The following is a 71,464-nucleotide window of genomic DNA, read 5'->3' on the forward strand; positions in this document are numbered from 1 at the left end:
CACCTGAGCAGCAGGGGCATCTTGTTCAGCTTAAGTTAATCTGCTTCACAAAACAACCACAAGCACTTACGTATTGTGACACCACTGGCAAAATCAGGAAGCATCTGGGCACATCTAGACCGCAATTTAGCACACAAAACATTGTTTATTGCTCAGCACTGGGAGCTTATGTCCACTGGCTGGGCCCATGATCCAAGCCACTTCCTGCAGCCAGGGAGAAGAGGGTCTTGCAGAGCTGCCCGCCTCGCGCTCTCCTGGTGATGGGCACTGCAGCCCCAGCATTCCCATCGCCACACAGAGGGAAGGAGATATATGTCAACCAGCTCCAAGCCCTCACTGGACACCACAAACCTTCTAATGTTCACAGATACTCATCTTTCCATGTCACCCCTTCTTACCTCTGTCCCATTTACACCATTTTGCTTCAAATTTGTTCTCCTTTTACATTACAGGCAATTACATTGTTATTCTTGGTGGTAAAGCCTTATTTCATCCACTCCTTGTTATAATTCACAAGATTTGAATGTTTGTACAGATAGATCAACCTCCAACAGACAAGTTCAAATAAAATCTAAACATCTACAATGGAGACCACTCCTGAGATAATGATAGTTGTGATCTTATACCATCATTTCAGAGATACTGTAATTTGCTAGACAAAAAACAATCAATGGGCTTGTGAATTAGTGGGTGCTCATGGAAATTAAGGTAATTACTTATTTCTACCTAGACAAAGAAATTGAGCACTCCTAGCCATTTTTTGTGAATCAACCAAACATAGGTGTTCAAGGGAGGCAGATCATTTTAAGTGAAGGCTATAGCATAAGAGATCAAACACCTGTAAAATAACAGGAAACAAGAACAGCTGGAAAGTGTCTGTTAAAGAAGATGCACAAGGGTGATGAATGTTGATTGGACCATTATAAGGAGATTATGCAAAATACAGCACATGTGCAGGACCATTGGGGTGAGCTCAAAACTGCAGAAAGGAGTCCAAGTGCAGCACATCTCCCAGGTAGTACTGGGAAAATGAGCGAAAAGGAAACAAGAGAGGAAAGCTACTCCAGGAGCCTCAGCTCCACCTCCTCTGAAAACATTTTGCCACAATGACACCACTCACTGCCTCAGAATGGCTGATCAGCTTCTGCCCCAGCAAAGCCTTCGCCCACCCTGCTTGAGCCCTGCCCAAGATCCATCTCAGAGCCACACTTCTCTACTGTGCTGCTGGTCTCATCCCAGCACCTTCTCCACCAGGCCAGCCTCAGCTCTTTGGCTCCCTGAACTATTCTTGCCGTAATTTTATACCTGAACTCTTAACACTGTAAGCTATCAGGGTTAAGCAACTCATTAGTGCTTGGTTTTCTATTGTCTGCTAGGTAGTACTCAATGATGTTGGCCTAAATCCTTCCTCATAAGCCTGCTTTAAGTAAACTTGCAAAGCAAGCATAGACTGTGCCCTTAGTCTAAGGGAAGCTTACAGCCACACATTGCTTAAAATTCACAATACTAAACAACCAGAACTTTCAAACTGCAGGCTTCTACACAAGGTTTAAAAACCTGCAGAAACTTGAGTCCCAGTGGCTTCATACTGGGATTGCAAAACAAATGTTTTTTACTCAATCTGACTGCAAATTCTTGCCAACATATTGAGTGAGTCTCTTAAGTGAAATCATCTAGCCAGCCCTATGCAGCAGCTTGTCAAACCTCAAGCCCTTACCTTGAAACCTTAGACCTCTGGTAAAGCATCTCAGATACTTGCCAGTTAGCAAACTGCTCATACTCACCCTTCCTGATCCTGAGCTTGTGCCTCCAGGTATCCAAAGCTGCCTCCAACCTAGATCTTGCCAGTCTTGTGCAGAACCACTATTTTAGCTAACACATCTTGCTTCACTGCCTCTCATCTTCCAGGAGCCTTCTGCCATTTATCAACACCTGTCAACCTCTTAAAGGCTTATTCCATTTACAATTTGCAGCTGAGCATTTTTTTTGTGATGCAGATAGTCGATAACTGTGCTACTAGAGAATAGACAGACTCCTCAGTAACACAGTGACTAGTCATTCAAACCAGCTTCTGCACTAATCAAAGAGAAATACACAACACAGCCTGCCTTCAACACTTACCTTCCACCTCAAATTCCGTATCATCACACTTTCTCCACATTTCCTCCCTGTATGAACTAATGAGGTTCTCATATGCTCACTGACATATTTCTGCCTGCTTTATCTCTTTAAGTAAGACCATTTCTGAAATTGCTGGAGAGAAAGAACAGGAAACATTGTTTTTACTTCACCCACTGTAGAACTCGCTGTACCCCAGCATTGCTTGTGGTCTCCTACACAAATACCACCTCAGCTCCAGCTCTGAAAGGGGGGCTGTACAGACTATCTTCCCCTTACCTACCCATTTTCTGTGACTTGGGCCCACTCAAATCAGGAGATTAGTGTATTCATGTATTCATACCTTACACTCATCCTTTGAAGGGACGAAAGCAGGACACCAGGTCTGCTTTCTTACTGACATGCATCAAGTCCAGTTTCAAGTGCAACAGGGTCCACTGATCAGACACAAACTACACTGGCTAACAACATGAGATACTGTGTCCTAAGAGAAATACTACGCTTGTTAGCATGGAAAGAGGATCTTATAATTCATACAGGCTAATGAACCAGAAAGCAGGAACAGTTAGTGACTGTTGGGCAAAGAAACCTTCTGGCATCAGAGATAAGGCACATGCCATACCCTTTAACTACCAGTGACTGGGAATCAGTGCAAGTCAGTCTAACAGAGCTCACCCAGCAGTAGACGTTCAAGAATTAATTACTTGATTAATTATGGTACACACTGCTGCTTTATTCTTAACTTATGGAAATGTCTAGGAACAGAGATGATTTATCAAATACATTATCTAACTGTTGTAAGCTATTAATACAGGAAATAAATGTAACTAAACTCACTGTGAGACATTATAAAAGGGGAAGGTGCTTTTCCTTTAAAAGTTATTTCACTTCTACTCATTCTCTCATACTTCAAGCACCAAAGATGCATGTATCACAGTGGACTCACCAGGATCACCTGCACGTCACCTGGAGGACACAAAACAGCTACTGAGTCTTCTCTGCATCTCTTAGGCTCCTCTTGATTGACTATGACAGGAGTCTTAGTTGCTTTTTGGACAGATCCTGCAGGAGTCAGCAGTAATTCTAGCAAGAGCAATTAATTGCCTTGGAACCTTGCTCCCTTCAGCATCCTTAGGCCTTCAGTAAAGTTGCTGCCAATCATCTTTGTTTTCGTCAGGCCTCTTCTGACAAAAATAGGAATATCATCAGGGCTATAGTTTGTCTTCATGTTGGTCTAAAAGGAAGAGAAAGATTGTACAATGCAGCAGGCTGTAAACTTACTGCTATCCTCCTGCTGCCAGACTGCGTACCAGGAAGCAGCAAGAGCAAGGTCGCTGCCCAGGGGATGGTGCCCAGGAGCCAAGGGGGCATCCTACAGCCAGCAGGTCATAGCCCTCACCAGCCAGGGCCCGGGCCCAGGCCCACAGGACCTGAGCGAGGGAAGTAAGCCAGACCTAGAGATGGCAGCCAAGTCCAACCAAGAGTCCAGAGCATGAGACAACATCATGGCAATGATACAGGTTCAGGGTTAAACCAGTCTGTAGGTTGAAGGCCAGATCAAGGAGCTCCACAGCTAGGCATAGGCATAGGCATAGGCGAGCTGAAGATAAGCACTCCTCCAGTACAGCTCAGGCAAGGAGTAAAGGCCCTGGGCTCAGTTCAAATAGAGTTCCTGAACCGATGATGTGGGGATGAGGTCTCAGCTGAGGCTGGCCAGGTCTATTAAGGCTTATTAGTGTCCTCAGGGCCCTGACGCTGCAGGTCTTCTGCTGATAAGTCATATGTGTCGTGGCCATGTTGGAGTGCAGCTCTTCAGGTGTGATACAAACAGCATGCTCCTTGGTGCTTGCCAGTTTTATTGCTGTTAGGGATCAAGACAAGGCCCATTTAACCCTTCTTCTATTGTTTTTTCTGCTGCTTTCACATGCATATGTTTCCATTCATAATCCGTCTTAATAAGTTTACTACAAATCTCTATGTTAGGAAGTCAAAGCTATAAACCCATACGTGGGTTTAGCTTCTCTAAGTAAATGTAAAATGGAGTCTCTTCTAAAATCCATATGAACTGTCATTGTCTCAGTGGTAAATATCTATTATTGTAGCAGACTAATGCTATGTCTGTATCATTGTATATTGCAAGAATAAAGAATCAGGTACTTTTGGAAAGGACTTGACATTTTTAGATTGCCTTCTTTCACTCTTCATACCACGTGACCTTTCCTGGACATTACAGGGAACTGTAATCAACATTTTTCTTTCTCTAAAGGGAAAAGGCCTTATTATAGTTCTTGCTTTTTGAAATCACTTGCTAGCTGAGTGACACCTTTCTCAAAGCCCGAGTCATTAGTGTGGATTCAGTGGATGTAGTGTAATCAGGACCAATGCAGTTTTGCCTGGACCAGAGAGAATGCGGCGCTAAGAAGATATTAGAAGTGATAATTAGGACACTGATACTAAGAGACCAATTGTTAGCTTACAGGAAGTAATTAGGGATCAGGTGACCTGTTTGTATTTTATATTGCAAAAATAAAACTAAGCTGCCTACTCCAACTAGGTCTTCACGCACTGTCTTACAATGATGTTTCTAAGGATGGTGAGGACTGCCTTATTGATTCATCAGGTCAACATAGCCGCAGACATGTGATTTGCATTAACAAGAACTGTGAGGAACTATCCATGGAAGCATCATAAATGTTATTTTCAAAATGAAGTTACACAGTGAGACCACTCTGCTTGACCTCAAAGCACATAATTGAATATGTTAAACTGGTTGCATCACTCTGAAGAACTGAGGGTGGTATTATATGGGATAGTCCAAGAAAAATCTGAACTTCCATGGGAAATTACAAATTCCTTAATACATCCTATGGGCTAAAAGGCACTACGTAAGAAAAATACTGTAATATGTATATAGTGAACACTCACAGGATCTGTAGTATAAAAGAAATGGGAGCCACTCTGAAGGTTTCAAGCTGAGTATGATAGATGAATAAGATGTAATCTGCAATGTAATAAAGTCTGCCAGTTGTAAATAAATAATCAATTGAAAATTACTTTGGGATATCTAAATGCATCTTCTTTGCTACAAGGCTATTTAGTCAGATGCGCTTATCTGTGTATCTTATTCCGAGACAGGAAAAGATGTCATCTTTTACAATGAGGTATTCAAGGCACCCTGTATACGTGATGCATTAACTATGTCTGAAAACTGCAGTTTCCCACGCAGAGATGTCTGTATGAGTCCATCATTATGTCTGTCATTCTGAAGCTCTGCAGCTGCTTTGTGGTGGCTACAGCTCGCCTCTCAAGACCCCTCACTTGCTTATCAGACGCAGAAGAGAGAACTAAGACTGTAACTGTTTTTAAGAATCCAGGTTATCAGTGCAATCTTGCTATCTTTCCCACCTTTACAGTCCCTCTCAACTAGTTGGATCCTCTGGCTAAAGATCTGCAGCGTAACATAGAATATCTGCCCTAGAAACCATAGCTGTTTCCTTCCTGCTCCTCCTCTCCATGGAAGGATTGACAGAAAATGGCACTTGAAGGTGGGATGAGAAAACTAAGAGAAATGTTGTGTGTTCTTAATAATTATTGGGAAACAGAGACTCAGCTGGTGCTTCCATAATGTTAAAGCGGTGTCGCCTCTTAAAAAGATGGTCATAAGACAGAAAGAAAGGAGTCATGGGATGATTAGTAAGGGACTGCTATATATAGAATGGGAAGGCTCCCAGGCAACTCACAGGCAGCACGTTCGGTTCTTGCTACAGTAAGCACCCCTCAGCGCCTAATGAACTGCAGCACCAGTGTTCATGGATACATGCACAACACCATAAGCATTGTGGTAAATCCTTTCCTCATGTGAAACAATGAATTGTGGATGAGGATAGATACGGTCAGTTGCGGGAGGCTGTCACAATTTTATCAAGTCAAAATTGCAACTCTGAAAGATGCCACTCATCTGCCACTACTCCTAAACATTTCTAAACTCAAACAGGCATTTTTTATGATTAAGGCAGTCTCCTTTCCCTTTCTGCTTCTTCTTAGGTCTTAGACAAGAGAGATGAAGTATAGCTTTGTACATGGCGCCATTTGTTTTGAGAAAGAAAAAACAAAGGGAATTTTCAACTGTTTACTAAGGTACACATGACTCTGCTAGAGTTGTTCATGTAGAGGACATATTTTTGGAAACATACTCTGGTATCTTCTTTAACACAGCATATACGTTCAAAATCATGGAAAATAAAGTCCTCACTGAGAGAATCCCATCATCTCTTGTGCCTGGAGAACCAAGCCATAATGCTGTGTCACTAAGTGAAAAAAAAAACAACCTGCTGTCAAACAAGACACAGTAGAAACTATAAAATTGTTTTACTGGTATTTAAACTCACCTATCAACCTCCTTTTTTACAGTTCAGTGACCTCCTGCCTCCTTAAGTACTAAACAGAGCTCTGAAGTGCAAGTGAAGTAAGATTTATGATTACTCACTTCGACATAGGTCCATCTGATGTCATAACCTGAAGGGAATCGAATACATTTAAATAAACCTGATAGATCAATGTGACAGTAACACTGCCATAATTAGACAAATAGTAATAACAAGTATAATGCAAAAGCATTGTGTGTGTATATATATTCTCTTAATGAACCATTGTTTTGTAGAAAAAAATTTTAATGAACCTTGGACAAGAATGTGTGCACAACCTATTCACTTACCCTAGAACAAGAATGTAAGCTATGCTAAGTAGCATGTGCAAAGGTTGTCAAGATGCCACATCTGGAAAACACTGTTCATGTTATCAGAAAAGCATATCCTGAAGGATGTCTAAGAAAAAAAGGAACTGTCTGTTGGTAAATCAGCCAACCATTGTACCAAGAGTCACATAACTTCTGAACAAGAATAATTGTATAACAGCCGATGGAAACAGCATGACCTTTAGATTGTGTTCAAAGCTGCAACAAAATGAACTAGTTATGTGGGTGTCATTATTTCAGAACCAGGTATGCAGAATCAATTACTGTGACATTCTTCAATGCTTCGTTTGCAAGTATTATCTTGCTATCATTAAAGAAAACAAACCACAAACGCTTGTGTAGGATCTAGTATCCAGCTCCTGAGGACTTGTTGCAATGTGGGTGCAACACTGGATTACGAGACATTGGGACTATGGTATAGCTTCACAATGGATGGAAATGTTATCTTACAGCTACAGTTCTGATCTCTTCAGTTTTACCTAAGAAAATCTTCCAGAATCATGACCTTTGTTTTAAAAAATTAAATGTAGCAATGATTTTGGGAACCAGGTTTTAATCAAATAAAGTTGGTCTTACAAAAGCTAGACACAAATCTCTGTGAGTAGTGGAGCAGGGAAGGCTGGTAATTGTTGGTAACTCTGTCAAACAAAATGCTGAGTTCCTAGTTCTCAGGAGGCAGAAACGAACACCAAACAACATGACTGACAAATTCAATTAATTCAACAGACCAAGCAATGGATAGGCTGTGCTAAGGAAAGCTTCTCACTCTTACACACACAAACACACATCCCATCACCTGAGACCAGCCCCACCTACCACTCTGACCAGATGGTGCAGTTGAGCCTGGGGAAACCTGGCACTCTGACCCGGCTCGGTGTCAGGCTCTTGGGCAGCTCTTGGCTCCAGCACGTAACAGTTCCACCTCACATCCTCTGCCTGCACTCCCTGTCAGACATCCCCCTCAGGATCTCTACTGCTAAGCGGGTTTTGCACCCAGATGTCAGCACAGGCTGCCAGTCGGATCAGTTCATGACGATATTGCAATATACCTTTCCAGCAGCTTCAAGTACGTGACGGTGTGCTCCCCCTGTCCCCGACCTGACCTTTTCCCGTCATCCTGCTCAAGCGATAACCACCTGTGGCGACCGTGATGGATGCGTCTGGTCGTAATGGATGTATCCAGATCAAAGTGGATTCGGGGGAGACAGATAACAACACAATAGGCAATGCGTTCACTGAACCACAGTGCTAGTCAATGTCTGACTCAAGCCAAATTTGGAAGAAACTAACGTCTGCAGTCAGTAGGTAAATATGACTATGAGTCAATCATCTTACCCCCATAAATAGCGGGCAGGCCAAGAGCCCTTTGAGCTCTCCTGCACATCAGCAGGCTGCACACCAGGATCTCCCCTTGAGTAGGGACGCCTCTCAAGGTTACTCCTCGAGGTCGAGAGATTCCTTGCTGCAACAGATTCTCGGTAAGTGACTAATAGCATGGTTTGCTAAGTCCTTGAAATCTTAGCTAAGCGATATAAAGGATTGATTGCACATATATAATCCTTTAGACATAAAACATTGACCAAGTCTGGGACTAAGCTTGCATCCAGCTGCACCTAGACTCTTCTAAGAGAAGGAGTTTAGAAAGCAAGGGGGTCCTTTCTGAACCTCATGACTCAATGGGAGGGTCTCCCTGACAGTTTTGTCTGACCCTGTCCTTTATGCAGTAAATAATCAAGTGTACCTTGCCATCGAATCTTGTTAAAACACTGTCACATTTACCATTGAACTTTGTTAACTCACTGTCTTACATCAATGAACATATTGCTGCTTCTCTCTTACGAGTGAAGTACATCTCTCTCTCATTCTCTCTGTGACAGAGTATTGTTCTGTAGGAGGAAATTTAAAGGCAGCAGGAGGTCACAGGCTCATGGTTATGGGAACCTTTGCACTGAAATGGTACAGTAACCAAATTATCAACCCAGCACAAATTGTGTTGAGACAATAACTGAGTCCCTGATTTAGCATAAATGAATTGCTGATTTAGCAAAAATGTATTCAGCATTTGGCAAGTTATATGGTAAATAATGTAACAGTTAAGTCAGCTGCATAAGGAAGACAGTATTGGATACAAAGGGACTGGCCATCTTCGGATCAGTCTCACAGACTGCGATTCACCAGAGAACATCAGTCTGTGTAAAATAAGAAAGTAAAAAGATCAGAGGTCACAGAAACTAAAGGGGATAAAAAAACAATTTACAAACTATGGAGTCAGAGCAGCAGCAGCAGATCAGAGATCAGCATTGAAGACCCCAGTATCTTGGGGGTCTCACTTGCAACCTATGGAAGCAAATATTGTCCTCTAGAGCACTTCAGTGTGCCAGACAGGACTCCCTGGGAACCACTGTGCCAGAAACATGAACCCTAGGTGCAACACTGGGGGTCCTGCGTACCTTAACAGGTTAGGGGAACTCGAGATCTTATTTATCATAATTATATGTTGCTACACTTTAAATATTTATAGTAATTATGTGATCGAATGTTTAGGCTATTAAAGGATCACACCATATATGTTTGCATATTCACAATCTCTATCGTCCACTGGACAATGCTATGTTTTACACCACAGCAGGCGTAAGTTCTTTCCAGATCTCAATAAAAAAGGCAGCTCACAACTATACGTGGTTAAATGCTATTTATTGAATGATTAGAAACTAAGAGTAATGGGTCAATCTTATATCCTTTCTCATGCTGGGAAGCCAAAGGCGTGTCAGCATTTGAGACCTCTTCAAGGTGGCCATGGCACGCTGTGCAGAATTCCCAACCATGGTGAGGTTCAGAATACCTCAGCATCTGCACTGCTTTTAAAGTCTTTGGCACTCTTTCTCCTGACACCCTGCCCCTCGACTGACATCGTTGGCATAGACAGACTGCCGACACCCTGCCGCCTGACACCCTGCCCCTTGACCAACATTGGCAGCGTAGGCAGGATGCCGCCCGCATTACCCGCGTGAGGTACGATTCTCTCCAATCACACCGCCGTTGGTGGAGCCACGGGGCGGTGCAACTCTTACCCGCATTCAAAAGGCATTCGTACGATTGGATGTGGCTGCCAGATGAGCAGGATGCCAAGTGTCCCTGGCAGTCTGCTGGAGCCACGGCATCACTCATGATCCCGTGTTTGCTATTGGTGGTTGGGTGAGTCGCTCTATGGGTGCCTTGTTGCTCATCTTTCTCACGGCCTCAGTAAAGATTTGGTTTATAACGTGTTGTCAGACTCCATTACTGTTCAGACCAGTCTTTTTCCTCACAATACAACTATTAATCTGTTGTCCAAAGAATGAGATATGTCCATGAAGGAAAAGTCATATGTGTCAAAACATCAAAGAGGACCACCTGTACATCCTCTTGTAACGTCTGTAAGCTACCATAACAGGACATGGATTGGGGCCGCTGCCCAAAGCAGATTCAGCGTTCTCTTAAGCGGAGGAGGACATTCAGTGCTATATCAGGCACCAGCTGGGAAGGCCTAGTCATAGTTGCATATACCTCAGGATCACTAACTCCTCGTTACAATGTCTTCTGATATGGTTCCCACTATACACTATTACATGTTTTGTTCCTGCTAACATGTTCTCCTGTCAGTTGTCAGCCCAGCTCCTGCTTGGTTCTTGCTCCATGGTCCTGTTCATCACAACTTATCGCTCTCAGCCTCTCTTTGCATTGTACTCAACTCTTGGCCAAGATTAAGCTATAGTACTCCTCTCACTAGCATAAAAACTGCAGGCGTTCCCACTATCAGTATCAGCTGGCGTGATGGGCTAGGTGGATCCTTACACAGAGTTCAAGATAAAAATTGTGTCTGCTGGAATGGATCACTAGACATTCAAGACACTGGCTTTTTTTTTTAATTACTATTCCAACATGCATTCTGGTACCCTGTTCCTTGCTAACTTAATTCTCAGTCACGTTAATACTGAGCAATAGCAAGATTTAACACCATCGCTAATAAAATTTAATAGTCACAAAAATCTTCCTTGGAAAGCACAGCTAAAAGAGGCAGGGAATCATTGGCACAGCAGTTTCTGGGCTCTTGCTTCTAGACTTTCTGGGACCTTCTTCTGGGATTATTGTCAAAGGACCTCTAGGAACCCTTTTGGGAAGCCTTTGAGGAGCTTGAGGGTTGGGAATAGATAGCTACAGATCTTGACTTCTAGCAACATCTAGCAGGCAACAGTCAGCTGTCCTTGATCAAAGGGCTCTTGGAGTTTTTGTTCCAGCTGACACTGATTAGGGAAGGTCTGGCACCCTTTCAGCCTGTGCTCAGGAGAGGCCTATATAAGAGCTGGGTCTAAAGCATAGATCTTTGAGTGCAGTTAGTGCAGGAAGGGCTGGTGCCTTATCTCATAACAGCATATGCTTCCTCAGCGGTGGTGGGGGTGTACTACAAGGCACTGTCCTCAGCAGCTGTTGGAAAAAATTCCCCTGTAATGTTGGAGGTTTCAACCCAGAGAGAACTTCAGGAGGGTGCTGGTCTGGAGCAGGGGAAGATCCTCCTTTAGCCTGAAGGGAGATACACAGTTTTTGAGGCATTTTATTAAGCGAAGGAGCTGCAGGAGGAAGTCAGCACACTATGCATTATCAGAGAATGTGAAAGAGACTGACGGGATCTTGTCTGAGGCCCTACAGCTTCAAGAAACCATGGAGGTATGTACTGAAGGAGGGGCGGGCTGAGTCTATCAGGGTGGGAAGTAGAAACTCCCAGGATAGTGAAAGCTGGTGACTCCTGGTACTAGGAGGAAGGCTCATGCTGTGCCTGAAGATTTGTAACTACAAAATATGTTCAGTTTCATGGTTGGAGAAAAGAGCTCTGTCAGGTGAAACATCTGAGCTGGCTGAGCCTGAGCCGTACAGGAGCACCAGAAGGAAGCACTGAGGGTTAGTAAGATGGTGACTCCTCTGCTGCAGGGAACAGGCCTGTCTGCTGACCTGTTGTTTGGGGGGCTTTGCTGCTTGCCATTATGATATCATGGAGAGCCTGCAGAGGTTTCTCTGGCTCTCTGATCATTGTTCCCTACTGCTTTTTCACATGGGCATCGATGATATTGCCAGGGGAGACCTGGAAAGTATCAAATATGAAACATATAGCTCTGGGGTGATGGTCAAGGGTATAAGGGTCCATCTGGTGTCTCCTCAGCCCTACTGGTCAACAACAATGGGGTTTTGGTTTCTATGAACATGGATGCTCTTTGAGGATTGAATACTGCTTGGAAGAGGTGGGATCCACTGGACTAAGGCCAGGGGGGAGGTGGAGGGGGAGCATCTTTGCCAACAGGATGGTCAACCTGGTAAGAAGAGCTTTAAACTAGGAATGGTAGGGGAAAGAGAGGATGACAATCAAGTGAGGAAGTGATGGATCAGGTTATCAAGCAAAGGGTGTGGGCTCATGTGAACAGAGGGGACTTTACCATCAACTAAACAGGGCTGAAGTGGGGTCACCCAAGTCTGTGCATACAAACAAGTGCGTACAGGAGAGCATTGTAGGGAATGCTTCCATAACATTTCTAGGAAGTCGGTGTGATTGGGTGCCTCCCTGAAGCGTCTGCATACTAATGCATGCACCATGGGGAACAGGAGCAATGAGAGAACTGTGCAGCTGTAGGACTACAATGTAATTGGGAACATGGAGACATGGTGGGACAGCTCATATGACTGGAGTACTATGACAGATGGATACAGGCATTTTAGGAAGGACAGGTTAGGAAGGTGAGGAGGGGAAGTTGCTTTTTATGTGAGAGGGCAGTGGGATTGCATGGAGCCCTGCCTAGGGCCAGACAATAAACCAGATGAGGGTTTATGGCTCAGGATTAATGGGTAGACCAACATGGGCAATGTGGTGGTGCATGTCTGCTAAAGACAACCTCTTCAGGATGGAGTTTTAGATGAGGCCTTCCTTGGGCAACTAGAGGCCTGATATTTGTGAACCCTGGTCTTAACAGGGGATTTCTGCCACCCCAGTGTCTGTTGCAGGGCACAAGCAATCCAGCTGATTTCTGAGTGTTTTGACAACTTCTTAACACAGGAGACTGAGGAGCTGATGAGGGGAGATGCTCTGCTGGCAGTGATCCCTACAAGCAAGTTGGAGTCCCAATCAGGGATGTGAAGGTTGGGGCAGCCTTGAAATGGAGTTCAGGATCATGAAAGGAGGGAAGAAGGCAAAAACCAGGACCATGGTCCTGGACTTCAAGAGGCTGGATTTTAGCCTGTTCAGGCTTTTACTTGGATGAATCCTTTTGATACAATCCTGAAGAGAAGGGAGGTCCAGGAGAGCTGGTTGGTTTGTTTTTTGGTTCCTTTTTTTTTTTTTTCCTAAGGAATCACTTCCTACAAGTTCAGGAATGGTCCACCCCCGTGTGCAGGAAAACCTGCAAAGGTGGCAGGAGGGTCTCCATCGATGAACAAGGAGATTCTGCCTGAACTCAAGCATGAAAAGGAAGCATACAAGAAGTGGAAGCAAGGGCAGGTGATCCAGAAGGAATAGAGCCGCTGTCCAAGCATGCAAGGATGGAGGTTAGGAAAGCCAAATCCATCTGGAATTGTGTGTGAGCCAGCCCAGGCAGGATGCAGGAACAACCACAAAACCATGGATGAAATGCAAAGAGTATATTTATTTTTGTTACCTCACCAACTAGAGGGTCCCTGAAGCAGCACCCAGGCAGAGGCACACAAGCAGGGGTGCAGGCACTGCTGAGCTTGGTCCATGCTGGAGGACTGCAGACCCTGCTGGTTTTGCCTGTTTATCAAGGATTCGTGCAGGTATGGTTTACCACTGTGCTTTAGGCTTTTCTGTAGCAGGGCAAGAATTTCAAGCATGTCCGATAGGGTGCCTCTAAGTCTATCATAGGCCTATGTTATCTAAACAGAAATGTTCTACTTGTCAAGCACACAAGGATAAACAACAATTAGTATGATATATGTATTTTTCTACACTGCAGCTGTAGGTCACTTGAGTGTATTTATAATCTTCCTCACCAATCTTCCATTATTAACACACATTCCACCCCTTTGCTCAAGGGACCACTTCTGCTGGGGCTGGCAAAGCTGGAGGTGTCCATTTGGGCTTGCAGGGTGTAGAGGAGGGTAATTTAGAGGCACATAATAAAGACATAGAAAAAGGAATAAACATATCCATACAATAATGCTTTGAATCAGGTGTCCCATCCGTTCTGTCAGGAAATTGAACCACTCTGCTAGACAGGCATCACCAGTAGATTGTTTTATTTAATGCATTAGGTCCTGGAGATGTTGAATTTTGTCCTCTATGCTAGCTGATTCATTAGTTATGTTGAAGTAACACATGCTTTCAAAATCGGAGCAGCATTTATGGTGTCGAAGAAGGAGATAGTCCACCACCAATCAGTTTTGTAATGTTCTTTGGTGTGCAGTGGTTACCTCCAAATTCAAGGCAGCAATTGCCTTTGAAGTCCAATTTAAACCTTGTGTTAGAGCACACACCAAGTGCTCTGTATTTGCTACTGAATACATTACGAAGGCATGTGCTTGTAGTGCAAGACCACAAAGCGTGATGAGCCAACCTGTGATAAGGGAAGAAAACAGGATTGTCATCTCCTTCCCGTAATACATATGCTGTTGCTCCAGCTCCTTCAGCTAATATTACTCCAAGTTTGATAACCTGATGTGGGGTAATTGCCCACACAGGTTGAAGAGTTATGGCTTGCGCTCTTTCAATTGAATTTCAATTTGATGTTGGGTTTGCGAAACCAGTAACACCATTTCAGTGCTATTTTCTCTAGATAAGGCACAGGTATTTGTCAAAGATACCCAAAATACAAGATCTTGAGAATCTGATATCAATGGAGGATGTAAAATAAGAGGAGAAGTTGGGGTACAGAACCATACGGCATTCTCAGGGGTGGTTATATGAATCTTCATGTCTAGACTAATAGGTCACAGTTCCACCACACAATCCATTGGTGTAAACAATCCCATTTCCCCTGTAGTTAATATTTTGGGAGAGATACCATCTGGAAGAATTTCAATTCTCACCATGTTTTTTACTGGAGGTGTTAAATACGATTATAGGGTGTTTGATTATGAATATTCCAGCAGTCTAACAAAAAAACTGCTTTAGTAAGATGTGAACTCCAATGTTGTAAAGTTTTAGTACTGGTTAGCTTTTTTAATTGTTCTTTCAATCAAGCCATTAGCTTGGGAATGGTAGGCAATGTGGAATAGCCAATCTATCCCTAGCCCTTAAGCTCCATCTTGGACATTATGTCCACTAAAGTGTGTTCCTTGGTCACTTTGTATTTGGTGAGAAGGTTCATATTGATGAATGAGTTGTTTTAATGCTTCAGTTGTGCTATGTTGATTAGCATATTTGGTGGGTTTAGCAAAAAACCAGTTCCGACACTGTATCCACAGCAGTGAATACATATTCCCACCCCTCTCAACAGGGGCAGGGGACTCATGTAATTGACCTGCCAGGTATTCAAGGCCCACTGACCCTATTTTATCTTTCCCCGTGGCCTATATAATGGCCTTAAATGTTGCTGTGTACAAATAGTACAATTATGTGCCTGTGCTTTATAAATATGTAATGGCAGAAGGGTTTGATTGCTCACAAATGTCCCATGCACGCGCAGTATGAGCTGATTGATGTTCACAAGCTATATGTACTTTTACAGCTGGAGCATGTACTTTGGCAGCAGTCATATCATCTACTTCCCTATTATTTTGTGACTCAAGCAAATCAACTTTTTTGATGCCTTACTTTTAAAGGATACTTTTGTACATATTGCCAAATTTGTTGCCATAGATCTGCCCCCCATATAGGGTATTTTTGTACATGCCAATCTTCTTGGGCCCAGTGGGGCAACCACATTGTAAGGCTTTTGTATACAACCCAACTGTCAGCGTATAAGTAATGTGCCTTCCCTTCCAGGATGGCAAGAGATGCTGCAATGAATTCAGCCCACTGACTAGATGCTGTTTGCCATAATATAATTCCTGGAACTGGAGCATATGCAACTGCTTTCCATTGTCTTTGTCCAGTTGCCATGTATGTTGCACTTCCATCAGTAAACCAGGCATCTTTTTGTGCTCTTCTATGAACTCATCATCGGGGGGAGCTTCCTCCACAGGAGATGTAGGGATATCTCCAAGAGGTAGAGTTTCCCCTAGCATGGGCATATGATTAAATGATTTTTAGTTCCTGGAAGAGTGGCATGTGGAGTGGTTACATGTGGTCCTCCCCGTAGAAATCGTTGCTGTAAATAATGTTTCCATTTCCCATATGTGGCTGCCTGAGCTACCCCTGCATGGGCCCTAACAGAATCATCAGTAACCCACCCACGAATAGGTATGGGTGTGTGTACAGTCACTCTATAATGGCCTGTGATTCTTTAGGTTTCTTGTAGTGCCCAAACTATAGCTAAAATTTGTTTTTCCATTGGGGTATAATGTATAGCAGAGCCTTGTAATGCCTTGGACCAAAATGCTACAGGTTCTTTCTGATTTTTTCAGCCCCGTCATCTGCCACAATCCCCACAAGACTACATCATCTGGAATTGTTACTTCTAATTCAAAAGAATATTGCCGCCTAGGAGTGTATAATTGCGCATGCTCAATCAAAGCATTTTTGCAGGCATCAAAGGCTTCTTGTTGCTTGATCCACTGCCAAACCACCTCCTTCCTAGTTAATTTCTGCAGAGGGCTCATTAATACCGCCAGATGGAGGGTAAAAGTTCTCCAATACCCTAAAAGTCCCAAGAAGGCCTGTAGCTGTTTTACTGTGGTTGGTACAGGAAATTGCTGTACTGTTTGCTGTACCTTATTTGGTATTTCTCTAATCTGTCCATGCTAAACTATTCCCAAAAATTCTCAGTAGTACTAGGGCCCTGTATTTTCTTTGGATTAATTGCCCAACCTCAGTCCTGTAAATGTGCTTTCAGCAATTCGGCAGCTACTTCAATAGATCATCAATATAATGGTAAACTATAATGCTACATCAGCTTCTATCATCTGGGGCAAATGTAGGGACTGTGTTTTATCCCTAAGGCAATACTTGAAAATATATTGCTTTTGTTGCCAAGTAAAGGCAAATGGTATCTTTCTGAAGCAATGGCTATCAAAAAGAAAGCATTAGCAAGATCTGTCACCACCTTTCAGGATTGTAAATTTTTGCTAATTTTTTCTATAAGGGTAACTACATCTGGTACCGTAACTGCAAGTCGGGGGGTGACTTTATTCAATTCTCTATAATCTACAATCCTTCTCCAAGTGCCATCTGGTTTTCGAACAGGCCAAATAGGATTATTAAAAGCAGTCATGGTTTCCTTAATGATTCCCACTTGTTGAAGTGCCTGAATGGTTTGAGTGATTTCCTCCTCCCCCTGGAATATGATATTGGTTTACAGTTACCACCTTGGCAGGCATGGACAGCACAACAGGATCCCACTTCAGGAATCCACGCAAGACTGTTAGAGATGGAATAGCAAATCCCGCTTGTGAAGTCCTGAAGCAGAAGTGACCATTTAAAGTTTCAACTTTTCAGTTCATCCTGCCAACATCAATACCTAAGATATATTCTTTAATTGGGGCAATTAACACCATCATGGTAAATGGAGTGGCATTTCTTATTGTTAAGGTAACCTTAGCTCGGAGGGCAGGGGTTGGATTTCCCCCTAATCCACAGATCTGTGATGTGGCTTCTTTAATATTACTATGTAATACAGTAACTTCAGCTCCAGTATCCACCAGAGCTAACACATGTAAAATCCCCCCAGACTGCCACTTTATAGTTAAAGGAACATAGGTGTGTCAGTCCTCCTCATGGTAAGAGGCTACAGTGGCAGCAATTTTGGGAGACCTGCCAAACCTTTATTTCTGCTGTCTTGGCACTTGCCAGGTAGTGCTTTGCTTTGAGGTGGCAGGCAGAGCTGACGGTATTTTGCGTAGGCGCTAACTTTTGCCATCGGTGAAACATTTCTGATGTTGTGATCCCATTTATTTCCGATCGTGGGACGCCGGCTCGTACAAGATCATCTCACATTTGTTTCCTCATTACCTGTGATGTAACTCCGTTTGATTTTGCTGGCTTTCCTTTATCTACCACCCACACAGATGGTCCTGAAGTTACAGCCCCAATTTCCCTCAAAGTACTTGCTAGGCTGCCTATGTTACTAGTAGCATTTGTGACTGCTGGTATAATTAAGGGTTTAGTGAGGCAGGCATTCCTCTCAAAAGCTGCATTTTGATACTTCTTGTTACTGCTGCCCTGTCCAGATTGGATCCTGTAATCAACGCATAAGCTGTCCCTATCTGCTGCACTAAATTAATACCCTCTTCCATTGTACACCAATTTCTGAGGGATGATGCTAACTTGACAGGTTCAGCTGCACACAACCATTGATATAGCGTAGGTGCAATAACATCTTGCCCATCAGGATCTCTGATATTTTGCAGCTGAGCATATCCTCATTGTATCTGATCATCACTGGCTGTAGGGCTTAATAAATCTTTTTCACCCATTAATAGATGGATAGATGCACCTCCACTATCCCAAGCTCGCAAAATCCATGCCAGTATGCCTTCCCCACTCTTTTGCTGATAGATCTTTAAAGATTCCCTTAACTCTTTCAGAGTGTAAGCACATGTGACCTGCACTCCCCCATCTGCTTGTTCCTGCTGCCCTACTTGTTTCTGCTGCCCCTTTGTTTGTATGAGGGGTTGTGCTTCTACCACCTCCCTGCCTTCTAAATGTGGCACAAACTCAACCTTGGAGTCCAAGGACTCATTCCAGATATTTCCATCCCATTCCTTGGGATCCCACGAAGGTTTTATGGTGAGAGCACAAACTTGGAAAATTGAAACCTTACTTTTTCTCTATCTGTCCCTTTGTTTATTAGCAATACATGCTACCAACTGCTCTACAGTACCTTGCAGCCCATGGCACTGCTCAGCTTGAGTAGTAACCACTTCTTGCGCAATCACCTTCGCATCTTGTGAAGTCCCAACTTCCCTTTCCAACTCTCTCATTTTACTCTGTAATGGAACAACTTCATGATCAAGAGCTCTAAGACCAGTAACTAATAACCATCCATACCTCCCTGTTAACTTGCGAGAAGACTCCGATGCTGATTTCCATGGCAATCCGCGCATAGCTATTTCAATTGTCTGGGGATAGCCACTGCCCTGTTGTGGAGGAATCAATGTCTGAGAGTACAAGCAGTATCATAGCGTTGGTAAACAAGAAGCCATGGGAAGATGGGAAGTGAAAGAAGCCGTGGGAAAAAGGGAGATAAGAGGTGGCAGTTCACGGTTCTGAGGGTGTGACAAAGATAAGGAAATTAGCGGAAGAGTGTCGAGATGACCTTTGCTTAGGGGATGTACTAGGGAATTCTTTGAAGTGCATACGTGGCATGATGTGAGGTATAAAAAGGCACTTGTGCTGTATAATAAAGGGATTTTCGTCTTCGTGCCCTCTCAGACGGAGTCCGTGTCCTTATTCACCACACCCTGTCATTTACTTCAGGCCATGCTTCCGGTGGAGCAATGTAGCCAGGAAAGTGGCCACAGGGGTCCAGTGCTCAGTACTGGGCCATCCCGGAATACAGGCAGTCACTGTCGTGGCCTCCCCTGTCCCCCCAACTTTTTTGCTGGTCATGGCATAGCTGTTGCTGGATCCTGCTGACTACGCCCAATGTGTGAGCCAGCCCAGGCAGGATGCAGGAACAACCACAAAACCATGGATGAAATGCAGAGTGTATTTATTTTCGTTACCTCACCAACTGGAGGAACCCTGAAGCAGCACCCAGGCAGAAGCACACAAGCGGGGACACAGGCACTGCTGAGCTTGGTCCATGCTGGAGGACTGCAGACCCTGCTGGTTTTGCCTGTTTATCAAGGATTCGTGCAGGTATGGTTTACCACTATGCTTTGATCTTTACCATAGCAGGGCAGGAATTTCAAGCATATCCGATAGATGTTAGATAGACTAAAAAGTGCCCTATGTTATCTAAACATAGATGTTCTACTTGTCAAGCATACAAGGACAAACAACAATTAGTATGATATATGTATTATTCTACACTGCAGCTGCAGGTCACTTGAGTGTGTCTATAATCTTTCTTGCCAATCTTCCATTATTATCCCACAGTGCTTTGACAACTTCTTAACACAGGAGACTGAGGAGCTGATGAGGGGAGATGCTCTGCTGGCAGTGATCCCTACAAGCAAGTTGGAGTCCCAATCAGGGATGTGAAGGTTGGGGCAGCCTTGAAATGGAGTTCAGGATCATGAAAGGAGGGAAGAAGGCAAAAACCAGGACCATGGTCCTGGACTTCAAGAGGCCGGACTTTAGCCTGTTCAGGGATCTACTTGGATGAATCCATCTGATATGATCCTGAAGAGGAAGTCCAGAAGAGCTGGTTGTTTTCTTCCCCAAGGAATCACTTCCTATAAGCTCAGGAATGGTCCACCCCAGGAAAAGCTGCAAAGGTGGCAGGAGGGCCTCCATCGATGAACAAGGAGATCCTGCCTGAACTTAAGCATGAAAAGGAAGCATACAAGAGGTGGAAGCAAGGGCAGGTGATCCAGAAGGAATAGAGCCGCTGGCCAAGCATGCAAGGATGGGGGTTAGGGAAGCCAAATCCATCTGGAGTTGAATCTGGTGAGGGATATGAAGGGCAACAAGAAGTGCTTCTATAAGAGATAATGTGGGCCCACTCCTGAATGGGGCTGGGACCTGGTGATAAACAATAGTGTAGTGGGCCACCACAGAAGGCATTATAAAGAAGAGATAGTGATTTCAAGAAGAACTTAAGCAGAGTTAAACTGTAGATTTTGATTGTAGAGATGCATGAGTGACTGCTAAACCCGAGCATATAACAGCAGTATGTGCTGCCATGTGTTGCCAATGCAACCTGTATGTTCTCTTTGTAAGAGCTTGTTCCTGTGGGAATGTGTAAAAGCGTAACGCTTTCAGCAAGCCTCAGTGTACCCTCTAGAACATTCAGTATTGTACAAGTAAGAGATTGATGGCTTTGTTTTACTTGGAAGAATACTGTGAAGTTGTGATGAATAACGAGGCCATTGAACCTCAACATAGAGGAATTCTGCACAGCAGTGGCTCTGCCAGAAAGGACTGTCCAATGCTGTATCATTGCATGTTTCTCAGCATTGGAAGACTTCACACTGTAACTTTTTAAAACATCTTTTCCTCTTAAACATCTTGTGTGTTTTTCTTGAGATCCAACAGAACCAGAACCTCACACTGCAAAGCAGACATAGAAAAAGTTGAGGTCCTCAGTGCCTTCTTTGCCTTAGTCTTCATAAAATTATAGAATAGTTTGGGTTGGAAGGGACCTTTAAAGGTCATCTAGTCCAACCCCCCCTAACATTTTCAGTTAGATCAGGTTGCTCAGAGCCCTGTCCAACCTGACCTCAAATGTTTCCAGGGATGGGGCATCTACCACTCCTCTGGGCAACCACTCTCATTGTAAAAAATTTCTTCCTTATATCTAGTCTGAATCTACCCTCTTTTAGTTTAAAACCATTCCCCCTTGTCCTGTCGCAACAGGCCTTACTAAAAAGTCTGTGCCCATCTTTCTTACAAGTCCCCTTTAAGTACTGAAAGGCTGCAATAAGGTCTTCCTGGAGCCTTCTCTTCTCCAGGCTGAATAACCCAAACTTTCTCAGCCTTTCTTCATAGGAGAGGTGTTCCTGATCATGTTCGTGGCCCTCCTCTGGACCTGCTCCAACAGGTCCATGTCTTTCCTGTGCTGAGGGCTCCAGAACTGGACGCAGTACTCCAGGTGGGGTCTCACCAGAGCGGAGTAGAGGGGCAGAATCACCTCCCTCGACCTGCTGGCCACGCTTCTTTTGATGCAGCCCAGGATATCATCGGCCTACTGGGCTGAGAGCGACATTGCTGGCTCATGTCCAGCTTTTCATCCACCAGTTCATCCACCAGTACCCCCAAGTCCTTCTCGGTAGGGTGACTCTCAATCCCTTCATCCCCCAGCCTGTATTGATACCGGGGGTTGCCCGGACCTTGCACATGGCCTTGCTGAACCTCATGAGGTTCACACGGGCCCACTTCTTGAGCTTGTCCAGGTCCCTCTGGATGGCATCCCATCCCTGAGGTGTGTCAACTGCACCACTCAGCTTGGTGTCATCTGCAAACTTGCTGAGGGTGCACTCAATCCCACTGTCATTGATGAAGATACTAAACAGTATTGGTCCCAATACAGACCCCTGTGGGACACCACTCGTCACCGATCTCCATCTGGACATTGAGCCATTGACCACTACCCTCTGGATGCGACCATCCAACCAATTCCTCACCCATTGGACAGTCCACCCATCAAATCCATATCTCTCCAGTTTAGAGAGAAAGATGTTGTGGGGGACTGTGTCAAAGGCCTTACAGAAGTCCCAATAGATGACATCTGTAGCTCTTCCCATGTCCACTGATGTAGTCACTCCATCACAGAAGGCCACTAGGTTTGGTCAGGCAAGACTTGCCCTTCATGAAGCCATGCCTGTCTCGAATCACTTCTCTGTCCTCTTTGTGCCTTAGCATAGCTTCTAGGAGGATCTGTTCCGTGATCTTCCCAGGCACAGAGGTGAGGCTGACAGGTCTGTAGTTCCCAGGGTCTTCCTTTTTTCCCTTAAAAATGGGTGCAATGTTTCCCTTTTTCCAGTCACTGGGGACTTCACCTGACTGCCATCAGTTTTCAAATATCACAGAGAGTGGCTTGGCAACTACATCAGCCAGTTCCCTCAGGACTCTCGGATGCATCTCATCAGGACCCATAGAGTTATATACGTTCAGGTTCCTCAGGCGGTCATGAACCTGATCTTCTCTTACAATGGGAGGGACTTTGCTCCCCCAGTCCCTGCCTTATGGTCCTGCCTCTACTGGTAAGACCTGCATTGAGGAATCCTGGGTCTCTGAGACCGGGGAAGGCTAGAGCAAGGAAGACTTGCTCTTGGTGGAGCAGGATAAGGGTAGGGAATGCCCAAACTGGACATAAATAAGTCCATGTGACCTGATGGGATGTATCCATGAACACTGAGGGAGCTGGCTGATGTCATTGTGAGGCCACTGTTGATTATCTTTGAAAGGCCTTGGTATGCTAGAAGAAGTTCCTGAAAGAAGGCAGCAATGAGGAGGATCCAGGGAACTACAGCCTCACATCCATCTCTGAGAAGATAATGGAGGAAATCCTCCTGAAAACCATTGCCAAACATATGAAAGTCAAGGTCATTGGCAGTAGTCAGCACGCTTTTAGGAAGATGAAATTGTGCTTCACTAACTTCTTAGCCTTCTGTGATGAGATGACTGACTTGGCAGATGAGGGTAGAGCAGTGGAGATGTTTGTTTTAATAAGGCTTTTGGCAGTCTGATAGCATCATAGATAAGCTGATGAAGTACAGAATCATAGAATCATAAAATAGAATCATAGAATAGTTTGGGTTGGAAGGGACCTTTAAAGGTCATCTCATCCAACCCCCCTACAATGAGTAGGGACATCTTCAACTAGAACAGGTTGCCATCTAGCCCAGTATGGGCTGGATAATTAGATAGTGAGGTTGATTGGAAACAGCCTGAACTTCTGGGTTCAAAGGGTTGTGATCAGCATCAGAAAGACAAGCTGGAGACCAGTCCCTTGTGGGTCAATACTAGGGTCATACACTTAACATCTTCATTATGACCTTGACAATGGGGCATGCTCAGAAGCTTGCAGATGATCCAAAACTGGGAACAGCAGTTGATGTACCTGATAATGTCCCTCTGAACAGAGACAACTGACAGGTTGGAGAAATGGGCAGAGAGGAATCTCATGAAGTTCAGCGGAATAACCCCATTTACCAGTACAAGCTGAGGCCTGACTTACTAAAAGCAGCTTTGCAGAGGTCTATGTTCAAGCACTTCTTGAATTACCAGTTACAGCCTGGCATTTTATCAGTACCATTTCTCACCATGTTTAGGCTGATGTGACTGAAGTCCTTTCTGCAGCTCTTTGCAGTCAAATCAGTGTAAGAGCAGCATGTAACTGTTCCCTGAGATAGGCTGGTGCCAGTTTCACTTTGAGATACAGCATGGGTGTGTGAAGTTTGGCAGTTCATGAGCTGCTTCAGAAGCGACTCCTGAGGTTAAACAGTTAAAGGCTGTCACTGGGCTAGTAATTATTTCCAGCCCACAAGCTGAGGAATAGTAAACCTACCCTCAGCACAACCCTAGCCCCATTGCTACCCACTAGCCTTTACCCACTGCCAGACTAGCTGATGGGAGAAGCAAATGTGGTAAACTGAATCTTGTGAAAAACAGCAAGAGAATCTTGCTGTCAGCCAGGGGTGTCTGCTGGTTAGGTTCATCACACAGGCACACACAATTTGCCATTACTACACAGTCTGCTGCAGCTTCATCATGTCTCCTGACCCCAGGAAAGGGATCTCCAGGGAGGCCTGCTACCACTCCCTGCTCAACCCAGCACCTCCCACCGGCATGGGGGTTTCTGCCTTCCCAACGCTAAAATAAATATTTTTTAATGTGTTTATTTGCAAACATGTTTTCTTGGAAAAATGTTTTCCTAAACTGTTAAGAATCCCATGAATGATTTTGATGTAATAGATTAAAAAGCCACAGCCTCCACTTATGTTCTATGAAACTTCTCCTTCCTGTCACCCTCTTCACAAGCATCACACTTCATCTTTTTCATGGCCATGTCATGTCCTTCCAGGGAACTAGCCCTCCAAGCCACCAGCCACTTGGGGAAACTCGGCTCTCTCCTGCATTTCCTTAGGGACAAATACCCCTCCATGGCGGCTGAGGCTGGCCTGCTCCTGTAGCCTCCCTGGTGCTCAGCCTCCTCGGGGATGTCTCGCTTGTGCTGTGGAGGGGAAAGCTAAAACCAAGCTTGCTCCATTGGCTTTGTGTGACTCCTGCTTTTGTTCACAACTGGCCCGTGCTGACTGAATAGAATTACAAAGGTAACTCTTTATTCATGTGCATGAGGTGTCCCAGGCAAACTGGGCACATCCAAGCGATTTTTCTTTAGGGGGTTTTATAGCTTACACTATAAGGGTATGATATAGAATCATAGAATCATAGAATCATACAAGTTGGAAAAGACCTCTAAGATCATCGTGTCCAACCGTCAACCCAACACACCATGTCCACTAAACCATGTCCCTAAGGGCCTCATCTACACGTCTTTTAAATACTTCCAGGGATGGTGACTCCACCACTTCCCCGGGCAGCCTGTTCCAAGGCCTGACCACTCTTTCAGTAAAGAAATTTTTCCTAATGTCCAATCTAAACCTCCCATGGCGCAACTTGAGACCATTTCCTCTCATCCTATCGCTAGTTACTTGGGAGAAGAGACCAACACCCACCTCTCTACAACCTCCTTTCAGGTAGTTGTAGAGCGCAATGAGGTCTCCCCTCAGCCTCCTCTTCTCCAGGCTAAACAACCCCAGTTCCCTCAGCCGCTCCTCATAAGGCTTGTTCTCCAGACCCTTCACCAGCTTCGTTGCCCTCCTCTGGACACGTTCCAGCACCTCCATGTCCTTCTTGTAGTGAGGGGCCCAAAACTGAACACAGGATTCGAAGTGCGGCCTCACCAATGCCGAGTACAGGGGCACGATCACCTCCCTAGTCCTGCTGGCCACACTATTCCTAATACAGGCCAGGATGCCGTTGGCCTTCTTGGCCACCTGGGCACACTGCCAGCTCATGTTCAGCCGGCTGTCAACCAGCACCCCCAGGTCCTTTTCCACTGGGCAGCTTTCCAGCCACTCTTCCCCAAGCCTGTACCGTTGCCTGGGGTTGTTGTGACCCAAGTGCAGGACCCGGCACTTGGCCTTGTTGAACCTCATACAGTTGGCCTCGGCCCATCGATCCAGCCTGTCCAGGTCCCTCTGCAGAGCCTTCCTACCCTCCAGCAGATCAACACTCCCACCCAACTTGGTGTCATCTGCAAACTTACTGAGGGAGCACTCGATCCCCTCGTCCAGATCGTTGATAAAGATATTGAACAAGACCGGCCCCAGTACTGAGCCCTGGGGAACACCGCTCGTGACCGGCCACCAACTGGATTTAACTCCGTTGACCACAACTCTCTGGGCTCGGCCGTCCAGCCAGTTTTTTACCCAGCGAAGAGTGCACCTGTCTAGGCCGTGAGCCGCCAGCTTCTCTAGGAGAATGCTGTGGGAGACAGTGTCAAAGGCCTTACTGAAGTCCAGGTAGACCACATCCACAGCCTTTCCCTCATCCACTAGGCGGGTCACCTGCTCATAGAAGGGGATCAGGTTGGTCAAGCAGGACCTGCCTTCCATGAACCCGTGCTGGCTGGGCCTGATCCCCTGGTTGTCCCGGACATGGCTCGTGAGCACCCTCAAAACCAACCGCTCCATGATCTTCCCCGGCACCGAGGTCAGGCTGACCGGTCTGTAATTCCCCGGATCCTCCTTCCGGCCCTTCTTGTAGATGGGCGTCACATTGGCGAGCCTCCAGTTATCCGGGACCTCCCCAGTTAACCAGGACTGCTGGTAAATGATGGAGAGCGGCTTGGCAAGTTCCTCCGCCAGCTCCCTCAGTACCCTCGGGTGGATCCCATCCGGCCCCATAGGCTTGTGAGCGTCCAGGTGGCGTAGCAGGTCATTAACTTCATCCTCTTGAATTATGGGGGGTTTATCCTGCTCATCGTCCTTGTCTTCCAGCTCCAGATATGAATCATCCAATTACCTACTAATGCATATTTCTCATTATCCAATCATAAAAAAGTATATTTTGTAGGTCTTGCAGCAGCATCATCCATCAGCATCCTTGCGGTTTATCTGTTAATCAAGATGTTTCAGTCGTTGACTTCAGCAAAGTTATCAGGCCTCATAAGCAACCCGTGTTTCTCTTAGATATGAATCCTTCAGTTAATTTTGTGAGAAGAGAGTTTTCCTTATCTTAGTCGATCACTTGTTCTTTTTAGAAGGGGTAAGTGATGGGTCTTGGGTCTGAAGATAATAACGCAGAGATTATACACTAATAACGTTGTTAGCTCCTAAGGACTGTGTGATCTCAATTTATATCACACTATCCAGGCAGAAATGTGAGAAGACAGAAGGAAAAAAAAGAGAGAGAGAAAATGAATTGCGGGTAGGAAGACCTGGGAGACAGCAGGCTCTCGTCTCTGCAGATTAATGGAGATCAGGAAAACCGGTGCTGTGGTATGACTGCACTGATGGCAGCAAGGAGGGAAACAGCAGTTAAAACAACTGTGCCCCTTGCCTGAAGGCTCCTAACCTCCCCAAGGTTGTCTGTACTTCTTCCAGGCTTGGGAAGATACTCTGTCCTAAATATTGAGCGCTGGAAATGTGGAGCGACAGCCCCTTTGTGCGAGATTTGGGGTTTTTCACAATATTTCAGGCCGCTCTATGAAGCACTCCTATGGCTTCCCGCCACAACCCTTGAGGCGATCGCGGGGCGGGCCGGACTACATCTCCCGTCATGCCCACCTGCCGCAGGGAGCCGCCGCCATTTCGGCACCGTCCCCCGGAGGCATTGGGTAGGGGTGGCGCCGCGTTCCCCGCTCCCCGACGCCGCCATGAGCCGCCTCAGCGGCGGTTGGGACGGCGCCGGCGAGGAAGTCCAGCTCCTCCTGGACCTGTGAGTGCCACCCCGACACCATCCCTCTGTCCCCGCGGCCCCCTTTCCCTCCGGGAAGTCCGGTGGGTTCAGGGCCGGCCGGGCGGGTTAGACCGCTCCCCTCGCAGCGGGGCCGCGGCCTCGGGTAAACGCAGCGTCACCGAGGCAACCCGCCTCCTGTGGGGGGGTGCGGAGGAAGGGTTTGCCCGGCGTGCCAGGGCAGGGGACAGGCCTTTGGTGGGGTGGTAGAGTGAGTGACAGCGTTTGGTAGTGGTGGCAGGGTAGTTGACAGGGTTTGGCAGAGCTCAGCAGGAGCTACAGGAGAGGTGACAGGGTTTGGCAGAGGTGACAGGGTTTGATGGGGTGGCAGGGTAGGTGACAGGGTCTGGATGGGGTGGCAGGGTAGGTGACAGGGTTTGGCAGAGGTGACAGGGTTTGGATGGGGTGGCAGGGTAGGTGGCAGGGTTTGGCAGAGGTGACAGGGTTTGATGGGGTGGCAGGGTAGGTGACAGGGTCTGGATGGGGTGGCAGGGTAGGTGACAGGGTTTGGCAGAGGTGACAGGGTTTGGATGGGGTGGCAGGGTAGGTGGCAGGGTTTGGCAGAGGTGACAGGGTTTGGATGGGGTGGCAGGGTAGGTGACAGGGTTTGGCAGAGGTGACAGGGTTTGGATGGGGTGGCAGGGTAGGTGACAGGATTTGGCAGAGGTGACCGGGTTGGGATGGGGTGGCAGGGTTTGGCAGGTGGATTTCAGGATGATCCCTGACAGATCCCTGACATCACGGCCCCGCTGTGATGGCAGCGGTCTAACCCGCCCGGCCGGCCCCGAACCCATCGGACTTCCTGGAGCAAAGTGGGGCTGCGGGCACAATGGAGCGGCACTCACGGTAGATAACAGGATGTGGAGGGATGGTTGAGGATCCCTGGCTTCACCTGGCCCCAGTGAATCCACTGAATGGTGTTTTGCTTTGAGTTTTTTTCATTATGTCAAATTCCTTTGTGTTTAGGAGGGAGTTAGAGACAGCATAGGGGTAAAGTATTTGATTTGACAGATAAAAATAGCTAGCAAACAATAACTGTAGTTAGTCTTAGACTTTTATTCTTCTTTTAAAGCACTGAAGATGAGGTTACAGTTGCCTTGGTGTAGCCAATAAGTGTTTTATTGTTTCCAATAAAGTACAATAACAGTGAAAACATTTATAATTTAAATGATTAATTGTTTAAACTGCAGATCAGTAACGTACTCTGAGGATATCAACCAGCTTTTTGAAAAGAATGCAATTAATCTTAAAAAGCTTTTCTCTCAAGCTAAATTTAAAATTCTGTGGCAAGAGACAGTTAGATGTAACTAGAAGATTGGGCGTAGCTCACACTGATTTCCATGTATCTGCATTGGTTTTGGTGTATTTTCTGCAAATTTGAACTAAGTAGTCGGTCTAGGTTTGCAGGTCCCTATTCAAGCATGGCTGCATTAGCCACTTAGTATCTTCAAGAGAAAAAAATTAATCTTAAATTTTTATTAAGTTTTTAGATACAACTGGGTTTATGTATTACAGTATATGGTGACAATCTGCTTCTTTCAGGATGAATTGCCAGAAAAATACATTTACCCAGTGGCCAAAATGTAGGTGTCATATGATAAATATGTATTTATCACATAACTGAAGTGTGTGCCCTTGTATGACAAAGGACTGCTTGCCCATTTACATGACTTAATAGGCATCCATTATAGGAGAGGGAACAGTCACATGGTAGGTGCACACGTAGTCCCCCAAAAGGCTCAGAAAGTCCATTTGACTCACCCTAGCTAAAGGCAGGGTACTGTTTTGCACCGAGGAGGTGCTGGTTCATTTGGGATCTCGGTAGGAAAGGCATGGGCTCTCCAGGCTAGTTAACTGGTTTATTGCATAAAGAATAGTAGTAGTAGAAAACGTGATAGCAATCTTGCGACCCTTCTGATGCTGAGGACCCCAGCTATCACAGCATGAGACAAGCCCCTTCACACTGATCAGCATGCTGCACAGATCCTTTCCGTGGTGAGGTTCACACTCGTGGTCTTCAGAACTTTGATAAGATTTTTTTAGAAGTAAACAACGATTCTTCATTTCTGCAGTCAAGTAAAGGAACGTTACATATAGATACGCTGTTTAATCTCAAGGCCAGACGAGGAATGCGGATGGTGTAATCTACTTGTACATGTACTGTGTCGGAGCCATGTACAGGCTTCTCTGTTACAGTCAGACAGCCAAGTTCATCCAGCAGTCACCGAGGAACTGTGAAAACATTGCATTCTTACACATCTCCAGAGGAGCGAGTTAAATGCGATCATGGTGTATGCTCAGGTTATGTAATGGTCACTCATGCTGACATACAGGTCTCTGCAACCAAGGCCTGTGCTTCAACTCTGCCCAGGTTCTGCTTGAAATTCCTGTCTCCTCGTTACAGTGTCTTCTGCAGTGACCTGCTACAGGTGCCCTTATTACACTGTGCTAACTTTAGTGTTTTTTTTAATGTGCTTACGTACTGGAAATTTTGCTTCTTTCCTTGCTTAAATCTGTGCTACACTCCAGATTATAGACCCTTAATATTTTAATTTTTCTAGAATTTTTAATCGGTGTGAGTTTAATTTGCTGTGATTTGTTGGCATTTTGGTGCCAGACAAGATTCTGTTGCAAAAAAGTTTTCTATAGGGACTCCACAGCTGTGGCTGTATGCTAAATCTAATTTGGCTTAACTCTAGGCTGTTGCTGCCCCCTGCCACTTGCTTTGGCAGTATTATTTCTGTGACCTCACAGTTTTAGTCACGGGAATTTTCATTCAGATCAGATGCCGAACAGCTCACTGTGCAACTGTGAATTTCAGAGCCAACATGAGGAAGATGCAGTAAAAAGTGGTTGGGGAGACAAGGGGGATGGAACTAGCCTTTTCAACCTCTGTTTGGACTTTACATTTGGTTGGAATGGTGTGTAATGACAGCTGGACTGCTAATAGAAATTAATTACAAGGGTTCTGTCTTGCTAATAACTTTCTCTTTTTGCAAAGCTAGAACAGTACCCATATTTTTTTATTGTGATGATTAATCTGTTAAAATGGTGTTTAAGATGTGCATTACACTACATGCTTACGTTTTCATGATTAACCTTAGATCTTAGACCCAGTAATTTCTTTTTATGTGTACTGTAGCACTTGATACCATACACAATTTCTACTTTTGATTGGTTACCAATCTTTTTTACACTATTTTATTAGTACTGCTGCAGTAATTTTCTGTACTAGTATAACAATAAAATTATTATACCAGTAAGACTAATAATTGAAACTAATAATTACACAACTTTTTATCAAATGTGTGTAATTTTAGTGTATTATTTCTTGTCTTACTCCAATCAGGTGATAGCTGTCTATTTATGCCAGGCTGCACTTTAAGCTTCTTACTTATGCTAACCCTTAGGCTTATTGTTTAACTAGCAGAACTTAGAGCAGAAACTAAAAACTGAAACAAATCTATTAGTATGTGAAGTAGTCCTTTTAATAAGGTCATTATTTTTAAGATCTCCAAACCTAATAGAAAATACATTCATTAAGGTGTTTCTGCAGGTTGATGGTATCTGCTGCTTGTCTGCCACATGTTGGCCTTTGCCCAGTGCCCCAAAAGAGAAATTAGCACTCCAAAGGTCACATGCAGGAGGGCATCATATTGGAAATACTTAGAAATGTGTTTTTTTCTTCTTTTTTGCTCAAGTTATATCTTATGTTAGCTTCTGTTTCCTGAAGTTATTGTTCCCAAAATGAGAAATGACCAACTTACACATGCAAATCTCTCAGAGCCATGGCAGGTGTTTTAAGGTGGCTTGTTAATGCCCAGACAAAAGCTCAGAACCAAGAGAGTTTATACCATCAAAAATGAGACTCTTAGAGCAACACAAATGAAACATCAAATTTAAAGGTGCTTTAATTAAGATTGTCACTATATGATAAAGAAGTGTGCTGCACATGTAAGTCATCACAAGAGTATTTAGTTAGATATTGCTTAGGTTTGGTTGTTCCATGTGTCGTTGATAGATAGCTCCTGTGTAACGGGTATCATTAACAGGTGGCCAGCTTATTGCAGACTAATGCATCACCTGACCTGTCAGTGTCTTGGAAAACTAAGGTGTTACAAAGTCATCAGAACATTTGCAGATGGGTACATCTGCATGAACAAAAGCTGAAGACAGAAGTAGAGCATCAGTTTCAAAACAGAGGTTCCTTTTATGGGCTTAATATGAATGTAAATTATCCAACCCTAAAGAATGCAGGAAGATGTATCTATTTTGTTATTTGCCATTAAACCTATTTTAGTATCTGTTCTTCTAGTTCATTTCTTCTTCTGATGTGTGCCACTTCTAACATCTGTTCTACTATTCCATTTCATGTCACATAACTTAGTATAAGCTGTACCTTGATGTAAGTTAGACTATTTGTAGAATAATTAGTCATAAAGATCTAATTTCTGTTTTATGTATTGGAAATATACACATTTGTCCTGTCATAAGGCCTTAACCCTGTCATAAAGTTTAACACATTTGGAATAAATAAGTATGCCATTTGACGCTTAGTAGACAACTCTGAACTATAAACAGCTGGTGTAACAAGTCTGATAATGTGGAGCAGGGAAAAAGCAGTTGGGTTTTTGCGAGAAGGAATGGTCTTTTATCAGGTCATTACAGGAGTAAAGCGCTACTCAGTTTTCCCTGTCCATGAAAAACAGGGTTCATGGTTTCTTTCATTAAGTTAGGCTAGGACAAAATCTGTCTGCCAGGTGAATGCATTATACTCTTTGCTTACCAATCTTAGTTATTGCTGTGTGTATCCAGATCACATAAAAATATAGAGGCCAACTACAGTAGGGAGAGTTACTGTGCAATTACAGTAGCTGCTCTGAGTTTACTGGTGGGGTAAGTTAATGGAAAAATGTTGATTCTACAAAAGCAAAATGTATTGTAGGACAGTAATGTTTTCTTTCAAAATTTTGGATAGGATTTAAAAAGAAAAGTTGGCCTAGGGAATCTAATTCAGGTAGCTATGATCAGTAGATAATAGAACCTCCAATTCAGAGAACTCCATCACTTATATGGATTCATATTAGGTTTCTAAGCAAGAGGGGGACAGTGAGGAGTTACCCTTCCTCCCCCATTTCAACTCCCTCCGTTTTAGTTTTGCTGCAGTGTAATCTCTTTTAAAGTCTTGGCATTTGCTAGATGACAGAGTGTTACTTTTTCAGTTATCTCTGGATGTTGGTTAGCTTCACACTAGTTTTATGTCCCTCATTTACCTAAGGACTTTATTTTTTGATAATAAAATCTCCCTTCAGAGAGTTGCAATTCCTTCCTTAAGGACCAGCAGTTGTCTTTTAGCATGTTAGCGAGTGGTGATTGCTCTGAAGGTCAGTATGCTCAGGATGCTTAGAAGCTATTCATAAACTCTTCCCAGAGTTTCAGTGTTTCTGGTGTTTCAGTAAGCCTGTGATTGCAATTTGAAGTTGCAGAGGTTGGGACATTAACATTTTATGTATCCTATGATACATTAAAATGCCTTAGGAATCTTAAAAAAAATAGGATTGCATGATTGATGTCCCTCTATAGTACTCAATATTGCATAAATAAATATTCTTCTGTATATTTGACCTTGAAAACTATTATTTATGGATTTCCTGGACCCCACTAAGACAGAAAAATTTCTGCCTCAGGTGACAATCCTCTGTGATCAGATCTAGTGTTAAGCACAAGGTTAAAAAGGTTGAGCCCAGGGTTACACAGCACAATTCATGTTAAAAGAGTACTACAAACTAGATGGTGAACAATGTGAAAATATCTCCTTAATGTTTTTAACTAAGGTGAAGGAGAGGTGTCTGGAACTAGCTGTCCCAAGTAAAGATTTTACTACCTGCCTAGTGGAGGCTTACCTGCTGAAAAGGCTTTTCTTAGAGCTTGTGAATATACTACCAGCAAACTCATTTTGTGATCTGGGTGGGTGATTGCAGTGAATGAGGCTACAATTTTTGCAACAGTTGATTGGAGAACACTTGCACCAGAAGATGACATCTTATGGCTTGATTGTTCTAGTTCTAATATGTAATGCCTAGTTTTGACTGTACTGTAACTTTCCTTTATTTCAGATGCCTTCAATGTTTGACAAAGAACCTTTCCAGATATGCTGCAGATATTAAGTCATTGCCACCCAACATAAAGGATAAACTGATTAAATTAATGAGTAGGCAAGGGCAAATAACTGATTCAAATATCAGTGAGGTAAGAACCCATTCAAAACTATTCTGTCTGTGGTAATTAATACACAAGGATGAACTAAACTAAAACTGCTTACGTGAGACAACAGATAAATTCAGACCTGCTTACTCTGTCCATGTCTTTACAGTTTTTTTTCTTAAACTTCATAATGTTAATAGCCCTGTATTAGTAGTAATAAGATTGTGTTTGTAGTGACAAGTAAATGAAAAATGTTCTCCCTTCATAATTGATTTCTGTGTAATCAGCGGTCATATATTATCCCTTTTCAGTACGGGAAGTTAGACTCTATTGCAAACCGGTCTCTGTTCCTGAATGTAGTATGTTTCAAGAAGCTAGTGCATAATTTAGTAACGAAAAGATTTCAGGAACTTGTTAGAATTCTGTTATGTTCTATTGACATGCACATGATCTCCATATAATTTATTTAAATCTTGACTCTTTGAAATATGATGATGCTAGGGCTAGAAATTGATAGTTCAAATTCTCTCATCCCTTTTGCTTACTAATGTGTGTCAGTGTTTCAAAATGAAACCAGTTAATGACACTTCCTTAGCTGTAAATTCAGGGGCATATGTGTTTTGGTATCTATCTACTGTTATCTTGTTTAGCCTCAAAGGGAGGCATGAGAATTGAGAAAGGCTAAAGGTTGGCCTTCGTGAAACAGAAAATGAATGACTCCCTGTTCATTCCTGCTTTGAACTGTAACTCGGAAGAAGCAAATATATCAGTTTCTCAGAGACAGAATAGTGAAGCCAAAACGAGAGGCAGAATCAGAAGTACTGTGGAAGACTTATGACCAAAAAATTTTATCTCTAGTATGCACCATTTTTTGATTGTACAAAATAAGTCTTTGAGTAAAAATTAGTGTCTTATTCATTTATCTTATTTTGGAAAATTTGAGCTGACAAAATGTGGTTTAGGCTATCTTTTCTGTAAGTAATCCTTTCTAAGCATCCTGAGAGATGTATGTAATTAAAACCATATGATTGTGTGTGTGTAAATGCACAAAACCTATTAGGATATCTTTAGTCTGGAAATAAACTAGAGAGTTTAAGTTACAATCTTTTCCTCTTTTTTTTTGTAAAATCTCATCTGTCTTTGTCTTCATTCAGCAGTTGATCAGTGCCTTCTCTTGGAGCCTGTTTTCCATCTGACACTGAGATACTCTGTTCTGGTTCTTTTTCTCATGTGTTTTTCCTTTCTCTGTTCCTACAATTTCCTGCAATTCTATCCTTAGCTGTCATCACTTTTCTTGGGCATATTATACCTTAGCTTTCTTTGCTAACAGTTTCCAGGTTTCTCTCACTTGCATTTTTAAAAGAAATGCTAGCTATTTAAAAATACTGTTTCTCCATACCATTTCGCTCTTCAATTTTCCTGTTCTTTCATCCTGCAGATATTCTTGTTGCTCAGCATAGCAAAAATAGCTTATGTTGTTTAGCTCTTCTTACTATTCCTTGCTCACATCATGTATAACCAAAGTATTCTACATGTGACACATTTGCAATGTCTCAGTTAGTCTTCCATATGGATAAGGAATTTTTTTTCTTTGCTATTGCTTCCGTCCTGCCCTTTTCTTTCATAGTCTCCACAGTATTGCAGCTAGATCTATTCTCTTGGAATTTTCCAGGCTATGCTATCTCATTTTGCTTTTAGGCATGTCCTTTCGCTGGTGTGGTTTAAGCATTTTGCTTAAAGTTAACTTTCTTCCCGTTGAAATTCTGTTAACCTGCACTTACGTATAAACTTCTATCTCTTACCTCCCTGTTCTTCCCCAGATTTGTGTTATCGTGCATTTTTTTTTCCTTACCCAACTTTTTGCTTGGAGCAGCCTTCTATGACACACATGCTAAACTCCTTATTCCAACTCACTTTTACCATAAAGATCTATAAAGGCATTCAGCATGTGTCCACAGGATATAAGTCTATACTTTAATCTCCTGTACTCTGCATCCAAACAATCCTTACTCTATCTAAAATTCGTCGTCTTTGAGACAGATTAGCTTTTAGTATATGCACTCAGTGAATATGAATCTGTGAATAACAATAGAAAGCAAACCTCTAAGTAATACCTGAGTGTGTGAAGAATCATGGGCTAGGGAAGCTTAATACTCTAGCTACTTTAAATAGGCAGTATTCTGTGAGTATTGTTGCTTCTTATTTAGACTTCCTTACATGTAATGATTCTTTTTCTCATAAGATTTCTCATGTGGCTTCAAAACCAGCAGTTTGCTCGCTTTTGTTGTGTCCTAAGCAATTTGGAATTGTGAAAGAAAGCCAACAGTCAGGGAAAGCATCTTGAATAAATGTTGATGGTCACTTTGGCTTTAAGCACATCATCTCTGGGTTTGGCTGTTTTAGTTCTTTAGATATGAATTCAGAAATATGAGTGAAATAAGAGCTGAATATTATTCTGTGAAAACTACTCACAAGTGTATTCTAGGATATGTTGGTGGTTTTGTGGCATAAAGAGACCTATTTGAGGCTTTTAGCATTTGGGGAGAAAAAGCTGTCAAAGCTTTCTGAGGTCTGCCATTCATTTTGCAGAAAGGTTGCAATTATAATCTACTAGAAGTTTTTGCTTTTTTTCAAAAGGCTTATTTGACTTTATCAGTAAAGATTCTAGCATCTTACATATTTGCGAAACAGAAAAACAGAATTCCTTGTAATATCTTTATTGTACCTGTTAGAATGGTGAACCTGAGAAGGAATAGGCCTTTAACAAGCCTGTCAGCTATGCTGTTATCTTCGCTTGTGTATGGAAATTTACTGTATGCTTTTATCCTTGTAAGTTAAGGAAGGGAATGACAAGCTGAAGGGAGTAATATAAGGTAATGTGAAAACCTGATCTAACACTTGCCTATTGGTCTGAAGGACAGCTCAGCAAAGGTACAGATTGTTTGCACAAAAGGGTGCTATAAATAATATTTATTAAAAAGTAGTGAGAATCCTTGAAAATTAAATTAGAGGTAAGATATATGGTTATTGTTACTAAAATCTGAGGCCTTCCATTGCTTTGGGTCTAAATTTCATAAATGTCCTCTTGGGGAAGATTTCACAAAAAAAATCCAGCCTATGGTCTTGCGGGAGTGAAAGAGCCCATTTAATGAGGATTTGGTACCTCCTATGGTATCTGTATGATAATGAGATTGCTTGTTTATGAGAAAAATAGTGTATGTGTAGGTGAGAAAAATACTCTGGGGCAAAATATCTTTCAAGTATTATTACTCTTATCTGCAGCGGATTTAAGTTTTTATCACTATTTTTTTTACTCTTCAGATTTCTGCTATCAAAGTTGTGCTAGAAAGTTTGAGGGTATTATCCTTGGTAAACATATCTGTGCTGGCAGAAGCACTAGTGTTAGCAACTGTACCATCAAAGTAGTACTTCCACTGTTTAAATAGCAGCGTTAATGTGCTCCTACTCTAGATGTGATCACAGAAACTGAACATTCATGCTGTAGGAGATGAACTGTTGCAGCAAATACACCGTATTTTCTTTAGAGTTTTTAGTTCCTAGGGCTGGTAACCCCATCCTCTAGTGAATGTTTTTAAAAAGTTCTACATGATGTCTAACATTACAAGTATTTTAGATAAAAATATGCATGTTCTATTACATAGCAGAGTTTCACTGAAATGGTAGGTTTTCGTTACAGATATTGCACCCTGCTGTAGAGTCTCTAGACCTCCGAGACTGTGATATTTCAGATAATGCATTATTGCAGCTTTATAACTGCAAGCAACTGAAAAAAATCAACTTAAATTCTTGCAAAGAAAACAGATTGGGAATCACTTCAGAAGGTATGTTATCTGTGCACAGATAACTGGGATCTTATTTCTGTTTTATTTTTCTTGTTAGATTGGAGTAAATTGCAAATAATATCTAGGGTAAATATTGCTTAAAAAAATCCCCAATGCCACACCAATACTAATTAAAAGTCACTTCAGAGGTGTAAATTATAGGCCTACAGCACTGATTATCTTATGAAAGAGAGCTATCAGGTTACTGTCATGCTAGGTTTCTGGTAAAACTATGCTACGTTTGATCGTGTTTTCCACTGCATCTTAATTATTCCTTCCTCAAAACTTGTTCCAGAGCCTTACCAGTACCACTGGGGTTGAAGTTTCAGGCTTGTGACTTCCTAAATTACTTTTTTCCCCTTTTTTAATTAAATGTGTTCGTTATTAAATAAGCTTATAGCATCTTCTCTGACTTGAAAGACTTTACTTGCTTTAGGACTTTAGGATTCTAGGTGTTACTTTTAACCTCCAATTTCAAGTTGTATCAGGAGCTATTAGCTTAAAAGAATTTAGCTTGCTGAGTTTTATTTCCCACAAATTTTGGTTTGTCTTTTGGTTACACGTACTCGTTTGCTCCATCATTAACTCATCCTTATTGAAAATTGAGGCAAAATATTACTTTATTATTGAGCTAATGTATACCGTACTTTACATCAGTCTTGGTTTGTATTTTCTTACCACTGCATAGTGATACACATATCTTTTTACTTAAGTAATTGGTTAAACTTTTAAAAATTGATTTTATTTATTTTCAATGTCACCTCATTGTTATACTTTTTGACCCCTAGATACAGTTTGCAATGGTCTTCCCTCCATGCCTTCATCTGTCCACTGATTTCTAGTACTAAGAAAGTACTAGCCTACTTTCTAAGCCTAGAGCTCTTTATGTATACTTTTCATCTATTTGGATAGAGATTCCTGATTACTTTGCAATTAAAACTGGGAAGTCTAGTTCTTTATTGACAAGTTCTTAGTCCATCCAATTTTACTAACTTTCCTACTTATAAACTGAGCCCTTTTTAAACTGAGAATCAGTTGTGAAGCCTTTAATTTAAGCTGGAACAGTTCTTTATCACTCATCTCAATTACATACAGGAAAAAAAAAGACCTAAAACCACCCCATTTTAAAGCGGTGTTACCTTTTACTAATTCAGTAACAGGTGGGGTTTTTTCGTTGGTTTGTTTGGGTGGCGTTTTTTTATTTGTTTGTTTTTTAAGAAACCTGCTGGCTACCACATCCAGAAATGTCTGGGCCCTGTCATTACTAGGAAGCACTTGCTCTGTAGGTTGCACGTGGAACATTTAGTATCCTGTAATACAATATCTAGTAGTACTTACTTCTCTGTCAAATTCAGCTACCACTACTGTCTCTTCTGTCCTTTGTTGCAAAGTGGTTCTGACCCAAGCAAGTATATTTTATCCATGTTTCTTTGAAGTTCTTACATAGTAACATATCATAATGACATTCCACTTTTTATTTCTATCTATCCAGAAGTGATGGAATTTTCTGTACCGCTGTAATCATCATGTTTCTGTTGTCCTTGAAATAAATTCCTTTCACAAATTGTATCTGTAGTTCATGTACTTTTATTTTATTGACTACCTCCTGACACTTCTGCGCAAATATTTTGGTTGTTACTAACTGTCAGGGCTCTGAGGGCATCAACAGACCCTAATGGCTATGGCTGGTCTCACCTGCCCACCTACACCAGCTGCCCATGGACCTTCAGTTCTGGCCTGCGCTCTGTCGTAGGTGTACCTGGTTCCTGTCCTGCTTCTGAACTACTGTTTTGATTTCTTGAACTGACCTCAGACATGACCTCTTACCTTGCTTTTTGCCTGATACTCACTGCACCGTCAGTGGGACCTAGCACTGTCATCAGTCTGCTTTCAAGCCATTGGCTTTTTTTCATGCACTCACTGAGGTGATACCTCATGTATATAATATCCCTCAGGTATCCCTCTGCAGTATGGAAGGGAATTCAGCATTTAGAAATTTTTATCGACTCTGGCATTGTTCATTGTCATTTTCTTTTTCTCATCCTTGAATTAAAAGAAACCAACCACAAAATTATTTCCTTGCACAGAGTCTTGCTGGCATGGCATGAGATGAAAGTTAAACAGTCAATGACCAGGGGACAGCATATTGGATTTAGCATGGTGATTAAAAAATGAATAATTCTTTAAATTGCTCTGGTTTTTTGACAGGTGTCATAGCACTGGCCTTATCCTGTCCTTACTTGCGTGAAGCGTCTTTTAAAAGGTGCTGCGATATAACTGACAGCGGAGTTCTTGCTCTTGCGCTCAACTGCCAGTTCCTACAAATAGTGAACTTGGGCAGCTGTTCAGGCATCATGGATGCATCTCTGCAGGCACTAGGAGAAAACTGCAAATTTCTTCACAGTGTGGACTTTTCATCTACTCAGGTAACTATGGTAGCAATTGGCTAATTGACATTTGTTTGCTTATTTTTTTAAGATTGTCATGATAAAATTGAAAGCTCTACTCTTGACAAGATTTAGGACCACGGTTCACTTCCAATTTCCTCCTCTCAAGGAAAAGGAAAGATATATTTTGCATCTTGGTAACCAGAAAAATACACATTTTGGTGTTACAGCATGTATTGTGGACCAAAGATAAACTTTTATTAGAATCTACCTAATACTGGAGATTTTTTTTTCAGTATCTTTATTTACTGCAATCATTTTCTTCAAGTTGTAAAGTAATCCAAAGTATTTCATTTAAAGAAAGTAGAATCTTGGACAGATTATTGTCTGCTTTCAATTAGGACAAGCTGACTTGAATAATAATAATATAGGATGTCAAACAATATAAGCTCCTAGTAGAAGTAAACACTCCATAACTAGTTCTAGCTCAAGACTGAATGTGCTTTCTGAATGGCTTGTCAGAGTTATGTTGTGGAGTCAACACGGAAAGAATGACATTTAAAATGTCAGAAAAGCTAGGTAAGAGGATTTAACAACAGTTAATATGTAGCATGAGAAGGGGGAAATCAGCTGCAACAACAATACTGTAACATACTTCATAATTACAGTAAGATAATGAAGTGGGGAAAAGGATTTTTTGCGGTAAGTGTAGCATTCAGTTGACTGTTGTGGTGAGTGATTATGTTGAATGTGAGTCAAGCACAGAGCATTCATATTGAAGTGTCAGATCTGGAAAACACATAGCAGGCTCTTATTTTAGATGCTATTCTCCTTTCAGTTTTTCCAGAAGTAGAGCATCAAAAATAATTTATTATTTTCTTTGGTAATTTTTATTACTATCATGTAACTCTATTTCTTCAAACTTATTTCATTACTTTTTTGCTCCCTTGCCTCTCTCTTCCTTTATGCGAAATAGCTAAGTTTCCTTTTATATGTTTTAAATGAAATGAAAGCTTCTTGGATAACTAAACGTTTCCACATTTTTTTTCCTTTCTGGTAATCATATGATGATAATACACTAGAATTCTGAATTTCATTTGACTAAAAATAAATGGAAACATATACTAGATATAAGTGAAGTAAGTTTCAGATGAAGCAGAGAAACTATGGATGGCTTATGCCTGTAGAGATTGCAAGGCCTAACCATATTCTTGTGTTTGACTGCTAGAATGCATAGTAAAAATATCAAGTGGAACTGGCAAAGCTGTGTGTAAGAGTAAAACCGTGAGTGTGTTGGAAATAAATGAACAGGCAAAGAAGGGCACAGCTCACTTGCAGAACAAGAAAGCAGATGTGAGCTAGGCTACAAAGGGGCCAAATGCCTCAAGGTGATGTAGCCATTTTAAAAATAGGCTCATCCGGTGACTGCAAAGATGAAGTACAATAAGTAGAAGGTATAGAAGTGGTGCAAAATAACAAGAAATGGGGCAGGTGAGGCAAGGGAAGGATTGAGCTATGAAGGAGATGTAGCTCTGTGTCCCCTGTATGCACACAGAGAGTGTGAGTGGAAGCTTGGCCTGAAGAACTCTGCTACACTGGCCCAGGACCGCATAAGAAATCTATTTATGTTTACTTACCAATATGCTTATGTTACCATTCTGAGGAGGTAGGTTTTATACATAAACCCTATACTTACTGCCCTACTTCTAGTGTGCTCTAAATCCCAGCAGTGTTAACAGGTAGAAACACAGGCTCAAGAGTCCAAATCCCTGCACTAATTAAACACTACATTTCTTCTTTAGTGTTCATTGACTCAGTGTATGGCAAATAATTGTGGGAAGAATCTTGCCTGAAAGGGCTGTGCAAACGGCAACAGTTTTCTCTGTAGGGTGTGGGACAGTTTAGTTCTCTGCAAAATGTCTTGGCAAAAGGAGGAGTGTTGCGAGTTAGCTGCTTTATCTGCCCGGACACTTCTCGTGTAGAACAGAGCTGGGTTGCTGACGTACTTAACTGCTGGTACTGGGCTATATAAGCCGTTGCTAGAGATGTATACAGATTTTGGTGACAACTGGTCTGTACCAAGAAGCTGATGTATTTGTGGCTTGGTACTAACTGCAGGTGGTTTATCCCCAACGTAAGAGTGTGTCCCTTGAAGAGGATGGGCAGATGTGGCGTTACAGACAATGCACACAGATATTCAACAGAGTAGGAGAGAGTGCTGCAACACTGTAGTAATAGTATAGCAGTGGTTACTGTGAGCTGGTACAGGGAAGTGAGGGGACTTTGTTTTAATACAAACCCGGTTTCATGCTCTCACGCTGTCATAACTATATACTCACAAGTATCAAGAGAGTAGCATTCAGATGGTCTCTCCAGTGTTCAGGCACCAACCAGGCAGTCTAGTCCAGATTTGTTTTGATGAGATGGAGGATAAGGGACACAGGCTGTCAAATCTTCATCACTTTACTGGGGTTTGTCTTAGGTTGGTGACCATGCACTGATTTTGGATGTGCCGTTTCATACCCTTTAGGAACTGACAGTGATTACTCTCTCCATTCTGTCCCACCTATGGGAGTTACTAGAAATTATATATTTACTGCCCTTTGTTTCCTGGTCTGGGTGTCTTCAGGAGCTAAATGTTCTGTCATCTTGGTGACCTGCTAAGCTAGGTACTGTCAATACCTGCCATTCTTATAGGCCTTTATGTGCTACCACATTGGGATGTTCCTGTCCATTCTCCATTCGCACTGCTCTGACCCTTTCTATTACAGTTCTGTACAGTAGACTTGCAATAGAGGGCCAGAAGGCAGTAAGACAATTTGTGCAACGAGAATAAACAAATATTTAAACAGAAATGGAGCTTGTGGTCTCTGGATTCTAGCTGTCAAATTTGGCAGAGCCTTACTGTGTATATTTGATGACTATTATTTCTGCCAACTAATACAAGTTCTATGAAAAAAACTGTGTGATGGATCTGATCTCCAATCCAGCTTTTGAAGTGGGGAGGAAGCTTAATGAATTTGGTCCCTGGAAGCAAATGAATAAATTGGCCTTTCTTGCCTTTTCTAAGGAAAGGAATGTCTTTTGTCTCTCTCCTCTCTCTTGCAGGTAATCATTGCTTCGTGGCTGTCCGTAGCCAATCACTTTGATAAAGCTTTTAGTGCGAGTGTATGACGACTGCTGTAAGACTGCTTGTTTGAGGGATTTTTGTCTTATGTAACTGGCTTGCTTCAAGATAAGTAAAAGTAAGACAGCAGATTAGAGACTGCTATGATTACTTTTTTTTGCCCAACCCAAGAAACTTCCTTCAGGAACATCTCCAGCAGTCCTGAAAACAGGAGAAAAAATGGTCTACGTAGAGCAGAAGTGCTTTAAACCTTATAAATTAAAAATGCCATGCTCTGACCTTAATAGTGTACCCACTGTTAAATGAGAGAAGGAAGCTGCAGAAATAGCAGTTACACAGTTGGAAACATCCCGGTAGAAAGCCAGGCTGGATCACATGGCAGTAAAATGCAACAGTGTTTAATAGACTGAAAAAACTTGGATAATTTTCTCTACAAGCTTAATTGGGAAGAAAATATTGTAATGTTAAGTGTATTCAATGACTGCAGGGAGTGAATAAATTAATTTTTTTTTTTTCCTCTAAATAGCTGTGTTGGAAAAAATTGAGCTTTAATCCATTGTGTTAATAACAATGTGGTTTTTTTCTCTAGGTAACAGATGATGGCGTTACAGCACTAGTGAGTGGAACATGTTCAAAGAATTTAAAGGTAACTTACTTAACATAATAACAAAGAAATGAACAAAAGCAAATACCTGCATTTTTAAATTATTATTATGAGTATTACTTCTGAGGGATGGTTTTTATTGACTGACTTTTGCCTTTGTTTGCGTACACACTTGCCCTGATTTTGCTTATGAATTGAGTATTTTCTGTCTCTCTGTAGCAGTGCCCCAGACCAGCTTTTTGAGAACCTCAGTCTTTTCAAATTGAGTTTTCTTCTGTTGAATGTAGTATGCTTATTTTAACTCATGTTGTTTTAGATATATAAAAAATGTATAATAAATGCAAATGAATGCTTAACTTTTTCCCTTGATTTCTTTGGAGTTATTTCTTGATTCTGTTGAACACTGAGGCAGAATTTGTAATTAGTGGATAATTTCATGGATTTAAGAAATCAGTTAGCACCTCTGCATAGGTAAATCTCTAACTTATGAAAGCAACTGTGAAGATGAAGTTGTCTTTGCATAAAGATTCTGTAGGCACTGAGACAGTGATAAAATGATGGAGAAGCAGCATCCCATACCTCTTACCATAAATGATCTTTTAGTACACTTCATATGAAACGGCGGTCCATTTTAATACAGCAAAATTTGATGTTTTTTTGTGGAATGACAATTTTAAAAACAAAAGTTGTGTTCTATCAGTATAAAAAGCTAAAACAGTTTACGTCTCTTGGTTTACAAGCAGCAAGAAAAAGAAATTTAGTAGAGAATATGGAATTATTTGCTACAATCTCTTCTTCAGTAACTCTGTTTCATGTCATCAAAATGATCTAATGTCAGGTACATGGTGAAAAAAGTAGGGTCTTCAAATTGTCAAACTGTAACTAGCAGGCAGATTTATAAAACTTTTTACTTCATTCAGAGGCATTCAGATTCCACATTTCACTTACTAAAAACTGTACATATGTCAGCTTTTGAATACCTTGCTTCTGTGAATACAGTTCTTGTTTTCTGTGTCATCATTCTGTACAAAGTTGCATTTATTACAAAAGGTCCCTTTCATTTCTGTGCTCTTTCAAGATCCTTGGAGTTTGTCATTTGGAAAGACAGTCTTTCAAAATAAAACAATGGGGTTTTTTTATTTTTACCCTAGATGCCCCAAAGTATATTTTCCCAAATCCTATTTTCATTAGATTTGATAGTCTCTTTTCTGCGTTTCTTCTTGTATGTTATATTTGTTGATATGTAAGGCAGTTTAGAGGAAAAAAAAAAGTTGGTAATAATCTGTTAACGTATTCTGAATTTATTCTTTCTCTAGCACATACAACAGGTACTAGTTATACAACTGCACAGAAATGAAGAAGAGAGCAGGTTTTAGTCTAGTTTTGGAAGACCTTCTGAGACTTCTTTTAGGAACTGTGTAGACATATAGATAGATATTAGAAACTTCAGCAGAGACTGGGCAACAAATTGCTAGGAGAATGTGTGTCATAGGAAAACTGATGGGACTCAAACACTGTAGAATCTCATTGAAGAGTTTCCTCAGTTGTCTTGAATGATATATGTGTTTGGGGAAAACTCAGGTTTATGTTTTTAGTTTTGACTCTTCATAGAAAAGCTGTCTTATTTTTCCTGAGGGTATTTTCCTGGTCTGTACAGGACCACATATGGGGTCAATGCACAGAGGAGTAGTAGGTGGGGATCTCTGGAAACGGTTGGGCAAAGGAAAGCTCTGCTTCCAAACTCTGGGTGCTCTAACAGGCTTTTGTTACTACTATTTTCATACCAGGAGATCCACATGGAACGCTGTGTGAATCTGACCGATGTTGCTGTGGAAGCGGTCCTTACTTGTTGTCCGAAGATACACATTTTTTTGTTCCATGGATGCCCATTGGTTACAGGTAGGTCAAATCGTGCAGGGAGTAAGAAGAGTAATTACTTCCTGATAGTATCTTCCTGCTCTCTGGAAAAGCACACTATACTTTGTAAATAATCCCAAACAAATAATAACTTCATAGATAAAATAAGAATCAAACATTGAGATTTTCAAAGCAAGGAGAGAATTTTGCTTTGAAACATGGCAACCTTCAGAGAGGGACTTTTTGTTGTTTTGGAGTTTGGATTTTTTTTCTTTCTGTTTTTTTCCCCCTCAACGTGCTGATGAAAACCCAAAGGTGATGATAAGACTTCAGAAAAATATGTTAGCATGTTAAAACCCTACTCTATTCCAAAAGCATGGAACAGCATCCATTCAAGAAACAGTGGAATGGAATAGGACTGGTCAGCCTGAAAAAAAAACAGACTTAAGAGAGGTTATGATCTATCTTGCATTTTTTAAGTTTGGTTGGTTGGTGATGCTTTACAGTTATGTGATTGGAGAAAGAATCGAGTGGTTTTGAATTACTACAGGTATATCTGAAGTGTGATATTGTAATAGCATGATAAGCATAAATGCAGATATATAATTGAATTATTTTGCTGTTTACCTAATTTCTGAACACCACCTATATATATTCTGAATGAATAACAAGAATCTCCTTGGTTCTTTTGCAGATCGTTCCCGAGATGTTTTAGAGCAGCTAGTCATATCAAACAAAATCAAGCAAGTAACATGGACTGTTTACTGATTATTTATCATGTACGTGTGAGTGTAAAGTTTACAGATGGGGGAGCTCCTTCAGAAAACAAGCACCTTGGAAGAATAGCTATTGACTTTTGTACCACCAGATTGCTTCCCTTCTTGTTCCCACCAGAGGTCTCTGTCGCCATTCCAGTCCTTGCCTGTGAGTCTGGGCTTCCCCATTGTCACTACTTACAGCCCTGTCTGTCTTTGCATCGCTGATCATACTTCATTAAGAGGAAAGTTAAACTGTAATTAATATTACACTGTCATCGCTTAGCCTCCTTGAAGTATCAGATTTGGCTACTACCTACCATCTTTTAGCATCTTAGCTACATAAACAAACCCAATTTAAGTCTCTGTTCTGAGGTTGTAGTCTGGGAGAGTAGTTGCAACTAGAAGTACCAAGTTCAAACGTAGTATTAACACTTACGCAGAAGTGTCTGTAAAGTTGGGACTTTGTCTGTTGACTTTTGTCAGATTAGAACTGGTGAATGGAGGTGGCATTAACAGCAATGCAAACATATTTTAAATAGTAACAAACAGTCTCTTTTCACCATGTACTTTTGCTAGGTCTGGAAGAAAAACTGTAGGTACCTTTCTTTTGATGTTACTGATGCTGCAGGTTTCTGTTTTTATTGACCATCAAATACTTGCTGGATTTTTACGCATCCAAAAATACAGTGTGTGAACATGTAAACATAAACTTGTTTTGAAATTGTTGTGGTGACTTAACAAATTTCAGAGTAGTGGCTATGACCAATAAAAGAATCTTGTATATGGGCAAATACTTATTTGCTCTGGCTTTTGCCTATGTTCCTGCTGAAAATCCTTTTAGGGAACAAAACATTGGTCCTCATAAGCATACCTGTGAGTGAAATAGGACCAAATTTAGTGTCTAAGTACAGGAAGAGTTCAGCAGAGTATGTGTTCTGCTGTATGCAGTTTATTGTATCTCTAGTGGCCTCCAGAAGCTGAAAATAACAACCATTTATACATTCCTTCAATTGTAGTCATATTAAAGAAAAAAAATACTTAGAAGTGTAGAATGAATTTATTACGTGGTGGAGCAGTGGTCTCATCACAATTTTAAGTCATGTTCATTGGCTTCCTTGAAACAGCATAACCTCTAGTGAGACCTCTATGATTTCTACATTAAACTTTTTAAAATGCTAGCAATTTTAGCATTATATGGGGCAAGTAGCACGCTATGTTGATGCTCTGCATCTGGAAGTAGCAGGGTTTAGCTAGGGTGGTCTTACATGGATCTGATGACACTTAGAAACCCATGAATTTAGGGAACCATAAGGAATATATTTACTTTATTATTTAACACTTGTCATAGCCACACTCATTTTAAGTGTTGCAGAAATGAACCAGTCTTCTACTAATCTATTTTAAAGTTCAGGTCAAATTGCATGGAAGATAATAATATAATATATGTTGCATCCAGTAATATTAAAGAATATTATGATGTCTGACAATCATCTCTGTTCTTCTATTGATTATATGGTTTATGGAAGAGCAAGTCCATTTAGAAAACTTGCTCAAGTCTAACTGAAAGCATAATTTTCAAACTCCGGTACCTAAATCCCTAACTCTTGTTGCATGCGGTGCCATGGCTCAGCCCAGTGATGAATGTGTTCCTATGATACCTCTAGGTATAACTGCACCAGTACAAACCATTCCTGCAAACGGGAGAAGTTGGGTTTGCTACATTACAACTAGCATCTGAAGGCTGTAATTGCAGCAAATCCTTGGACCAGATAGAAGCCTAAGTACCTGATCTACCACGTTTTATTCCCTTTTTTGGCTAAAGAGTAGTTTACTGTTTTGCCCTGTGGAATCCTTGGTATCAATCAGGGCCCATCATTCTTTTGAACTCTTGGACATGAGTTGGCAATAAATTTGTTTCGCAGTATTTTTCATATTGATCCACCTAGCTGATTAGGCAGCAGCAATGACACGCTCAGTAGTCGTGTCACATAAGTAAGGCATAAGGATCAGCCCTGATTTCAGGGAGGGTGCCACAAGAAGAGTAAGTAGAATTGTAAGCTAACTCAAGTGGGAAGCAGCCTCGGGAGGTTTCTAGTCTAACTTCCTGCCCAAAGCAGGGCCAGCTCAGAACTCAGACCAGCTTAGTCAGGGCTTTATACACCCAAGTCTTGGAAAACTGATGACTGAAGAGCCTTCACAGCCTTTTGAGGCAACTTGTTCCACTGCTTGACTGTATTCATGGTGGAAAAAAGTTTTCTCTCTATCCCGTTTGACCCTATTTTGTTTCAGCTTACACCCTTTCTCACTGGAAGAGCCTGGCTGTCATCCTGACAACCTCCTCATAGGTATGGCAGGCTGCTCACAGGGCGCCTGAAGCCTTCCCTTCTCCAAGCTGAACAAGCCCAGTTCCCTCAGCCTGTTACTGTAAGACATGTAACTATAACATAGTGCAGTGATGGTTGCCAGACTCTCATCTCAAGTGCTTCATCAGAAAGAAAATTATAAATAAAGATAATGTAAAGCAGCTAAAGGTGGAAGACCACCAAAATCCATAACAGCAAAGAACACTTAAAAAAAATTCTATCTGTGGGACAGTGCTACTGCTAATCTCACTGGCAAAGTTGTTGTTTTTCCCCTTGCTAATGTAACCTTGGATTTGTCATGTTGAAGACAGATGTAGCTTACACTGCATCCTTAAATGTGCATGTAGATTTACCATCTTCTCCTATAGCCTCTTCTAAATGTGTAACTTAGTGGTATATCCTCACCTTGTGCTTAAAAATCTGTACAACACTGCAATGAATTAACACTGTATTTTTAGGTTTGAAAGTTTAATGTAAGTCACGTTAAATCCTTCACTGTCAGGGCTTCAGTCTGCTCTCTTATGTGTGTATTACTAGCAAAACTCTACTGGAATTATTTTTTGTTTCGGGTTAAATCACAGTCATTTTCAACAAATGTTTACAAGCATTTATCACTTCATCTTCTGTATTGTTTGGATATTGTTATTGTTGTAAATTGTAGGGTGAGCACTGCAGAATATTCACATACTGTTCTGACAATTAAAGTTTGTAAGTCTTCCGTTTGGATAATTCTGAAACCTTGTTACATTATATTTTATGACCATCTGAATGTGCTCCTAAACCTCCTCCTTCATAAACATCATGGTCTTCTGAGTGAGTATGACATACTTCTTCACGTTTATAAGCTTCCACCATGTCACCTGGTATTTGGGTAGTTGCGGGTGCATTGTGTTCCATTCTAGTCACTAGTTCCCCACCACAACAGTCCTTTTCAGAGGATCCGAGGCCCACTCGCTACACTGCAACTGAGATTTGGCAGCATATGAAGGGGTTCAAGCTGCTTCGGAAGTGTTTGGTACTGAAGCACAGCTCCTCCTGGCACCCCGACTGCCGGTGCTGGGCTGGATGTTCAAAGGGAGGGTCCCCTCTACACATCATGCAACTGATGCTGCGGGGAGTAAGTGGGTCGCACTGATCACACAGTGGGTTGAACAGGAAGCCCCAGTCGCCAAGGAATCTTGGAAGTGATCATGAACTGGCCAGAAGGCAAAGATTTTGGGATATCCCCAGAGGAGGAGGTGACACGTGCTGAAGAGGCTCCACGTTGGGCACCAAAAAGGACTGTTGTGGTTTAACCCAGCAGGCAGCTAAACATCACACAGCCATACGCTCACTCCCCCCTGCAGTGGGATGGGGGAGAGAATCCAAAAAAAAAAGCAAAATTCATGGGTTGAGATAAAGACAGTTTAATAGGACAGAAAAGGAAGGGAAAATACTACTACTAATAATAATAATGATAAAAGAATATACAAAATAAGTGATGCACAATGCAATTGCTCACCGCCCACCAACCGATGACCAGCCAGTCCCCAAGCAGCGATCCGCCCCCAGTTTATACACTGAGCGTGACGTCATATGGTATGGAATACCCCATTGGCCAGTTTGGGTCAGCTGTCCTGGCTGTGTCCCCTCCCAGCTTCTCGCTCGCAACGCATGGGAAGCTGGAAAGTCCTTGACTCGTGTAAGCACTACTTAGCAACAACGAAAACATCTGTGTGTTACCAACATAATTCTCATACTAAATCCAAAACACAGCACTATACCAGCTACTAGGCAGAAAATTAACTCTATCGCAGCCAAAACCAGGACAGGATCAAATTTTCCTTTTTTTTTTTTATTTTTTTTTCTTTTTTTTACCCTGCAGAGGATTCTTCCTTGACAGATGTAGCTGAGAATGATTCTTGAGCTTGTTGTCCAGCATCTTCTCAAGAGAAGAGAAAAATTATTATATCAGACTTCTATTCCCAGTTTTTATTTAGTTACCTTCTGTTCAGCAACATCCCAGAAGGAAAGATTTCTTCATCCCTCACCAGCTTCTATGATTATAGATTGCCTTTTTTACCCCTGCAAAGTTAGGGAATGTAGATCATTTGACCCTACTCCATAGGGGATAAAGTTACCCTATAGCTATTACTACTTAGTCACTTTCCACTTACTAAAAACTTCTACTTTGGCTAGAGTTCAAGAAGCATATTTTAGATTTGTGTGCAACTCCTAAATAATCACTCTGGCAGCTTCAAGGAAGAGAAAATTTTTATTATAGAGGGGAAGGGGAAGATTCAAATTAGTTAGTTTGACATTCAGAAGAGATATACCCAGAAAAAGAGCAAGGCACTTTGAGTATAGTATGAGCTAATAATCTAGCTGAGAGTTTTATGAAGGACAGCAATAATTTTCTCTGTAAATAAGCTGCAAAAGTCTGTGAAAGCAGTGCAGTAATCTTTCAGCCACCAGCCTTCTCCCCACAGCCGTATGCTGGACGTCCAAAACATTTCACAATAGCGTCAGAGAGCAAGACATGAATATACATGATGAAAAACATCAAGCATGCAAACTCTTACATGTAGCTTGTCTTTGGATTTGCACTTCAGTGCAGGCCCCTTTGAATACAGTTCGCATGTAGTTTTTACCCTCAAATGGAGCAAAAGCCTCAGTGAGTATGACTGAAATCAGTAATCTACTTTGCATCGACAGATATGTTCTGTGTTTAATTCCCATTATCATTTTACATACTTAGAAAAAAAGCCAACCAAGTGAGACAAAATTCATTAGAAAGCCAGCTTCAACAGTTTTCTAAGCTATTTGAGGGCTGATAACTCCAGACGATACTTGATGTTAATCCATTGTTTTCTTGTCTAGTATACTCGGGAAGTGAATATTCTATAACTTTGTGCAATTGACTGCGAATGCTGTGGCTTAAAAACTGATGCCTGCCAGGGTCACCAATCAGCACTTCAGTTTGCTGTATCCTGATGCATTTCCTCAGCCAGTGATGCAGACCGTCAGCAAGTTGTTCATCATAAAACATATCTCCTAGAACAATGAGGTCCCAGTTGCCGGCCTCTGAATTAATGATGTTCTTAATGGTGATGGGGAAGGGATTCAGGTGGTTCAGTTCACAGTTCAAGATCATTGCCGTTCCTGCAACTGAAGAAAAGTCAAAGTAAAATGAAAGTTACGTTTTAGGATTCTGCCATTCAGCCCCCTTACAAATTTCCTTGACACATCTTTCAATTTCATCTCTTAAATATTTTTGTTTATCCTATCTAGGGATTTCCACAGTTTTCATTATGGCATAAAGTGATGGAATTTTATCCTCATTGCACCATGACACAGGGAAGAACTATTCCTGGAATGGATACCAAGGGAAACCAATCACGGAATCAAACCAGAATATCCAACCGCCTTAATCTATGGATATACTTCCTCCCTAACCAATGAGTAATTAAATTAGGAATAAACTGAATTCATAAGTCAATTATGGCAAAACAAAGTCTGGGGGGAAAAGGCAAAATCTAGGCCCCAACATACAAAACTGCAGGAAAATGCTGTGGTTCTACAGAGAAGGCAACTTGCTGCCTGCACTTGGAGTTCTCTTCCAAACCAGCCGTGATGGTGTATAGGCAACACTTGATAGAAACTTTGCTGTTTGTTCATTCTAAGGAGCTGTGGAGATATACTCGGTGCAAGAGAGGCTGGTACAACCCAGCTTCTAATACTGGCAAAATCCATTCATCTTTTTAGCGTTCTTAGAACTCTGTTTGGAACCTGAATTTCTCCCAAATGGAGCAAAGAAAAGTCTGTGTTAAATGTGCTTTAAAAATTAATAAATATCTTTACAGAGAGATGGAAAAAAAAAGGCCTTACTAGGGTCGATGTCATTAGCAAGGACTTGAGATGCACCACTCATCACAGCAGCTATTGCTGTTGCTCCACATCCACTTCCAAGATCCAAAACTGATCGTCCTTTAACAACACATGGATTATCTAAAATATACCTGAAAAGAAAAACTGTTAAAGCAATGAACAAGATTATGCAAATTTCTCAGTTTTGCATTACACTGCGTAAGAGTTCTTGTCATACATGTAATGAAGCATGGTATCTTAAAAACATTATTCCACAGGTGCAGCTGGTACATAGCTCCTTATTTGTCTCTGCTGATGTAAAAATCAAGAACCATCATCTTTCTCCCTTACTTCACCCCCACCCCCCAAACAAAAAGAAATCCAGCCAAGTAAGCAACATTTTATTTCAGCTCCTTCTCTGACAGGTGAGCTTATCTAATAAATGGACACAAACTGCAAGGTGACTAAAATCACCCTGGCATCAGAAACAGGAAAGTAAGGATTTGTAGAAATTAAAAGCAATCTGACTGAAGAAACATGAAAATGTATTCTCAGTGAATATTGCGCCCATCAAAAGACAAGGCCTACCCATTCCCCTAAAATACTGCTTATGCAACTGCTTGGAAGAAGGGGAATTTCTCCTCTTTCTTTTCCCGAGCCATGCAGACACAGATGCACATATTTCTAGTCTGCTTAATGCTAAGTAGCAATAAGAAAATGAGAACAGAGCGGCGGTGAGCAGAAAGAGTATCATCTTCATCTAGTTGCTGACACCTGCCAAGAAGAATCAGCAAGCAAAAACCTCTAGGCTGGAAATGGAGAAGAAGCAACAGAAGGCAAGCAGCGGTTGTTGTTAAACACTGCGAATCATATAGCCATTACTGACGGTTCAGAACTTTAACAATTGCCTTGAAATTCCATCTTCTGCAAGGGGGAAGGCCCTAAGTGACAGGGGGAAGAGCCCTAGGTGACATAAATTACTACAAATTGCCATAAATTTACTACCAATTGCCATAACTTCTGTTCAAGTAGAAACAGGAAAGGATTCTACATTTGTGTTGTCTTCTGGCATGGAGGGTGATGGCTGACTCTTCACGCAGGGCTACTGGTAAGCACAGCTTTTGCAGGTGGGTTCCAATGCAGAGAACTGTAATGGAAATGTTAAGATTGGTGTAAATGGCGAAAGGATGGATGGGAATGTCTGGGCCTAGAAGCACCAGCAGGAATGGCAGAAGGAGGCCTAGTAAGTGTCGAGTGTTGATGGTACACCAGGAGCCCAGACTGGGCGAACAAAAGACAACCTACCCTCAAACTAAACAGTTCAAGCCATTAAGAGAGTACAGCAGGAAGGTAGGTCTAGACCAGGACTGAAGATACAAAATACCCAGACCAGAAACCCAGGAGACATGAGGAGGACCTGACATCCCATGCCTCTTGTCCTACATGTCATCACAAGGAATCCTACCAGACAGCTTGGACATGCACAGCTTGGTGCTTTTGTGGATGTGGTCATGAATCCAGTAAGTGAAACTGGCTCAGTTTTAATGAAAACCACCTCCTCCTATGAGGTCTGGCACCCCGCTTTGTTACACTGTTACCATAATGTTGCAGCATTATTTGCTACTTTGAAGATCTGCAGGTGCTCTCTTCTCTGAGGGCACCCAGGCCCTTTTGTGCAGGGGTTCAGCAACTCAGCTGTTTGGCAAGCCGCCCCCTGCGGCCTTCGCTTTTTTGAGGACAGGCCATAGTTTACCAACAGGGTGGAGGACAGGGATGGGACCTCCACAGAAAGTGCTCCATTTCCCCTTTCTAGGGGCTATGCTTGGATTTGCAATGACTTTCCAGCAGTAACTTGTGTAGAGCATGATCTGGCCTAAAGCTGCAAGTGCCTTGTTTCCAGCCGAGTGGTTCTCAAGTCACCGCTAATGATTGTGGTGACTTAGGACAGCTGGAACCGACTGTATCCCCTGGCACCCACACAGCGCATTACGCTGCTGTGGGAGACTGCTGTCTGCCATGCTGGGTTAAGGAGGTATCTTAGGTTACACCAAGAGGAATAGCTTGAAATAGGAGACTCCTCATGTTGTGGAAATGCCAACTGGGAAACGAGCACAGTTACGGAAGCAGCATGTTTTCATGCTCCCTTTTTCTTTTTACTTTTCCAGATTATGCAGCTAATTTCTGACATTCCCAATACATCAAAACAAGTGCATAAACAATAAGTCAATAAAGTGGTGAAATGCCATATAATTATTATTGCTACCCAAATATCTGGGCATATGAATCATAAGATAACAAAATGTAGAGATTACCTTCCCTAACTTAATTACGCAATGTTTAGGAGCGTTCTAGTTAATCTACGTGGCAGGCTAATCAACTGGCAATTTACCTGTAAGACTCATCTTTTTCCTGGTCAAAAATGCCTTCCTATTTATGCTTTCTTGCAGAAAAACAGCAAAGCCTCAATTCAGATCCCTCCCTTTCATCTGTGTGAGGAATGTCTGACAGCTTGTTCTTTGCTGTAACAGTTATTAGCTTCTGCTGTTCAAAGTGAGAGATTTGATTTTACAGAATGAAGGAACTCTAATTCCTGTGAATCAGGAACATTAAAGACATTTTGACAGTGGCCAAAACCAAAATGTGGCTTCTGATGTGACTAAAAGACAGCCACAATAAGGCTTGACAATAAGGCTGCTGAAATCCTAAATGAGGGGAGTGATTCAGGCCAACCAGCACTCCAAGTGCATCAGCATAAACCTACTTTTCTCAACAGACCAGACACACATCCACACTCCTGTCTGTCTCCTACAAAAAAAAAACCCATGTGTTACAACAAACTAGCAATCCTCCTGTTTGGAGTGACAATGAGTGACAGAATTAAACACCTCGTTAGGTTTTGATGGCAACCGCACAGCCCTTCCACAGATCCAAATTCAGCCCCATTGTCAACACATGCATCACCACTGAAGACAACAGATTTCAACTTAAGAGCTGTAAATTATTCTATATGCAGCAATTCACTGCCAACCAGCAGAGATTGCGTCTCTCCTGTATAAGCAGAGAGGAGTATGGATAACGCACTCTCATACGTGGCAAATGCACATCGCTAGGAATCACTACAAGCAGAGCCAGGTCTGACATCCTGGCCCGCAGCAGTCTGGACTTATCAACTTCGGTGATGCGTGCTGCGTACCTGGAGAGGGCTTGGCCTCCTGGCCAGTAAATTGCCCAGAATGGATCCCCGTAAGGCCACAGGTCAGATTTCTCCCTCCAGAACCTGCAGCGAGGGGTGAGGAGGCGCAGTCGTATCTCTGGTGTAAGGTGCCCGCTGCTGGTGACCTCCGTGTTCTCCTCCAAAAATGCTCTCACCTCAGGGTCCAGAGACTTGCCGGCGCTCCAATGGCAGCAGCGCTTCCAGCGCAGAGAGGGGCCTCCCCTCCTGCTCCTCCAAGCCCTGGCAAAGGTGTTCTGTCTGCCCACGAGGAGGAGCCACTTCCAGCCGCGGAAGGCCATGTCTCCCCAAGGACAAACCCTCCCCAGGAGAGCTCGGAGCGCAGCTTATCTGATAAGCACAGCAGGTGATGAGGCAGAAAGCTTGAAACAAACTCACAGGATGTTGTTTTTCATAGTGATGGATGACAATTCCTGAAAGGAGAACAATGCTACGTAAGTGATGTTTCTTCAGTGACTTCAAGGCTATGCACCACCAGGGCTTTAGGAAGAGGAGGTCGATGTGCTGTTGTGTGACCATGAACACGTGCCTTGCCCCTGCCCAAAGAGCCTTTGAAGTCTGAAAGAAGTGGTATTTAAGGAAGAAGCTATCAAGAGACCCATTCAGGAGAGTGCTATAAACATATCCTGTGAGAAACAACCAGTTAGCGGGACAGCTGATAGAGCTAAAAATTAAGCGGGCAGCCTTTTAACATCTCCCTCCCTCTGCCTTGAAGATATACACAGAGCAAGCCACTCCTGTTTAAGGTTCTTCCACTGAATTTTAAGAGCAGTAGGGCTTCTGGCATTGCAGGGCCTATGGACATAGCAAAGGTTATCAGTAGGCTGCTTGAGAGACGCCATCAATTAGAAGTTTTATAGTGGTGATGAGTTTTTTACATGAAAGCATCTTTTTAAAGTCAAGCAGTTAAAGGATTTCCTCAAAAGACTTTCCTCTTTCTCCATCAGATTTGTCAGGCTGCCAGCTTCAAAATGAAAAAAAAAAAAAAAATCCCCAAGAACTGATCTTAATGAGAATATTCCCAATTCGTTGCATGTCAGGCTGTATTTTAAAGGATCAGTTAGTCTTACGGTGCAAGTCTCATGTGGATGCTCTCAGCTGTAAAGGAAAGTAGACCTCCATCACTGTAGCCCACTCCCTGTTAGAAACTATATAAACGTGCTCCAAGCTGTCTAAAGAGAGAAACTGCATACAACACATTTTAAAAAATTAAGTTTTTAAAAGGTGAGACATTCAAACTAGATGAGCTCACACTCAAAGAAAGGCCTTCTGACACCACTCAAGGCCAGTTTTCAGGTCACAAGCAGTGATGAAAAGAAGAATAGAAGATTGGTACGTCAGAGTTTAGACTCATTTAAGAATCAGGAGAAGGGAGAGTGGAGAGCCTCTCAGCACTTCATCACCATCACCATACTCTTCTCACCCACCATCTCTTGCAGACCCTGGGTCTTTCTTACGCTGATCTTGTGAGTACCCTTATCAAGCGGTGGCCTGAAGAAAGAGCAACTGTTTTCCTGCCTTCCTGCTCAGATCTCCTCCTTCATCAATCCTTTACTATTTCCATATCTTCTTTCCTTCCTCATCTTGCTCTCTAATTTCTTTTCAATAACTCAGACTTACTTGCTTCAGGGCACAGCTTTTGAACCTCCCGCTAAGCTGATGACCAGGGAGGCATTTAAGGCCTGTGCTTCCACAGCAAGACTGCAAGTACCAACAGACACAAGAGAAACTCACTCTCTAGTTTGTGACTCTTTTCTCTCTTCCACATTGGTTTCATGAAAAAGCAGAACGATGTACGAAGAAAATCAACTTCAGCCCACCCCTGCCAATTTTTCACAACAGAAGAATTGTGGCCAGCTTTGCCATCTAGAGCTGTGCAGGTTGTCCTTAAAAAAAACAGGCAAAGGGACAATAGGAAAAGTATGCTACTAAAAGTTTTAACACTTCATATTTTATGACTTCAGTTTTTCTTTATTTGTCTGTATCTTTAGTAAAATTTCATATGCGGCGTTTAGCAGCGCTTTTGTTGTGTGCTGGCCTCTGCTTTAGGTACTGGGTTTAGTTTGATCGCTTACTAAAATGCTAAGCTGTGAACTTCCCTCCCGAAAGACTTTGCTATTCTGGCTGATAGTCCAGTTAAGTCTTTGTTTAAACCATTGGCTAAAGGCTTTGTATTTTTATTACAAATAAATACATGCGACTGAACATTTTGCATTTTTCCACATTTGACAATGCCATTCAGTAGAATCCATGTAATTAATGAATGTAATTAACGAATGCCTTCCTTCTTGAAGGCAGAGCTACATAATCCCCATCTGCCCACGGGAAGCATGAAGTTAACTGAAATCAATCAGAGATATAAATCTTGTCAGCTAATGCTGTATGCTGGATTTTTCCCATGGCTTGCTGCAAATCAGCAGGGCTGAGATTTGGTAGCATATATTTGGCATTGCCTGTCATGATGGTTACTCTTTTTAAATTGATTTTCTGTAGAGAAATATCTGCCAAGAGCTCTGCGCTCAAAATGCCAAACGGAGCTTAAGCCTTTAGTGCAGGAAGGCGTCAGGATAGATAGGCGTCCTTGCGTTTGACACTCCTGGCCTTCCCATCTTGCTGGGAATAAAATCGGTGGGTGAGTAGAACTTGGAAAAGGGAACAAAACCAAAACCAAGCAAAACCCACCAAAAAAAACACCCAACCCAAAACCCAATTCCTGTACAATTTAAGCTTTTATTTTTCGGAAAGCAGCAGGTGCCTTTCAAAGCATAACCACACCGACCCCACATCCCCGTGGGAGGACGCCAGGCCTAGGCAAGGCCAAGGGCTGCCCCGTCCGCGGGGGAGGCCGGGAGCGGGCTGTCACCCAGCCCGGGGCCACCAGCGACCCGCCTGCACCCCGGGGCGAGCCACCGGCGCACTCACCGCTTCCATCCAGACACCCCCGCTTTGTCACCCCGGGCTGGGCACCCCCAGCCTCCGCGGGGCACGGACAGCCCCCGCGGCGCGCCGGGCAGGGAGCCGGCTCGCCGGCTAAGGGCAGGGCAAGGGGAAGGCCGGCACCGGGGCCACCGCCTGGGCCCTGCCGTCCCGCGCAGGCCCGGCCGCGCCGCGCCGCGCCGCGCCGAGCGCCGCTGCGCCGGGCCCTGCCGGGGCGGGGCGGGGCTGGACTGGGACCGGGGCCAGGGCCGGTGTCAGGGAGCGCCCGGCCCACGCCTACCTGCTGCTCCCGGCCGCCGCCGCTGCCGCCGCCGCTTACGCCCCGCCCCTCCCCGCTGCGCGGGGGCCGGGCCGGGCCGGGCCGGGCAGGGCCGAGGCAGGCCGGGCTCCCCGCCCGCCCTTAAAGCGGCAGCGCCGCGGAGCCTGCGGCGTTGGGCCCGGCGCCGGTACCGGCGGCTTCGCTGGTGCTTGGGGTTGTTTTTTTGTCCATACGGCGGCGCTTCGGGGCAGCGGCCTGGGCCTGCCCCTCGCTGGATCCAGATCACTGATCAGTGACATGCGCTTGCTTCGTTTAAAATACTTTTTAAAAGGCTTGTGTCAATGTAAACTCGCTCTGTATTTTAAAATGTTAATAAAAATCCACATGGGAGAAGGAGTAATAACACATACCCAAATTTGACAGCAGTGAAAATGAGGGTTTGGTTTTTTTCTTCCTTTGCACATCAGATCAAACGTGGTGTGGCCTAACCAAGGTGTCCCGATCTCTTGTAACAGCGACAGCCATTGGCGGTACCGGCCACCGAAAGACCGGCCAGCCGGTGCTCCAGTGCCGGGCCCGTTCCTCGGGGCAAGCTGAACCTCTGTCTTCCCTCTGCGTCTGCCTCTTCCCCATGCTCCGTCCGTCCCGTTCATACTTCTGCTGCTGTAAAGATCCCGTCGCTTCCCTCCTCCCCAAACGCTCTCCGCTGTGGAGTGAGGAGGGGCCTTCCCTTAAAGCACGGCTTTGTTGTTGCTGCTCCTGAAGGCACGGCTCTCCTGCAGGTAAGCACCTGAAAAATGACAAACAGTGGTGTCTCCTCTGAGGCCACAAAGTGCATTTTCACCAGGTAGCAACTGGACAAGGAACCAACCCTCCTGTGTCTCCCCCCTTCCCCAGCTGCTGTCTTCCATAGAGGGATCCCCCCTGGACGGGGGCTCATCTCCCTCCCAGGTGGGCCCAGGGCTAGGGCCAAGCCCCTCCTGAGGGTGCAGCCAGGCCAGACCGGGTCTGGAGGTGGTTCCTGGATTCCCAGCTGGCCGGTCCGCTGCTGGGATCCCATAGCCATCCTTCTGCAGGGACTGGTTTTGCTGCGTTGATTAGTGGCTTTCCAAACAGCTCCCACCAGGTCTCTGCCCCATCTCCAGTTCCATCTGTCGGGATCTAGGGAATACAAGTAGCTTCTGACAAGAGTGACAAATGTGGCTTTCTCTAGCTTCCCTATGGGACAAAGTGTCCCAGATTTCATATGCTGAGTTTTGAAAAGGCTCTTGTACATTGCCTGAGGTAAGGATCCTAAGTCCTGCAGCACTCGGGGTGCCAGGCTTGTAAAAATAAATCTGGCGATAACACAGCCGAAGCCTGGATCTGCCCAAATCACTGAGGTTATGAGGCCATCTAGTGATCTGCTGGCTTAGTACAATTAAAATGTGCTCTCCCGGGTGAGAAAGCTGCTTATAAAGCAGGACCTTTTCTCTAAACGTGGGTGATCCCCAGTGTCCTGAGAGAAGGTGGCCCCTCCGTCCTGGGCTGCAGCAGGGCCGGGATGGAGGCAATGCACCGGGAGGAGGCCAGGATCCATCCAGAAGCTGGTGTCCACCCACCACATGAAGGAGCCTGAAGTCCACAGACACATTAAGCTATAGGGATACTTGCATGTCTTTTACTCTTGTAAAGCAGGACTCACTTTCAGTCTTCTTAGAAATAATCCCCAAAATTTATATAAAGGTGTGGACCTTTGTGGTTTAGGCTCAGGAAGGGCATTGTTTCCTGGAGCCCTTAGGGGAACCATGACGTTTCAAAGGTCTTGAGCCTTTCAGCAGCTCTTGCTAGTCTTCTTCAGGGAGGGAGACACTGAAAACACTTATAATACCCAAAACTGTGCATAAAATGTGCAATTTAGGACAGATGTCTTTATGCCCTCTAGATACTTACCATCATGCTGTAAATAAAGAACCCAGTAATGTAACATGATAATCATTATCAGCATCTGCTCAGGATGCCATGGAAGATGTGGTAACAGCTTTAAGCATGCTGACAGGTGAAGATACACCTCTACCTTGCACATTTTATTTTATGCCTGAGAAGGTTCTCAAAAAAATCTGACAGGAAAGCTTTTTCACTTGGATCTTCAGCCTCTTTGATTGGGTATTTTAACAAGTAAATTCTCAGGTCTAGTTTTTCTGAACTCCTGATATATGATATTACTCGGTAGCTCTGTGAACCTCAGTGAAGTCACTGCTGTCTAATACAGACCAACATCATGCTGGGGAAGTTAAAAAAAATCTTCCCTGCCTGCTCCCAGTTCAGGGATTGCCTAGGTGAAAAAGGAGGGGTGAAGTCCTTGCTTCCCAGTAACATTGGCTGGAATGTTAAAACCAGAAATCCACTCTTTCTTATTTAACTACAAATATTTAGTTATTATTGTATAGACTCCTAGCATGACATAAGAAAGTTCTCATACCAATGATAGCTGCCATCCCTCTTGTGAGAGTCTAGGTAAACCACTTAGACTTCCAGGACATACTTTGTGCTGATTACTTCTGCGAAGTATCAAAGCCTGTCCCCTGTGAGAAAAAATGTTTCATTTCCAAAGGCTTTTTGCTTTAGATGGTGACATCTTGAGAATTTCTGCTGCTCAAATGTTGTACTGCGCAGCCAACTACCAGAACTGTGCTGGAACTTGCTCTGAGGACAAGGATGTCTTTGATCACAACATAACATCGATTTGGTGTATCATGGAGGAGTGCAACACTTGCAAAACGCAGCTGTAGAGTAGCACACGAGGGACTCCTGCATGTCCAAGGGAATTAGCGGATTACTGGCTGATGGTACAACTGCCCAAGTCTCTGAGGAAATCTTGTTTGAGCCAATTAACAACAAAGAAATGGAACTGCACAAGGACAGAGAGAAAGGGAAGGCAGAGAGGAGCTACCTTCACATAAGCAAGCCCACAACTCATGACTCTTCATAGATAGAAGGGTTAAATCCAAAGGAAGGCAGGCCTGCGGTTCAGCAGCCAGGTGATCACCCCGGTTCATTCCTTCTCTTCAAGCTGTTACAGCTGAAGCTGCAGCCCCAATTTCCAGATCTCTTTTGTGCAAGGCCAGCTGCCACAATTTGCTGCAACGAAAGGACCTCAGAGGAAATTCACAGAAGGGAAGATGGATGGATTCAGGGCGCTGTTGATTTGTAAAAAGCATCCTAACAACTCAATATCAACAGTCAGGGTTTTTGCACATCAGGATCAATTTGTGGTTACCCAGAGGCCACGGAAGCAAGTCATTATCGAAATGTAGCTGGCACATTAGCTAGTAGCTAAAGTAAAATTGAATATGAGAGCTCTGGCTAGGTAAGGGGGAAGCAATTCAATTATTCTGTTGTGCCTTCAGCTACAGTCCACACCTACTCATTTCAGAATCACAGTACATCTTTTGCAGTTGAAGAATAGATATCCTAACATAACAAATCACACATTACCTGTAATATGTCCCAAAAGCATTAGATTTTTTTTTTCATAGGATTACCTTCCCTGCTGCCTCGCCAGGTGCATTAAGTCAGGAGAAGGAAGGAGCAGCAGCTCTCAGAGATGAAGGCATCAAGTATCTTCTGTCAGTGGATGCAAGAAGGTGAATCTACAAGATACAGCTTGTTTTTTTTGTTTGGGGTGGTTTTTTTTTGGGGGGGGGGGGGAAAGAGAGTGATGAAATGAGGAGAAGCTGTATTAATCTGACCCTTGTGCCAATGGAGACTCAGTCTTCCTGACATGACAGGAGTCCCTGCAAGACCCTTGATGGTAAGACCCAAAAGTTGAAAACTGTCATCTCTGAGACCATTCTTGATTTTGTCTTTGTCTATATATGTAGTTAAAGTGTGTTTGGCCTCAGCTGTCTGCTTGTGTTAACACACAGTCAGACATGGGAGCATTTTTGTAGCACAGGCAAAGCCTGGAAAGGCACCCAGAGTCCGACGGTTTGCACTTTTTGTGGGTATTGTTTGGATACTTGTTTTGATGTTAAAACTAGAGGATACATGTTTTCAAGCCCTGTTTTTTAACAGCTGAAGTCTCCTTGAAATACTGGGTCTTTGACTCCCGTATATCTCTTAAAATAACGACACCTGGGCTCCTAAGTTTCAGGTCTCGGCAATATTTTGTGACAATCAGCTAGCATGAGTGAGACCTCACCGTGGAGGAAAATTAGACAGAAAGCAGTCCAGCCTGATGAACATATTTGTAGCTAATGAACATGTCCAGAGATGTGTCCGGTAAAAACAGGTGCTCTGGTGGTTTTAGCTGCACAGCAAGAGGATTGCAGCACAGACAGCAACTAAGAAGAAGCAGCCACCACGTTGGCACAGCCACTTCTGGTGATACAACTACCTGTATTAGTACACCGAAAGAGGTGGTTGTGGTGGGCGGTTTGCAGTGGGCTTTGTTCGTAGCTCCCTTTGGTCTTCCAAAAACTGAACTATCCCTCTTGTACTTTTTTTACTGTTGTGATGCTACTGTGGTCATCTGTAATAGCTTTCTGGATGCCAGTGTCCTATCTTGGATGGCCAGGGGTGTGGGGTCACAGCAGTCTACAGGAAGCTTTTGGGTATCCCCAAGGTCTGGGCCAGCACTGGAGCCAGCCCAAGGTGGGACACAGCTGCAGGGGGAAGAAGGAGGGACTGTAAATAGAGATGAGCAATGGCCGTGCCTGGTGTTACAGCATTTATTTGGGGTTTCTTCTTGTTGTTTTGTGCTGGTATTTTTTTTTCTGTGCTTCTCTGCAAAGCCCTGAGAGAGGAAGGCGATGGAAGCTGAGTGAAAATGGGCAGCCAGGGAAATGAGCTGCTTATATACTACAGAGCCTCTCCAGTATGGTCTCCGGAAAATCTGTAGCTGCCTAAGTTTTCCTGAATGAAATTAAGACATTCTCCATGTCCTCATCCCTCCTGGCCTCCTGCAACAGGAAAATCTATCCTGTCTGCCTTCCTCACATGTCTTTGTCCTGCATCCCCTCCACATCTGAAGTACCAAGGGTGATATGCAAGTCTCATGACTTCAGTATATTTATTAGACCTTAGCTTTTCCCAGGAAGGCAGAAACAATGTCAAACAAGAGAGCTAAGCCAACATTTAGTCTGGAGCATGAGACCACGACCACAGGTTGCAAGTCATGCTTCCCTATGTTAGTTCTCTCTGTTGCCAGGTAGGCTGGATTCACTACTGTGTTTAAATCTATGACTACTTACTTCTCTTTTGTCCAGGCAGAGCAATTGCTCCAGCTTGCTCCAGAAATAAAGCCTGAAGCCATAGTACATTTGGTCATCTGATTTTTAAGGATCATGCTAACAGCCATTGGTGCCAGGGATAAAGTAAGCAAATCAAGTTTTCAAGGAGCTGCATCAGTTCACAGCAGCCGGTTGATTTTGCAATTCAAATTTCTTAGTTTCCTGCTGGTGCTCAGGGCCTGGCACCAGCTGAACTCTTCCTTTTGCCTTCCACATGGTAGTCTGCCAAACGTTTGGACTCTTCCAGGGACCTGGGGACAGAGGAAAAGATGGAGATCTGAGACAGACGCAAGACAGACAGGTGGTGCTTACTCTCCAGAGCTCCTAGAGGAAGCTGTTTGTCAAGAACCTGACACAATGTGCCTCCTCTTTTGGCTGATGTTTGCTATTGCATCTTGGGAGGGTTTTGGGGTCCTCAAGCAACTTAGTTGTGAGTCAGGATCATGCTATGTCAGGACCTCTGCTTTTCACTATTTTGCACTAGTATCCAGAGGATATGGAAAACAAGTGATACCACTGCAAGGATGCCCAGAGGAGTGGAAACATAGCTCCCCTGCAACACCAGCCGGCTCCCTCACATGAACAGGCTGGAGCTTAAGGACAAGGACAGAATAGCTCCTATTTATGCACATGGAGGCATTGGAAGGTCACAAGGAGCTGGAAAAAAACTCAGCCTTTGGACCTCTTATCAATTTTCAGTGGTATCCTACAAAGTGTTCGTTCCCCTGACTTTCCTATCCATACTTATGCAGCATACCCTCCAAAGGGGTGTTTGGCACACCTCTTCTTTAGGATAGAGGCAACTCTGTCACTTTTTATATCAACAGGTTTCAAATACACACATGACCAGATCCATGGGGTTTGCTTACAGAACAACTTAAACTGATGTTAGCCCCTATATAATGTCTTTGTGCATTTCAAGCTTCTCCAAGCTAGGTGCATTGGCAATGCACTGCAACTTCCTTCACTGCAGCAGAGGACATGGTGCAGCACCACACAAATGGCTTATTGGGAGCGGGCTCGCTTCCAGCCGGACCTGTTACTGGCAGGGCTGGGCAGGTTGCACATGGAGTTGCTTGGATGCCTCCTTGTCGCAACCCCAGGGCTCCTAATAGTGAAGGCAGCACAAGGCACCCCCAGCCCTGCCCTGTGTGGTCTCACATCTCTGGTTTTATCAGCCAAGGCATCAGGCTTCATGCAAGCAGCTGCATCCAGCTCCGAGTGGAAGCAGCAGCGTCGCTGTGACCGAGCAGCACAGCTCTTTGGCTGCGGCACTGTGAACCGGCTCTGGGGGAGCCAGGGCAGGAGCACCTGCAGGCAGACTAATCCTCAGTCTGAATAAATGGCTCAAGAACAACAGAGCAGACAGGCTCTGTCATCTTCCAAACAAGAAACTAAGCACTTCCACAACTGAAATCAGCACATCTCAGCTGTATGTGCTGGGTGTCAGGGCCCTGAAGGCAGTAATGGGCCTTGCTGGCCCTGCTCCCCCCGCCCCGGGGCTCCCTGCACCCTGCCCATGGTCCATTTCAGCTCCCAGGGCTGTCAGTCCCTGCCCCCATGACATGGCAGCAGGGCCGGTCTCCAGCTCCCTGCAGCCCTGCCCTGCCCATCCATGGGCCCCACCAAGCCATCCCCCTCCCCATGGCCATCCTGCAGCCGTGTTCCCAGCCTGGTTCCCCTCACTGGGCCTGATCCTGGCTCTCACCCATGGTCTGACATAAGAGTCAGAGCAACCGGACACACTGACAACGCCTGGTACCAAAGACCATGGCTGCTCTCTTGCCTTCACCCCTGCCCAGTAGTGCTGAGCGCCAGGAAGCCAATGGCTCTGATTTAGCCTGGGAAATACTGTTTACTGGATTGCTCAGTAGTAGTCCAAGCATTTTGGCCCGGAGGAAGGCACTGAGCTAGCCCTTTGACACATCAGACGGTGTCAGGTGCTCCCACCCCCAAAGGATGTGCCTGACAGGAACTGCTGGAATCGCCCAGCATGGATTCGGGCTTCAATAAGTTGTGGCTATTGGTTTGCAAGGAAGTCACCAAGAAACGTGATCCTCAAGGAGAAGCGAATTGCTTTGATCTCTGTCCTTCTGTTCCATGTGAGCTCAGAGCTGATTTCCAGTATTTCTAACCTAAAGCAGGAGTGCAGTAAGCCAGCACAGAAAAGCTACAATCTAGCTGTCATCAGTAGTAAGTCCTCTAAGCAGCAGGTGCTTCAAGGCAGTGTGCTGTTATCAGGCACGAAGAGTAAGTTGCAGAGAGATATGGCTGAACCTATAAATGTTTAGACTTCTGCTAAAAACACTGCTAGGGAAAACAGACCCTTTAGTGCTTTGATTAGCAAGAACTGGTTTTAGATTCATAACTTAACATCGCTGCAATGATGTGAACACTTATTATAACAGAGCACGCAGCAAAGCAGCAGTCCTTGTTAAATGACAAAACAATTCACAATGCATATTCATTGCAGGAAATACTTTTCACCTGTCCTTGATCTCATGTTGTGTATTGGCTATGGATTCGGTGGATTTGGATTTCTTTAGCATGCCCTTGGGCTTTCAAGTGTGCTAGGATGCATTGTAATGTAGATGCGGGGTGTCTGGCACTTCTTACTGAACAAGGCTTCAAAGGGAAGTTGGGAAATTGAAATCAGGGAAATTGAAATCAGACTCTAATTACATTTGTACAGAGGCCAAAGACATTTTGACAAAAAGCTTACCTGCTGTTCATGGACAGATTTTGTCCAGAGCGCATGAAGACGTAGGGTTGGTTCACGCTCCCTCTGGTATCGGCAGACATGGGACTGGCCTGATTTTTGGAAACCGAGATAAAGGAAAACAATATTTGTGACTAGGCTTTGAACACAACGCTGTTACTCAGGTATATGTGACAGCTTGAGTGCATCTCCTCTGGAAGCTTTCCCAGCACCAGAAATCAGCTGCCTGGGAGCACAGACCACTGGCGCAGCTGTGCCCGAACCCCTGCCACCGCAGACAACGTTGCTGTGGTCGTGCGGTCCAAGCAGCTCGCCAGGATCTCCTCCTGCCTTTCCTTGCCACAATATGTACCTGTGAAGCTCTAGTGTTTTTAAAAAAAAAGGCCACAGCCCTTTCCTCATGCTTTATGTGGGCAGGTATATTATGTTGCAAGACTCCTTTACCTCCTTGGGTCTTTCCTGAGCGGACAGATTGTAAGGTACCAGGATCCTGGAGCACTGAAAACAGAGGAATCGGAGCTTAGAGGCAGGGAAACAAACACCCTCAGCAGAGAGCAAAAATTATTTCAAAATGAAGAACAGAGCTTTGCTGTCCACGTCAAATTCCCCCCTCATCTCAGACCTGGTGTGAAAGGCATCTGTCAGCAGACGATGGCGTTGGGACGCGTGGGTGGAAGGACTCGGCATTGGGGCTGCTGCCCACGTAGAGATGCATCTGCCTCCCGGTGCAACGCCAGCGGGGCCGGCTTTGGGAACAATAGAGCTTTGTGCCTGACAGATGTTCGGGCAGAGGAGAAGCAGCATTTTCTTTCTTTTCCTGCGGGCAGTTGAAGCACAGGGAGTGCACTGACCTGATTTCCAGGAGGCTGGTGTTTCTGCAAATCAGGCTACGAGCAATTTGGCCAAGGTCGTGCAGCGAGTGAGTGATGCTGTCAGAGATGGATGGAAATCTCTGTATGGGTGCTTTAGCTTGATGCTCCCAGCACAACACCTCCATTAGTCCGTGACATGCTAGTGATTCATCCAAGCAGCGTACTTTGCTGATTAGGTTTTATCTCAGTAGCAGCTGGAACAGTCTGTGCGTCTTCTACAAGCAAAGAAGAGAAGGCGTACCTCACTCTGAGCAAAACATGGTCTTTGACCTCTGGGTCTTGGCACTGAATCATACGAAAGGTAATGGTTGCATACGATCCTACTCTTGACTTCGTGGCGGGGGGGAAGGAAAGGCCACCTAATTGGTTGCTCAGCAGGAGGAGGCGCATCTTGCAAGCTCAGTATAAAATCAAAGACAGAAGTGGAGTGAAACGGCAGAAGTCACTACAGATTTTTACCATTCTGTGCAACTGAACACGTGGAGAGGAAAGGGCAGGGTGGCAAAGGACACAAACCTCCGGAAACCGGGCATGGCAACTGCTGGACTTGCCTGGGAGTTGTTTCTGAGGCAGTGTTCAAAGTCCGTGTGCCCTATCTGCCTGGGATGTCATTGCCAGTTCCCCTCCGAGATCTGAACTCCTGAGAAGGCTGATTCAGGCTGGGAGGGGAGGTTTGAAGCACGGGAGATGAGGCCAGCCCTGAAGAGGAGGTGCCTCTTCAGCAGAGGGCTGAGCGGCATGCTGTGAAGCCTGGCTTGCAGCACGACTACCACGCAAATGAAGACAGGCAACATATTTCCGTCCTTGCCCATGTTGTAGGATAAGTTTTCTGACGGTAAACTGGATGCGCTCACCAAGAAGGCCACAGATTTTTTTGAGAAGGCAGCAGCAGGGCCTGGGAGGGAGGGAGGGGCAAGAAGGTACAATTAGCTACTAAATCATTTCAGTTGCCTCGTGAAACCTCTCCCCCAAAGATCCTCTCTGAAAGCAGAAGAGAGTGGAATGTGTTTATATGTGTTTGCAATGCAAGGGTATGTGTATGATGGATGTACATAAAATGAATAAAATGCAATCAGCTGCAATAGGGGATTAGAGATTTTAAACCTTTAAATTTTAGATCACAGAATCTTCAGAGATCCTATGGCAGAGATGCAGGAAAGTTAGTCATCTTTTACTTCATTGTCTATAATTCTGCTCTATGAATAATAATTACACAATGTGACAGAGGAAAGCTGTGTGCTTTTATTCAAGCTTAATCTTTATAGATATGAGGCCAGTATAGAAGATGAGCTACTTGCTTTAATGGTATTATAATTTGATTTAATATTAGAATATGTGCCTGCAGTATCTGCTTTCTAAGCAGTGATGAATTGCGCTGGAAGAAATGTTCTTTGCTTTATGTCTTATGGCTAGTGATCTGGTTTATTTGGTTTAAAACCCTAAGGCAGCCAATACCTTTCCAATGCTTTAAGTAGTGTTCTTGCATAAGCTCAGAGAATAAAAATTGCTTTCTTTATAAACCTTGCTATAAAATCATCTGCTGTTGTTTTTTTTCTTCCCACTTCTGCTAAAAGCTCTTCTTTGCTTTGTGCCAGAATGATTTCAATTTCAGCCTTACAGTCCATCCTTATCCCATTTCTTTCAGCTGACTATTCACACTTAGCTTCTCATGAAGTAGCTCACAGCACTGTGAACTGCCCAACTGAAAGTCAGCCATAAGTAGAAAACTCTTCTTCTGAGCGTTACAAACATTCGTATTGCATCTTAATTGTTTTCCCTCTCTTCCACTCTACAGGATCTCAGGACCACATAGATATTAGAGCAAAACAGGAGAGGCTTTCAATAGAAAATCAATGTGGCTTGGCAGCTGTTGAAAGATCTTTTACAGGGAACTGTAGAGGAGGAGTGTGTGAAGGAGTTGAGCAATCCATCACCAGCAGCATGATTTCCAATTCATTGAAGAACGCTGAAGACAATAAAAAGTGAAGCAACAGCGTCACAGCAAGGAGAAGGGATGCAACCTTTTAAATAGCAGGCTTTTTCCACCTCTCTGAAGCATCAGGCATTGGCTCCTTGCAGAAGTAGGACAAAGGGCTTGACGGGCCTGTAGTCTGATCTTTTATGGCGGATCCTAAGGGCAGGGGGGGCTGACACGCTTGTTAGCGTTTGACCCAGTTTAAACTAACAGGTTCTGAGAAACAAAGATTCGCTGAGAGGTTAAGGAGAGGGAAAGCTGAACCAACCTGATATTGAGAGAAATATTCACTGTGACTGAAGACACAAGTACCTAAGGAAGAAGAACAAATCTGCCAAGCCAAAAATCTTCCCTTGCTGGGTTGCACCACTGGCAATCCAGTGATTGGGTGATGGGACAAAGCTGCTGCCACAGGAGAGCAGATCAAAGCGAAAGGTCCCAGGCAGATCTGGTCTATGCCAGTAAGTTTTCTGTGCTCGTCCCAGTCTGAAATTCTCAATCCTACCTTATCCCTGTTCCTTGGAGGAACATGTAAGAAGCTCCTAGTGCTCTGACACTGCTTTGTGTTCTGCTGTGCCAGGGACAAGCCTTATCTCCCCAGGATTATTGTTAATATGCTTTGAATAGGGGACATCCAGCCCATCCATGCCCCTTGTGGAGCTTTAACACCCGTTGTTGGTGAAAGCGAAAAATACTTGTAATCCCACCCAGTTACCTCTGATCATCCCAGATGTGCCTCACAGCACAATCCTATCAGTCACTGCCTCTTCCCAGGCTGTACAAATGCATTTCCATGGCATTTGGCTGATTAGTGAGTACGCGCAGCAGTTTGTGATGCTTTGGGGCCTCATCTTTGTTATCCTCTCGCTCTTGCAAGAAGCTCCACAGCCCCTTTGCGGACCTGCCTGTGACCGCTGTGAAGTTTAAGCAATCAATGTTGCAAGTAGAGCAGAAGTGTTTGATCTGTCTCTAAAGCAGGGCAGCCCTTCTAGACAGCCACTGTTGACCTGTGCGGGGTGGGTTTGAATGGTGAAAAGACAACCAAAATGCCTAGATACTGGAAAAAAGTAGTGCAAAAAATCTCAGTAAGAGAAAAGGCAATTGGACATTGAGGGAACACCTCGGTGCTTTCCTGTGCTGTACATCATAAGATAGCGTGCATCAGGTGATAGCCTGTGATACAGAGAGGTGCCATTGCTCTTTGCTCGCACACCTGATGTGGGAAGACTTCATGGCACAGCAGAGCATGGGGTGGGCACAAAGCACTCCTGGGTGCTGCAAGCCAGCGCAACTCAGCTGACTCTGCTCTGCTGTGCAGGCTTGCTCCAGCCAAAGACAAAGTCCTCTGCCACCTTTTCCTGGGAGCAGTTGTTTATACCCAGGTAGAAGAAGGAAGCGACTTACAACAGACTTGGTTGTGTTCCTATCCATTTTGTGCTCACATAAATGTAGCTGAAGAGTGAAAGAAGACAAATGAAAAATTAGCTGTGAATGGGTATCCAGTCCACCTCCTGGAGTGGAGGAAAGTATTGCCACCGGGCAGGAAAAAAAGAGTTTTAATGTAACTAAAATTCTGCAGCTGAACTCTAAAATTTTTTATTTTAATTGATGTTGGTGTTCAGTGAGCTAAC

At 43.5% G+C, this 71,464-nt stretch overlaps 2 protein-coding genes and 2 long non-coding RNA genes across 10 annotated transcripts; 3 read left to right on the top strand and 1 right to left on the bottom strand.

Moving 5' to 3' along the window:
• Positions 1 to 11,249: 11,249 nt before the first annotated feature.
• Positions 11,250 to 19,082, top strand: LOC142086046 (uncharacterized). 4 transcript variants are annotated; one of them, XR_012674951.1, is made up of 3 exons: positions 11,250 to 11,575; positions 12,066 to 12,144; positions 12,887 to 19,082. It is a non-coding gene; the product is annotated as an uncharacterized LOC142086046 (long non-coding RNA). The 4 variants fall into 4 exon arrangements; XR_012674953.1 differs by having other exon boundaries at positions 12,951 to 19,082; XR_012674950.1 differs by lacking the exon at positions 12,066 to 12,144 and having other exon boundaries at positions 12,887 to 13,684; positions 15,834 to 19,082.
• A 330-nt stretch (positions 19,083 to 19,412) lies between these two features.
• LOC142086055 (uncharacterized) lies at positions 19,413 to 21,118 on the top strand. The gene is made up of 2 exons (XR_012674957.1): positions 19,413 to 19,808; positions 20,049 to 21,118. It is a non-coding gene; the product is annotated as an uncharacterized LOC142086055 (long non-coding RNA).
• Positions 21,119 to 27,386: 6,268 nt separating this feature from the next.
• Positions 27,387 to 50,155, top strand: AMN1 (antagonist of mitotic exit network 1 homolog). The gene is given in 8 exon segments (XM_075158508.1): positions 27,387 to 27,454; positions 27,456 to 27,560; positions 33,695 to 33,827; positions 37,480 to 37,624; positions 39,833 to 40,050; positions 43,728 to 43,784; positions 45,530 to 45,641; positions 46,294 to 50,155. Coding segments are annotated over 8 exon segments (897 nt in total). The 5' UTR covers positions 27,387 to 27,401; the 3' UTR covers positions 46,368 to 50,155.
• On the bottom strand, positions 49,274 to 59,074 carry ETFBKMT (electron transfer flavoprotein subunit beta lysine methyltransferase). Of its 4 annotated transcripts, none has more exons than XM_075158499.1 (4): positions 59,016 to 59,074; positions 55,760 to 56,211; positions 52,588 to 52,718; positions 49,274 to 51,861 (listed from the first exon to the last, which is right to left on the bottom strand). In XM_075158499.1, exons 2-4 carry the CDS (start codon positions 56,077 to 56,079, stop codon positions 51,503 to 51,505), a joined length of 810 nt encoding a protein of 269 aa, XP_075014600.1. In that variant the 5' UTR covers positions 56,080 to 56,211; positions 59,016 to 59,074; the 3' UTR covers positions 49,274 to 51,502. The 4 variants fall into 4 exon arrangements, with proteins under 4 accessions (XP_075014600.1, XP_075014584.1, XP_075014592.1 ...); XM_075158483.1 differs by having other exon boundaries at positions 49,274 to 51,867; XM_075158491.1 differs by lacking the exon at positions 59,016 to 59,074 and adding an exon at positions 58,721 to 58,913.
• Positions 59,075 to 71,464: the final 12,390 nt, after the last annotated feature.

This window comes from Calonectris borealis, chromosome 1, assembly GCF_964195595.1.
Source record: "Calonectris borealis chromosome 1, bCalBor7.hap1.2, whole genome shotgun sequence".
Lineage (NCBI taxonomy): Eukaryota > Metazoa > Chordata > Aves > Procellariiformes > Procellariidae > Calonectris > Calonectris borealis.

Excerpts from the sequence above, each read along its gene's own strand:
- ETFBKMT (XM_075158483.1), bottom strand. The coding sequence starts at position 56,079 with ATGGCCTTCCGCGGCTGGAAGTGGCTCCTCCTCGTGGGCAGACAGAAC. Across the intron at positions 52,719-55,759 it reads GGAGGCCAAGCCCTCTCCAG|GTATATTTTAGATAATCCAT; the intron begins GTACGCAGCACG and ends TTTTCTTTTCAG. Across the intron at positions 51,868-52,587 it reads TGCTAATGACATCGACCCTA|TTGCAGGAACGGCAATGATC; the intron begins GTAAGGCCTTTT and ends ACTTTTCTTCAG.